At 38.1% G+C, this 72089-nt stretch overlaps 1 long non-coding RNA gene across 1 annotated transcript; it reads left to right on the top strand.

Moving 5' to 3' along the window:
• The first annotated feature begins 21228 nt into the window (after nt 1-21228).
• LOC128091083 (uncharacterized) lies at nt 21229-53694 on the top strand. The gene is made up of 3 exons (XR_008211230.1): nt 21229-21323; nt 27553-27786; nt 53580-53694. It is a non-coding gene; the product is annotated as an uncharacterized LOC128091083 (long non-coding RNA).
• The last annotated feature ends 18395 nt before the right edge of the window (nt 53695-72089 follow it).

The raw sequence follows: 72089 nt of genomic DNA, 5'->3' as shown, positions 1-72089 counted from the left end.
GGAAGAAGATCTCTTCACTGGTCACATGGTAGAGACATTTTTCTGCATGGGAGCAATAGCAGAAAATGTACTTTTGTGCAATGTAATATATTTGCTAAAGTTTCTGCTGATTTCAGAGAAAGTATTATTCAACGACAACGTTCATACCATTTTTTCACACTTATAATAAATTGAAAAAACACTTCATAGTGGTGTATTATTGCCACTCTCTCTGCAGCATATACCTAACTGGAGAAAAAATACAGCAGCATTGTGTTCTTAAAGGATACCATATAGCACTTCAAAAATTATTGTGCTCATTATTGTAAACAAGAAAAGAGAACATTTTAACTAAGGAAGAAAAACTGCTACTTTCAGGACTTTGATTTTCTTTCCTGAGCATGAGATTTCCAGTTATTTAATAAATTTCTGTATTTGAGTCAAGGAGTTTGGAATGGTGGCATGCATAGCCATTTAATTTGAATTGCTAAATACTTACTGACATCTGTGGTTTGGAGAGAAGTCTAGTTTGAAATAGATGATGTCACTGTGAGTATAAAATAAAGCAGTTGCATCACAGGCAGGAGTATATGTAAGATTATAAATTGATTACTAGCATATATTATATTCCTGTGAAACTTATGTTCTCATGACAATTTCAGTTGAAAGCAGTGATAAGTACAAGACAATGGCAATAAAGTGCAGACGATTATAGACTATTTCAGAAATAAAGTAGGGCATGGGAAGAAATTTATCCCTTGTTTGGACATAGTTCTCAAATTGAAGTTTTCCCCTTGTGTTATCTTCTTAACAAAAATAAATAGTCCAAATCAATAAAGAAGTCCATAATATCACAGAAAATATAATTACGCAAGTAATTTTCATCTGATCACCTTCCCTTTTCTGGTGTACACACAGTCATCTTTACTAAGATGGGAAAGGGTATTGCTGAAGATTTGATTGAATCTAAGTTCATAACTGTAAATCATACAAAATACCTTTAGTATTTTGACTCTAGGTTCAAAGCATGACATCAGTTTTAATATAATTGCCTAATTTAAGTATGCACATTTTAAAGAATCATGTAAAAATAAGTACATTTTATGTATCTTTTCCTTTTTTTGTTGGCAAAACCAGGGTCCTACCTTTCCTATTTTTTGCACTATCAGTCTGTTAATTTTTATGGAAAAGACATCTAATTAATTTTAATGTGAAATCTGGGGAAAAAAATCCCATGCCAGTGGATTAGTCCATTTTTGATATATCAATGTCCACATCCTTGAAAAAACAGTCAGAATTTTATTTGTTTGAAGGTAAAATATTATTATTTGAAAAAACTACAGAAGAGCCCTTATTCATTCTCATATTTGCACGTACAAATATGTCTGTGCAATAATAGCTAGTGGTTACATGGTTTTTTTAACAATGGAAAAATACAGTAACTTGTCAAGATATGCTGCACTTTGAATTTAGTTTCTTAATGCTAGATCTCTAGATATAACTTCCTTTCAGATGTTCTAATATTTAAACTGTTAGTCTAATTTCAAGTGTCTAATTGTATTTGGTTAAATGAGTTCCTTAATTGTTTTTACACTATCTGTCTCTTTGCTTAACTACTTGAAGCATATGTCACAGAAGAATGAAGTCAAATATTCTGTCTGGAATGACTCTCCTGTTTAATCTGTCATTTTCCCACTTTATAGACAGCCCATTTCCAATCATAGAATCATAGAATTACAGACTCCTTAGATTTGGAAGGGACCTTTGAAGGTCATCTAGTCCAACTCCTCTGCAATAAACAGGGACATCTACAGGTAAAACAGCTTGCCCATGGCCTGATCCACCTTCACCTGAAAAGCTTCTCTTTCTTCCTTTTTCTAGAAAGGCTTTTTCTATTCCATAGATAGTATGTAGTATCAGCTGCAGAATTACATATTTCTTATTCATTATGAAGAGTGTGTTTGTTTGTTGCAATGCCTTGGCTCATATTATAAGACTCCAAACTTTTTCAGTGTGTGCGGGTTTTTCCTAGAAATTGTATTAATGCCAGATTTTCTTTTCTTTGCTGGTCTCTGTGGGAAATTCTGAGAATCTCTATGAGGAATGGCCATGAGAGACTTAGGCTAGCGATTCAATTTAAATCTTCCTAATGACTCATCAAGCTTTGCAGTTTATAATCTTTATATTTTACATGGCCCTCACCACATTCTTTTCTCTAAATTGGAAAGATTTGGATTTGAAAGATGGATGGGTTAATGGATTAAGAACTGGTTGGATAGTCACAGCCAAAGGGTTCTGTATCTGGGTGAAGGCTGGTTACAAGTGACTTCCTCCAAGGGTCGGTCTTGGAACTAGTGCTCTTCAACATCTTTGTCAATGACATAAAACAATGGCATCAAGTGCACCCTCAGCAAGTTTGCAGACAACACCAAGCTGAGTGGTGCAGTCGATATGTTGGAGGGAAGGGAAGCCATCCAGAGGGACCTGGACAGGCTGGAGAAGTGGACATGTGTGAACCTAATGAAGTTCAATAAGGCAAAGTGCAAGGTGTTGGGCAAGGCCAAGGGCAATCCCAGGTATTTATACAAACTGGGAGAAAAACTCCTTGAGAGCAGCCCTGCAGAGAAGCACTTGGGAGTACTGGTAGATGAGAAGCTGAACATGATCCAGCAGTGTCCGTTTGCAGCCCAGAAGCCCCACTGTGTTCTGGGCTGCATTAAAAAAGGGGTGGCCAGCATGGAGAGGGAGGTGATTTGTCCCCCTCTACTCTGCTCTTGTGAGACCCCAACTGGAGTACTGCGTCCAGGTCTGGGGCTCCCAGTACGGGAAAGACACAGAGCAATTGGAGCGGGTCCAGAGGAGGGCCACGAAGATGATCAGAGGGCTGGAGCACCTCTCCTGTGAGGAAAGGTTGAGGGAACTGGGCTTGTTTAACTTGGAAAAGAGAAGACTCTGGGGAGACCTCATTGTGACCTTCCAGTACTTGAAGAGAGTGTATAAACTGGAGAGGGAGTGGCTGATAGTGATAGAACGAGGGGGAATGGTTTTGATCTGAGACAGGGAAGGTTTAGGCTAGATATTAGGAGGAAGTTTTTCACTCAGAGGGTGGTGACACACTGGAACAGGTTGCCCAAGGAGGTTGTGGATGTCCCATCTCTGGAGGCATTCAAGGCCAGGCTGGATGTGGCTCTGGGCAGCCTGGTCTGGTGATTAGCGACCCTGCACATAGCAGGGGGGTTGAAACTGGATGATCTTTGAGGTCCTGAAATGGTCCCTGGCCATTCTATGATTTATATGTTACTGGGGCACGTACTTGGTTATTGTTAGACATTTGTCACCTATAGTAGTCATACTATCAGCATGACAATCTGCAGTGGAAGTATGGGTAAAATCAGAAATCATTTTCTTCTCTGTTCTCCATCTTTCTGTAGATGTTCATAGAACAAATGAGTGGAAGCTCTAATCTCAATTAGACTAATTTTGAGAAACTGGAAGCATAAATTATGGGGATTTTTTTCTTGACAGTACTAAAGTGAGAATCCAATGCACAGATTTCAAGGGCAAATACTGTTGTCCTACTATTTTTCTTCATCTTTCCATTAATTAAGTGAAATGTATTTAATGCAAAATAAGGTAATATTCCTTTGGTTTTGAGGAAGCGGGATTGATCTTTTATCAGGAATCATTCTCTGCAGTACTTTTTACGGGAAATTTTGTATTCTGTTTCTTCCTTTGAGTGGAATATAAATCTTATTGTCTACTTTCATTTAAGACATTCCTTTCTATTTGTTTTTTTAGAATTTCATTTTCATGAAGAAGCAGAACTCAATGAAGATTGGTAGAAAATTAATTTCGGAAGAAATTATGGAATACAGAAATTATACCATATTTCAGTGGGAGCACGCTTAGTAAAAATATTTTTAAAAAAGGGAATCTTCTTAACTTACTGTAATGATCATATATTGTTGCCTTACTGACTGTTCTGAAACAATGTATTCCAAAATAATAAAAATAAAAAGATTGTGATGACCCATTGCGGCGAAACAGAGCTTCAGATTATGTTCAGTTTAGTAATAAACTGATTTTCACATAAAAGCAAGCATGGTTTTTTTCCAAGAGTACTTCATTTGGAAATAAAAACTTTTTGTGATTCTGAAAAGGAAAGAATGCAACCATATATTAAGAAATATGGAAGCAGATCATCATTCAGATGTTCCAGAATGCCGGAAGAATTAGCTGTTGCATTAATTTCTACAATGTATTGATTTCTATCTGAAACTGTAAGAAAACTAAACCTATGGGCAGCTTTTGGGAACTGATAATGTCACCATTTCGTGTTTAAGGAGACAGGAATGCTTTCTTTCACTGAAATGAAAATCTGTAGTGGTCACCATTTTGTTCAGTCCAGCTCCAAAGGTGGATTTGAGCAGTGTCATAGAGATGAGATCTATCTTTCCTTTCAAGTACTTATTGAGCACTGCAGCAAGAAATCCAGCTGAACAGGTAGTATTGCTCCATATATGCCAATAAACAGGGGAAATGCACCCAGCTGCACACTGTGACAGTGATCTCAAAGCATCAGGATGCTCCTGTGTGTTAATGAGATTGCTAAAACCCAACCCCAGCTACATGCATAATGCCCATGTCTGCCTTGCAACCAATTGACCAATGGGTCAAATATGTTCCAAAAAGTAAAGAACAGCTATTTGATATTTCCCAGGTTTTGCTCACATTTGAAAAGGAATCATTAGGAAAGATGGCATAACTTACAAACTGCAATTAGATTTCACAGTAATTAAAATATTTTTTTCCCACTTAGTGGATGCAGAATAGACCATTCATTCAATTAATGTTTGCAGTTTGCATTGCTTTACTATATTGATTTACAGCATGCACTCAATATATTTAGTTACTGAGCAATACTTGAGATGTGAATAATAGGTTTTCTCTTTACCGCCACTGAAACAAAAAATAAACGAAAAACTTACAGCAGTCCCATTGCTAGAGATAGTAAGTACTCCACAACAATCAACCCATTGCATTTGATTGCCTTATCAGCTTTTCAAAATGTCTCTGCGTACATTTATTCAGCATTTGGAAGATCTAAGGTGCACCTCAGCTTCCTTTGTGCTCATTCATTTTCATTTCTTTATTTTATTAACAGATTTCAGAGAAGAAACCATCTGATTTTCTGCATGGCCCAGTTTTAGGTAAGGATTTTTAAAATAATTTTTTTGTGCAGTTTTTATATATTTTGTTGTTTACTGCAATTAGATGTACTAGAGCCTAATAATAATGTGTCTTCAGACATCAGCAGGTGAAATTTGATGATTTTTCAGGAATTTGCTAGTTTTGCTTGATTGGATCAGTCATTGTCAGAGTTTTTATTTCCTAGACTGTATGTTTGTTCAAGTAAGCAAAATATAAATATTGCAACTTGATAATTTGCAACACTTTTCACAATTCTGCATACTATGAAATTAATTTATCTGAATCTATTCACATTAACACTTTCAGAAAGAAAAAACGATATGAACACTTCAAAATCAATTAATTGCTGATTTAAATGAAAATTGACAACAGTCTGCTTGCATTAAGAATTCACATTATTTTAAAAATGCAACTCTCCAGTTTATTTATTTATTGCGATTTGGCTGTAAAGTCAGTAAAGGATCCATATGAACAGATTCTACCAAAAACATGTTATTCTTACTTTGGTCCACAGCTTACATGACTGAAAAATAGACTGCTCAGATAATCGTCTTTGTTTTTAAGCCTATGCCCCGGTAATAGCCTGTGCTTGAAACTGCTAGTGAGTAGATACTTTAAGAGCTGGTGTGCAGCAAGCATTCAATACGCACATCTGAGTGACGGAAATGAAAACTCATAGTCTATATCAGTAAGAGATTGGATGACAATCAGAGCAAGTATTACAGGAGGGCAAAGTGTCAGGAAAGCAATCAGCAGATGAGCAGATAAAATGGTGGTAGAGCAGTATCGCATATCAGATGAGGCTGTGAAGTAATGGTCGAGAAAGGCTAGGGAAAGATGGAATGGATATGGAGAAGGATTCTGTCTTTGGCTTCCCCAGATGGCTTTCAGTACTGGATATAAATATGCTGAAGAAAATAACCTGACTGTATTGTAGTAAAAATGACATTCCCCCCCCCACACACACACACACGCACACACACACACAAAAACAACAACAACAAAAAAAAACAACTACAGAACTGAATTGTATTGTATTGCAATACACATTGCCTTATTTGGTGAAATCATCTTCATTAGATGAACATGACTTCACTAGAACTATTTCTTTGTTGCAAAAATATGTAAAGCACGACATGACACAGAATATTAGTTCAAAGGAAGCATCCTACTCTGAAAAAGCAATGTTACAAATTTTAAATGAACTGAAAAATAATCTCAAATTATCAATTTTAGATCAGGTAGACACCTGATCGTGTAAAGGAGCCCAAATAAAGACTTTTCAAAAACACATAACTTTTTCTCTTTGAAAAAGTGGAAATAAAGTAAATAAAATACTCTGATGCTTTCCAGAGGATTTCTTTTTCGCTGACTTGAGCCCAAACTTGTTTATACTTTTGCTTATCCCAGTGCTCATTTCTTTACATTAACTTGTCAGAGCCATGGATGAATGAAGTCAAACTAAATGAATGTGTGCTTCCAAGCAAGTTTGCTTAGATTGACATTATATTCTACTGAAGTGTTGTTTTCTTGATAGTTCACACTCTCACCAGGGGTATGAAATGCCCAAGTTCCAGATCTTGTTCCAGTAAATGTTTCCTGATTGAAGATATCAGCAGGAAAGTTTAATGGTAGCCTGCCAGTTAATAGATTTTTCCGGTAGTCAGCACTTTGGCTTCAAATTCTGTCAGGGGAGGACAGTCAGCAGGAGACTTAATACCAGAGCTATGGATCCTACCCAGTACTTATTGAGTGAACAAATGGAGTTTACCTGAAAATATAGCTCATACCCTCTCATTTTTAATTCCAGTGAAATTCATACCCCAAGTCAAATTCTGTTCTAGGAAGGTAAGCCTACAGAATATAACAAAAGAAAGATATATTCAATACATAGCACATAAAGTAAGACCTACTCATTGTTTTAAATTTCATATTACATTTTGATATAGTTTGACTTTGATTATCACATGCTTGGAAGTTCTGTTAGGTACTTAACAAGTGGTGGTTATGCTTTAATTGGCAGTATTTTATACATTTATTAGAAAAAATGGGAAATTTTCTACTGCTTTTTCTTCAGTTACAACATGACAGGTTTTGAAATAATGTTTGTAGCTGGAAAGGGTAGAATTGAGAAGCATCCTCAGGCTTCGCTTGTTACCTCTATACTTGGCACGTCTCTTGCAGCCCTTCTTTACAGAGGGGCCTGAGGAAGTTGACTAGAGTAACTGGAGAAAAAGAAAATAGAGTTACAAAATGAAAAGTAATAAAAATTAGTATAACTACTTATCCACTCTGTGTTTTCTTCATAAAAATTCTGCAAAACAGTAATGATTGATTTCACTCTTAAAGATGGGCTTAATGTTTGTTATAAATATCAGCAAAAACAAATCATTGTGCTGGGTCATTTGGAAAAGCATCTTTGATTTTCAGTTTGCAAGGCAGGATAAAGTTTACTGTAATAAATATACTGAAAATGTATTCACCTTCACCTGTTTTTTTAATAGACTTTAAGAAGTAATCCTTCGGATGTAGCTGGAAAAGCATTTTTAATCAGTAAAAATAGTATGGTAACTTCTTATCTATTACGTCCTCCTCATTTTCATGCATTATTTTGCTACAAATGCTTTTTCCAGTGCAAGGTACTTCTGTCATCGTGGCACAGAGATTAGTTCTAGTTTCTCAGTACAAATCTTCCTGGTCCAGCTTATGACCACGTGCATCTGTTTTCTATTAAAACTATCTACACTGAAATATTTTGTAGTTTTTAATGGTAACTTCCTTGAATACGTATTCATTCTCTGACTGCATAATTCAGAACACATTTCTTAATAGGGAATAAGTTTCATATTGCTTATGAACAGATGACATTAGACATTGTTTAGTTTACGCTGTGGTGAGTGCTGTGCTGCTCTTCAGTGTAGATTATTTGAAGCTAAGAGACATTGGTAATATTCATATTCATTAGGAGACAATGCTGTTGTTCAACATCAGATATTTATGAATCAAAAAGTTGCTAGGAGAGGTTGTGGAGTCTCCCTCCTTGGAGATCTTGAAAAGCCACTTGGACACAGCCCTGGGAAACATGTTCTGTGTGGCCCTGCTTGAGCCAAAGTTGGACCAGAGGTCCCAACCAGCCTCAAACATTTTGACATTCTGTTAAATGAAACAAAAGGTACCTTGAACAGTCTGTAGGCAGGAATGACTTTGTGTTTTCTCTACTTCTCCTGTTTTGAGTTTTCTACTAGAGGCAGCATCTGCAGTTTCCATAATTAAAAGACTTTTTTTTTCGTATGTGTCAAGACACTGAAATAATGCTGCCCTGGGGAAAGGATCAAGGATGCTCCTTGATTCCTCACTGAGATGAGTTTGTTACCAGTCTCCAGATCTACCATTGCTCTTTGCTGTTGCACTTCTTGTGACTGAGAACTGGAGAAGTCTGTTTGGTTCTGGTCCACATCTCTTTAACATTCTAGGCCAAGGAAAATGTGATTTTGAAATAGAAGGACTAAGTATTTATCTTGTGTTGTATCTTATGATATGTAGTTCTAACTAGCAGATCAACACTGTTTCAACAGGCTGTGTGTGCTGGTATCCTCAGAAGTATGTTCTCAGATTCTTCTGTCTGGGAGACAAATATCTGATATTTGAAACTTCAAATATGTACAGTTTGTTTATACCCACAGAAACATTTTAAATAAGATTCTGTTCATTTTTTTTCTGAACTTCACTGTAGAAGTTTGGTGCTTTCAGTGGAAAGTAAATGAAGCTGACAGCTCTTCCAGTATTCAGAAAAAAAAATGCTCAAGCTGTTCAAGGATGTGCAAAAATGCAGATTTATACAAATTGAGTCAATATTATTGAAATCATTCCTGCAAAGCAAGCAGTAATGCCACGATAAACAACAGAATGAATATGAGGGAATGACTATTTTACTGATAGTGAGTCATATCCTTCTTTTTTATCTTTTTGAATGTTAGTGTATATTCTACTAAGCATGTGAATTCCATATATTATTTTAAAACAAAAACACTTCCAGAAGAGCAAATAAAAAATTAAAGCCAAGCTGTGTCACTTAGATTGAATGGCTTGAAGTATGACATAGATAAATTATTCTGATCAGTAGATGTATAGAAGTTGATTTGAAGGGTCCCAGAGTCCCTGGTATGTCATTCTGCCTATCAAGTAGAAAGGAGAGAGCCATGAATTGAGGATATGGATAGAAGCTCAAATAACAAAATTTATAGCTGATCAGACATGAAGTATTTCTAAGAGCTTTCACCTTTTGCTGTATAACTATCTGCAGCTATTGCCAGTTTTATTGCCAAATGACTTCTATTCTATCCTTTGTGGTGCTGTGTTCACTCCCAGCAGACCCTACAGCTTTCTACCTATCCACATCAAGACTAATCTACACATATCACTGTTACCACCAAAATGCTGGAGTGTATGAAAAGTCTTTCTAATTTAAGGATCAAGGAACTCCTTTCACAAAATTACTGCTTTCCTCTATCTAGTATTTTTCCATGTTTCTGAAAAACGTAGTTGTCACCAAGAGCTACAGAAGCCATGGATTCCTTTGGGCTTCCCCAGCCATAGGGTTGTGTAATTAGAAATTCGTTCTTACAAATAAGAAAAAAATAATAATAATAACATTCTGTGTAGCTTATTATCTTCAGTATCTAATCAGATCAGGTCATTACTATTATCATGCAGCACATGTTACACATATAACCCAGACTCAGAATTTATAAGCCACTCATTTGGACCACGGAAGAAGCTGATGATGGTAAAGGTGTCCTTGAACACTGGGGATCCTTGGTTTTGTTTTCCATCAGTAGAGGTCTGATCCAAGTCCCACATGGGTCTTGTTGCTTGTTTTCATAGACACTGTTCCCTGTGCTGCTGCACTTCTGTGTTCCATGGCATCATCACATCCTGGCATTCAAGCACTTTGGCTCAGTGAGTGTTCCTACCTCCTTTGGTTACCCAGCACATGGGTTTTGATAAGGTTGATACCCTTATCAACCTGTTATCACCCAGGGAGCCCCATACCTTAGCACTAGAGAAGGGGAGAGAGAAAGATGCTCATAGCACCTTTCACAGTCATTCAATTTAGAATGCTGTGAATAATAGGATATATTATCAGAGTATTTTGTTACTTAGAAGCTTTCTCTGTTTTCCAAGTCACTTCTATGGGCTGATGGCATTTTAATGATATCAGTATTTAATTATATTCTTCTCCAACATCTGACCACTTTATGCTCACCATTTCTTATATTACATGACCTCTTTTGAATTAACTCCTCTTTTATCAAATCATTTTAGTGCCCTGAAATTTGTTACTCAGCTACTGATCTCATCTTCCATGACGAAGTGACTGTAATCAGTTCTCATTGAGGGGTTCTACTGATGGTTTATATCATAAACTCCTATTAAATATCCAGGTTATTATAGACATTTTGTTGATACTACAATAATAATGACTCCAAGTTTTGAAGGACTTTGTGCACTGTCAACACATGGAAATTCTGTAATTACACTTGAAAGTTGATGAGGCATCCTACCTAAATTGATCCAATTATTTACTAAACAATTTTCCTGAATAAAAAGAACTGCAAGACTTCATTTTCATTAATGAAATGTGTGTGGTAAATGTGGTTTTAAATACCTTCAGATTATTCAGATCTCAATGTGCATATAAACTCAAATGTCCTTCAAACATACTAAATGTTGTCCTTTATCAGATTTTACAACTGTTTTTGAACAATGAGGGAAATTGAGAAAGGGAGCTGAGAAGATTCTTGTTCATAATTTAAATATGAGAAAACTTATGTAAAATGATGCCCCAGTCCAGTATCAGTAACTAGATCCATTGCAAATACAGTACTGGAATCCAGAATTCTAGCTCTCAAGGTCTTAGAGATTACAGAAATATTTCTTAGGTAAATTAGTTTGAAGCTCAGATATGCCACTTTTATAAACCCACATAAAGTTTTGAAAGTGTAAGGAGAACAGAAATGTTTATATCTTCATTAAATTATTAATGCTTAAAACTGAGGTACTCAGGAAATCATAAAAAGAAAAGAGTTACCCTGGAAAATCATCTCAGCCACATTCCACATCCTGCCTCTCTTACTGGTTACATTGATGATACATAGTTCAGTGCATTAAGCTTTATATTTAAAAAACAGCAATGGTATTATTGTTTTTTATACAGAATGCTCAAAGCAGTGGCATAGGAGAAACATGAAATTAGAAAACTTCCTGAATTTCCTGAGTGCCTCCTGTTTCAATTGTATATATAATATAACAAAGCATGTCTTGTCCTTTGCAACCCCAATTAAATTCCTTCTTTCCCTGTGCTGGTGAGATGATAAAAGAAATTAAACATAATCTCAGGCTATATCAGTCATCTTATTTTCCTTGAGGTGATGTACTGTGTGTTATGAAAAAAAGCTGACTTATATTTGCATGCTCTATGTGCTATGAAAGTCACATCCAGAGAACTGATGCCCAGCAAGCTTCTAAAACAAATTAATAACCAGAGACAAAGATCTTGTATGTGATTTTTATGGATGGAATAGATTGTTAGTACATTTCAGCCTCATATTTTGTCTAGTCCTGTTGCTATCATTAGTTTGACATCTATTGTGTACTTTCACTGCTGATTGAAGTTACATTAAGTATTGTTTTATGGTATAATTCAAACTATGTTCACCAGTTAGCCAGCATGCCACTAACGCACACTGCAGAAGTCTGTATTTATATCTTCTATGAAAAATAAAGCAGAAATTCAGGCACATGTACTCCTTGAGTTTAAATTAGATATAACAAGTCACACATAATAGAGCTATATGCACATATTGAGCATGCTATGCATTCAGCGTCCAAACTTTCAGCATCCTACCATGTCTTCAGATTTGTATTGAGACTTACTGCTGTACCCATGTTTTCCTTTTATTCTGTATGCCTACCAGAAGACCACGATTGCGTTTATGTCCCACAACAAGACAACATTGCAGGAAGGCATGTATATGAAAAAACTAAGCTTCTGAACTATGAAAGACAGCTGAAGAAACTATATATTTAGGATGATTGTCTATCTCCATACTCTAACAAGCAGTATAACTGACATTCCTTACTGCCAACAGCCCATAGAAGTGACTTGGAAAACAGAGAAAGCTTCTAAGTAACAAAATACTCTGATAATATATCCTATTATTCACAGTAGTCTAAATTGAATGACTGTGAAAGGTGCTACAAGCATCTTTCTCTCTCCCCTTCTCTAGTGCTAAGTTCAGTAATGGAAAAGTTGTAGTTCCCATCACACTGGGCCAAATCCAAAGTAAATTTGTTCTATTTTCTACCAGTAATAAACTTCCCAATGGAAGATATAAGAACCTGGTGGTAAACACAGTGGTTTCTGTAATGGTACAAGTTAAAACAGAATATATTCTCTTCCAGTTTGTTGTGAATTGATGCTAGTGTATATACCATTTGTACTTAACAGAAAAAGGAAATAAGACTCAGAAAAATTTTACAAAAGCTTTTACATTTCTGGTGAGTCTGGGCCCCACATTGAAAACCACTTGAGGGATGACAGACATTGGATAATCTGTGCCATGTTTGCTTTCCTCATTATATTTCACAATGCTTTTTATAAACTTTAAACTTTTTTCTAAACTTTCTAAACTTTCTAAACTTTAAAAACTTTTTTCTAAGTTTTTAGACTGAATTTGTGCTCTAGATACATTTACTGCCAAAGTACTAATGTAATAAAAGACCAAGGCAGAAGAAAGTCAACCTTTTACATTTTTACATGCCTCACATGCACTTCTTGTTTCCATCTTGTACTTCACCCAGCATACCCTGCGCACTCTTGCACTCTTTCCAGATCATCTGCTGCTTCTGTTGCCTGTACCTTACCAGAAGCGACAATAGAGGTGGACCAACTTCTCTCATTTCCTTCCAGCATCATTTCTACACAAACTCTCATGTTCTCTACTGCAGTTCAATGGTTTGCAAAATGATATTTTAAATCAAGTTATTCTGAAATGGCTTAATGTTGTACGTAGTTACAGGATAATGGCATTTCTTGAGTGCTTGCTGGGCAATGATGTTATGGGTTATCCATACCACTTTTTCAGCCATTCGGGAGCATCAAAATATGATGCTTGATTGGAGAAATGTATTTTTTCTCCTTTTCTCCTTGCTAATGATCTTTTGAAGCAGAACATATATTTCTAAGGGCTTGTCTAGAATTTTACTTGCTGTGATCCTACTTCTATGATGTAGCAGCATTTCTGTTCAAATAGTGAAGTGCAAAAGCATAGGATAGCAACTCTGAGAAGTAAAAGAATCATGCTAATAGGTTAAATGAAAGTTCTGTCTAGACCTGTAACCTGTCTCAGACCAATAACAGTGAAAAATAAGATGCTGTAATATTCTGTTCACTCTGCATATGAAGAAAAGGTAATAACTTGGAGATTTTTGTTCATGTGAAGAAAATCAGCACAATATGCAAGAATATTTGCAATACAGTATCTTAGACTAAAAGATTTTCTAAAACAAACAGAAAAACAAATAAAACCCAACCAAAGCAAAATAAAATAAAAAAAAAAAAAAAAAAAAAAGATCTTGGGAAGATGTGGCAGGAAAATGTAAATATCAGTCTAATGTGTTTTTTCCTATCATTCTTCCAGTCATCGAAGAATACACATATCTTTTAATAAAAGCATTGGCTCCATCATAGATTTCAGCTGTGGCAAGTTTGCCAACAGATGTTTTAGTAAACCATGCCCAAGTAACTGCTTTTACATGAAAATAATATAATGTTGATCTGTTTGGAGACTTTTTTGATTTGTGGAACTCTTCCTTTTTATTCAGATTTTAAGTAATTGCTAAATGTTTATTTCCATACAATTTCTTACACACAACAGGATGAAAAAAAAAAAAAAGGTATTGTGATACAATTTTTTATGATCACATTTTTTTAAATAACTATGTATGTTACTCACAACTGTATTCAATGTCTGCAGTTGTATGAATAAAGCAAAAACATTATTTTAGAAATCACAATCCTAAGTACTCAGAACAAAGAACTCCTATTCCTTTTATTTTGTGAAAATTTTGCCACCAGGGCACTTTGATTATCTTGCAAAATTCAGGTAGATGCGAAGACCTCTGAATTAGCACCAGTTTTGGAACAGAAGACATAGCTTTTTTTCTAACACATAGGGCCTTTCCACTGTGCTTAGTGCATCAGTATCAGTTCAAATGAAAATGCAGTATTTTTCGTACTTACAGATCCACCAGTCTACACAAGTATCCCTGATACTTCACAGTGTTTATATTGGCTGATCCTGCAACAACCTTGTTCTCTTGTATTCCAGAGAACATGTGCATGTTATGTCATCTGGATCTGTAAGCCCACTTACAGTTAGTTATGCAAACCCAAGATTAAAATGATAAAGAATTATGTCCCAAATGTGAGATTATTTTTTACAGCTTTGTACTGGGAAAATGAGTGAAGGAGGAGAAAAATATTAGGCTAACAGAGTAGCATCCAGCTGCAAATGGTTCCCATAATCACATCTGAGGGAGTGGCCCTATTGCTTAGTTAGATTTGAGCTGAGCTGTATGTACGTGATCATTTTTCTCTTGTCTCAGTGTTGTCACTGTTAATTTTGCCTCTTGTTTGTGTGAGAAGGTCTTGGTTGCATGATTTATCTTTTGTTCTGGCCTGATCTAATCCAGGTGGCAATCAGGGACGTGTAGGGAGAAATGTTTCAATGATTCCAAAATACACTGGTTCTGATTTTGTATATGAAGGGGCAACAGCGTGCCAATTTCAGTGGTTTTTTTCTGTTGAGTTTGATTTACAGATAGACTAAAATACGTTTTGCAAAAAAGCAAAAATCCATGGTTTCTGATAAGCTACACAGGATATCTACTAATTAATCACACTGAATTCTAAAACCTGATACATAAAGAAGCAGAGTTTACAGGTAAAGGAGCATCAAGATTGTTGGTTTGGAATTATGGCAAGATGACTTGTTTTCGTTTCACTACAAGGACTTCACAAGGATGATGCAACTTGCTGCATTTCAATAAAGCTGAGACCCTTCAAATCTAGCTCTTTGTTTGTGCTTGTTTGTGATCTCTTTCTTCTACAGTTCCTATCTAGTGGATGGTTCCCTCCATATTCTGTTCTATAGAGAGTCTGCATTCCATAGGTGCCCTTCTGATCTTACTTCTGAAACTTCAGACTTTCAGACCGTGTAGGTGGAGAAATGTTTAATGGGCAGTCTTCAGCCAGGCAGTGTCGTGCATACGTTGAAACAAAGTGAAGTAAACAGTTGTTTCTGCTTCTTCAAATTTAAGACAAATTTACAAAAACGTTGAGACGAATTGCACATTCATATTCTTAGCTCTTTTCTTTCTCAAGTCTGTTCTGTTCAATACATTTTTAATATTAATCATTGAATCTATGCAGTTTTGTCAGTTATATAGCGAAGATGTAGCATCATCAAGTGAAATGTGCACCAAAGATGCAGATCAAAAACAAATGTGAGAAGGAAAACAATGACGTTATAGCAAGCTGAGGACATGCTATGTTGTGTAAAAATATGCATTTTGTCCAGGTCAGAAAAGAAAAGAATGGAACAAAGACTAAATGGATTGCTGAGTTGAATAGTCGATGTTAGTGTGGGCAATGAGATACTGAGTGTCAAGGGATGGAAAGCAAAAGGTGCAGTAGATAAGAACAAAAGAAAAACAAGTGCATAGTTTCTGCTTAATTGCATTAATTCATCTTTCATGAATGTGGCAAGTACAGTACTGAGTCTATGTTGATTTCAGACTGCGTAAAACTTCTCCCTTCCCTCATCATCACGTGCAGACAAATGGAGGTAGATGCTGCAGAGGGGGACAGACTTAAATTCTCTACTTGCTTGTTGTGAGCTGCATACAAAAGGAGGTAAGCAGTGCAGTGAAATTTAAAAGCTATAACCTAGATTTATAACTATCAATTACTTTCTTTTAGCTGCATCCCAACTGACTATGTTACACTGAAGTTCATCAATCAGTTCAGTTCAGGACTTCATGGTAATACGTAGTATCTGCTTTCGGAATTGAAGCTATATCTGCTTATGCAGTCATCAGTGTGTAAAAGAGAATAATACATTGTATTCCTGTAAAATAAGAAGATCTTTGCCCACTACAAGTTCAAAGCAAATACCACTTTCATAATTTCTAGTCTATACGCTCCTTTTCAGCTCATTGCCATCTAATAGCTCACAACGTGGTTGGAGAGGAGGAATGAAGAGCACCACTTCAGCATGAATAAATAATGTTGGAAGGCTACTAGCTTTATTGGAACCTGTACACCCACTTTGAGAAATCATCATTGATGTTTAATATAAACTTGAAAAATGATCATCATTTTGGTGCTGTGGTACACTGTTCTGTAATTTCTGCTCGTAAAGAGACCACAGATCTCAACAAGTAACAATCTCTTTATGGGCAAATTCTATAATATATTTTATTTTAATGTTGTGGTATGTCTAGTGTCTTCTGGAAGGGAATGAAGAATCGACCACGATTTCTTCTCCCTAAATAATTCTTCATTTTGAGGTAGGATCAGAGAAAAACATTATTATCTTGTTAAAAGTCTGTGACAGGAATTAAAAGGCAAATGGTTATCAGAGTATTACAAATCTTCAATTTACTCTATTTGTACGTGACATTTATCATAACTGACAGCGTAAAGTCTGTGATTTCAAAATAAGAACACAACTAAACTGGTTTTGTCTGTTTTCAAATTGTTTTATTTACATTATTGAAAAATGTTTACATTTTAGACAGCCAAATTGTTTTTTTAAAAAACATGATCTTAGAAGAAAAAATGGTCTTCTGTGCTTCTCCTGTCTGTAATATTTCATCTGAAAATGGCAGGGTAATTTGAAATGTATATTTTTTAATTATAGTTCTTGATCAAAGGATTGTGGAGCTTGCAAAACAGATGAATTCCTAGATTAAACTGTTCTGTAGTTAGTTGATAAATATGATTTAAATTTTTCGTTCAGTTTGAACTATTAAATAAGATTAGATTAATATTTACATTCACAAATTGAAGTGATGAAAACAGTTTTAACATGTCAATTGCTGATAAAGAATTTAAGGAAATACTGAAAAAACTGACTGGGGGTTGTTGGAGCTTTACGCTGTTATAAAAAACTATCCCTAGGAAATAACAAAGCCCTTGATTTTCATATCTTAGGACACAGAAAGAATCTGACTGACTTAGGAAATTAATTTGTCATAATAATTTGAACCTTACAAATGCAAAGAATCACAGAATCACTGAATATGCTTGAAGAGATTGAAGGGTTCAACAAGGATCATGGAGTCCAACTTTTGTAGAAGCCACACTGAAAATATTTTCCTCTTAATTCATCTCAATCAGTAGTCCTTTAAAGTTCCAGTACAATACAGTTGATGAAACTGAACATGTACAAATTCATGGGGCCTGATGACATCCATCCTAGGGACCTGAAGGAACTGATTGATATAGTCACCAAGCCATAGTCTCCATCATATTTAAAAAGTCATGGCTGTCAGGTGATATTGTCAGTAGCTGGTAAAAGGGAAACATCACTCTCATTTTTAAGAAAAGAAGAAAGGAAGACCAAGGAAATACAGGGCAGCACTCTTTAATGAAAAAGATCCTTCTGGAAGCTATCTTAAGGCACATGCAAGACAATGATGTGATCCAAAGCAATCAGCATAAATTCAAAGGCACAATCTGCCTTTGAAGACTGGTAGCATTCTATTGTGGAGTGTCATCAGTAGACAAAGGAAGAGTGACTGAATCATCAGACATCAAGTCATCTCCTCAAAGTTCAGCTAGGCTTTTGACATGGTCCCACATCACATCCTTATCTCTAAGTTGGAAAAATGTGGATTTGAAGGGTGGACGATTCAGTGGAAAAGGAGTTGGTCGCATGTCATAGCCAGACGGTTGTGGTGAATGGCTCTGTGTCCAGACAGAGGCTGGTAATGAGTGATGTATCCCAGAGTTCCATCTTGGGACCAGTGCTCTTCAACATCTTTATCAGTGACCTATGATCAAGCATGTCCAACATGGGCAGAATACCACCTGGTCCAGCTAGGTAAAGTGGTCCCGCAGGATCATAAACCTTTAACATTATTATATGATTTTTAGCAATATTTTTTCACAAGTCGATTGCAAGTAACTTGATTACAGACTGAATATGAGACAGTGTAACACTGTAGAGAGGAGGGCACAATGCAGTGATAATGCTGCCTCCTGTGCCCACCACACAGAATCAGTTTGAAACCCGCATGCATTATATGTTTACTTATCACTTAGTGAGTAAAATGGAGTGATTGGCTGATAATAATCTTCCAGCCCAACTATGTGTGTGTGTGCCTGTTAAGACATGCATTTTTTCTTACTAAACAGATGTGTAAGTATTCTTATTCAATTATCAAACTTGAACTTGTGTTATTTCCTTGAATAGTAACTTAACAGGTTCGTGTGGAAGAAATATCTAGGATGCTCATGCAGTGCTGACAGATTTTGGGAAAATTGTTTGAGGAAATTCTTTACTCAGGGGGCAACGAGGCACTGGCACAGGTTGCACAGAGAAATGGTGGAAGACCCATCCCTGGAGGTGTTCATGGCCAGGTTGGATGAGGCTCTTATGTAGCAGATGGCAACCCTGCCCACAGCAGGGTGGCAAGGTGGGACAGTCATTTGCAACCTAAGCCATTCTGTGATTCTATGGCTCTGTAATTGTTTCAGGATTTAATTCCCTTCACAGTTACTTAGTCTGGAAGCTTTACAACAATTAGCAAACACTGGGTTGTCTATGTGATGTTAAATTACATTTATTCAGACACAATTCCAACTGGTGCCAGAGTACATACTTTCTATGGAAATATGTATGTACTTTGTGCATATATCTTAAAAAACATTAAATGGGAGAAAAAAAGTAATATGGCATATATAAGTCTACTGTTGCAGTTTCTCAAGGGAGTATTTTCTTGGTCTGTAGTACTTAATTCAAATAAAATGATTATAAGCAATAAATTCTTGCAAAAAAATTAACAGGCCTGATTAATACAGAACTGAAACTGTGACAATCTCTGTGTTGGAGATACACACTGTTCCTTTAAGCACTTGTTCCAAACTCTTACTATCATCTTGGGGAGAAGGAGTGTGTAAAGTTAAATTTTCTAGTCTGTTACTTGTTTCTATATCTTCTTTTAAACAATCTATCTGTAATAAATTCCTGTGGGGCATAAGACACAGATATCATTTCATGAGAAAATTCTGATATAAATTTAACACTGATGAAAGCTCTAAATCAATATGAGTTTATGATTATGAATGCATTATAAATTTTCCTATTAATACACATAACTAAACCCTACCTATAATGGCTTACTTATATTATTAGGCAGGAAACAGAATTCCCTGTGAATACTTACACATTTTAATACTTGTTTCTCATGAGCAGTCACAGACAAAATAAGTTATTCAGAGAATTAAATTTAAACTTTCAGCAATGAAACAAAGAAAGAATCAATTTGCTTCAATATCAAATGACTAATAATGCTTTTTTTTTTCTTTGAAAGAAATAGATAAATATTTTTTCAGGAATAAATATATCTGAAGAAATATTCCACTTTCACTGCACACATAATGAAAAGGAAATATAATTTAGAGTAAATGATTTTTATAATTGAAGAGTTGTGGTGAAAGACACTATGCAAGCCTAGTTAGTGACAGTCTGAATTTCTTTTTATGTAATATATGCCTACACCTTAACCAGCTTTGAACTCATGTTTGGGTATATCACAGTTAAATTGAACATATATTTGTGAACCAGGACACATATTGAACACTGAACATATATTTGTGAAACTATGATCATCTTCTTTCTTCATTTGCAGAGTTTCAAAGTATAACTGCCACTATCATTTCCATGTAATTCCGTTCCCTTCAAATTTATGCAGGGTTAAGAATCAGTAAGTTAAGGTTAATATCTGTGAATCATCTTATGAAGAGTTAATGATTCAAAACTGACATTTTGATCAAAGTCGTCAAAGCAGTTCCGTGTGAAGTCAAAATCCTGGCTATTTATGAGACTAGAGTGTGACATGATGAGACAGATGCATATTAGATGCATTTGAGGAAAGAGGGTAATCTCTGCTCAGTCCACAGTGGCAAATACCAAAGAATATCTGAATAGGCTCTGAGGAAGTATTACTCTTCTAGGAGGAATTCATCAACTAAATCCCAGTAAAATTACTGGACAGCTTCCTCAAGATATCTGTCTGTGATGGAAGAAAAATTAGGACAGTGATAAAAAGTGAGAACACATCTAACAAAGCACAGTCAGTACAGTAATATTACAGTAATTTTATTCACAAACATCATGCATAATCAGGCAAAATTAAATATAAGCATCTGAACACACTGCTAGTTATTAAATGGCATGGAAGTTGGTTGCAGCAGAACCTACAGGACGAGCCTGATATTGAAAGGAACAGTTTTTGTGTTCTTGCCTTACTCTTATATTGATCCATTTTCTGTTTTCCTGCTTGAATATAATATTTACCAATTTCCGTAAACAACCAAGGTTTCTAAAGCCACTTCAAAATTTACTGACAATTTAATTTGTAACTTCAAGATCTCTGCTTCAGTGTCTCTCTTGCGTCAATCAGCATTGTAGAAATTATTTAATTTGCAGTTAAATATAAGCACATAACATTTACATAATTAGCATGCATTAAAAGAAAAAATAATGACAGAAATATGATTTTGACAATGATAAGGAATGAAAACATTGTCTTCTGTAAAACAAGTAAAAGAAAGTAAAACACTTACAGGCCTGGATGTGGAATGATTAGCTTCTTTATTATTGATGTGATTAGTACTTTAACTGAATAAAATTAAATAACATTGTGTTAAGGTATGACCTTGTCTTGTCTTCCAGCAGTTAATGATGTAATGGCAGGTTGGAATGTATACTCTGAATACAAAGAGCTTCATTTAAATTCTGACATTCACTGAAGTCTTCAAATTCATTTTTGATCTGCAGGTATGGGCTTCTATTTTCTATTTTATTTTCCATTCATTTCCACCCCTTTGCTTCATATATACTTCCATGTCAGATACCTTTTTTTCAGACTCTTTCAACTCTTTTTTTTTTCAACTTTTCAACTCTATGAGAGAGTAGATAATAGCAGGAAAAGGGGAAATGGTTTTAAGTTGAAGGAGAGAAGATTTAGGCTGGATATCAGGGGGAACTTCTTTACCATGAGAGTGGTGAGGTGCTGGAACAGGCTGTTCAGAGAGGTTGTGGATGTCCCATCCCTGAAGGTGTTCAAGGCCAGGTTGGATGGGGCCCTAGTCAGGCTGGTCCAATATTAAATGTGGAGGTTAGCAGCCCTTCCTGTGGCAGAGTGGTTGGAGCTTGATGATTCTTGAGGTTCCTTCCACGCCAAAGCCATTCCATGATTCTGTGATTCAGACTGCCTCTATGCTGCCATCTGTTGCACAGCAACAAAATGTAATGGAATACTAGCCAACATCTGCCTCTGTCACTGTGAGCCAGCAAAATAAAATAGGAGGCATTACTTTGGAGGAGCTTTCAGGTGTTTAATGAGTAGAAACTTCAGATGCAAAACATTGGATGAAACTGCTTCAAGGCTAGTGTCTCAGTTGTCCTAACTGGTAGCTCAACAACAGTCTATGTAGAATATTAGGAAACGATTTATCTTCAATTGTTAGAGGTTTATCACACACAGACTGGAATTCAGCTGGAAAAGATTCACCTGCTTCAGCATAGCCTATTCACCTGCATAGCCCTTTATTGTAAAGGGCTATGTAGCTCATGTAGAAGCATCCTAGAATTAGACAGTAGCTCTGCCTTTAGTTTCTCTGTCCCTGTTTTAAACTGCAGCCTCTTTTCTCCCTTTCTCATAGTACCCACAAGGACAGAAAATGGTGTCATGCAGGAGTCAGTGGGGCCAGAATATAAGAATGTATATAATCCCACTTTCATTTGAATTAGAAAAATGCGATAGACCATAATTTGTTGCTTTTAATAGACTGAAAGCTACAAAACACTTCTGTTAAATGAAAATTTTGATCACAAGATCAAAACAACAGTGAACATCCTCAGTCTGTTTCTTGAAATTTGAAGGAAAAAAATCCATTCTTAATGGCTATCCACTCTTAAAGCTCATAGGTTTTATTGTACCAAGGTCATGCTGATCAATTACTATTTTAAGATTTACTATTTGTGTGAAGTAAAATTTCGAATCATGAGTGACTTTGTTATTTTTTTTATAACATTGCCCATATTTTGATGACACAGTCTCCTACAGTTTGTGGTTGATATTCCTTTTCAGTATTACAGAACTTTAAGTAGAAATTTTAAGCTTTTAGATAAAAGTGATGTTTAATAGAGCTTTAGGTAGGGACGGTGTCAACTTATTTAATCATACGGACAAAATAAGAAATTTCAGGAATATGCTATTTAAATGGAATGATATTAAATAAATACTGCAACTCAAATTGAAAAAAAAAAAAGACAGGAAAATGTTATTTTGTAGATATTTTTAATCTTATAGTGTATCTTCTCTCTCTTTTTTTTTTTTTTTTTTAAAGAGATCACAAACTGGCAACATTTGAAATTGCTTTGTGCCAAGGATATACCTTATACAGTATTTTGTACTTTTTAGAAAACGCCGTATTCTTGAGACTGCCTCTCTGTCAAATTGATATTGTTTCAGCAGCATGAAATATTCTGAGTAATCAATTATTTTTTCCTCACTGATGTCAGTGGGATGAAATACGGTTTCTTTCTTTTAAACAAGATAAAGAATAACTCACATTTATTCACCTACCTACTCTATTAGGCTAGCCTTTTCAGAGGTCAATGGGAACAACCAAACCATTAGTGTTTTCCTGTTAACAAATGTCACTGTCTCTTGTATGGCATTCCCAGCAATCTTTAATTAGCAAAAATGGAACCAAGCTCCAACAATTATTGCCACATTAATTTGAATTAATTTCTAAGCTGAAATAGCTGTATGAAGTCTCATATCAGATTGTATGCTGTAATGGTTATCTGCAGGACATTTTTCTCATGAAGCAGCAGCCACACAGGCTGACTAAAAAATAAAAAAAAATAACTAAACACCCCATAGCTAATTTTTATGTCCCCATAGCATTTTGATTATGAATTAAATATACTTTCTTTCATTTCCAAAATCTGAATTACTTTATCATTCTATAATTAGTAAAAACATTTAAGGAAGGTCCCGTAAAGTTTAAGAAAATTAAAATAGAGGCAATAGTTACTTTTAGACAGCCAATAGAAGGAGATTAAACTAAACTTTATGGCCTCTGAAATTCATATTTAAGTGATTATAAAGCATTTTGTTTAAAGAGTCCTGAGTCAAAATATTCTATAGAAGATCAATGAAGAGCAGTGAAATAATATTGGAAAAGAAATTTGTATTCTCTGTAACGTTTAAGTGCACTAGAAGAAAGAAAATTCACATGAAATGAGAGCGTAGTTTTTAGGTAAAAAAAGAATTAAAGTGAAGAAAGGAATAAGGCAGAAAGGAAAACATGAAGCGTTACTAATGAACTGAACTGTATTCATACAGGTAAAATAGCTACCTTTTTTTTGTATGGTGTTGTATTTGTATATGTGCTAATACTACACAACACAATGAAAGAGCCTGGAGTGCTATGTAATGAGAAAGCCAATACAGAGATGAAAAGTAAACTAAAATAAGAACTGTGACAAAAACAGAAGTATTGTTATATATTCATGGCCCAGAAAGAATGATGAGAGAAATTAACACGATTGGATAGTATGCATGTGACTAAACAGACATAATAGAAGGAAGATAATTTTGATAACACGGTGTCAGTTTTAGCAAAATTATTTTGAGAATACAAAGTTCTATTTATACAGTGGTTTGAATCTCATGCAGGTTTCAAAGGTCATGCTAGCATAGCATCAGAAGTCATAATGGGAAAGTGAAGTCACCAAACACTAGAATTGCATAGGGAAAGAAAAATAATCATAGAGATTCTTCTTCTTATAAAAACAAACAATAAATATCAGAAGTCAAGGGATTTGAGAAGAAATCGTTAGAAACCTATCACGTAAGGGAAGAAGCAAGGCAGAATAAATATGCAAGGGTGGCTCTAGCATAGAATTAACACTTAACAGAAATGGAAATTGGGAGCAGAATAGAATAGTGTTATGAATCATGCCAGACTAATGCCACTGTTCTCCAAGATGAGTAGGTGTTTTTGAAACAAAGGATGACTAGCTGAGGACCAGAATGAAACGTATAATGTGATGCTATATTTTAAATAATATATTTAAAAATGAAGATGTGAGGAATAGTACAAGAATTGCAAAAAAGATAATATGGCATGAAATGAGAGCAATGTATATTAAAAAAAAAAAAGAAAAGAAAAAGAAAATGCTTGAAAGAAAAATAATTATTTGTGGAATCCTTTAGAATTTTATCTTGATACTGAACTTCAATATTCCTTAATGGCTGCAGAGAGTCCTTCTAAACCCAGACTTCCTCCATTTCCTATTTTACCACTAAAGATTTACTGTAAAGCAGATTCTGGCTGCTTCTGTTCGCAAAGTTGACTTGTCTTTCCAGCTTCCTACTGCAGTCTTTTCACAAAACATTTGTCTTAACAACAAAAAAAATTGTTGTGGTCCATGTAGGTTATTAATACTGTCACATTTATTTCTGTGTTTACAAATTAAAAATATGTGCCTTCTTTGGTCATATATGAAAGCAAATCTGGAAAAACTTTTTCACATTTGAAACATACTGGAGCTCTTAGTAAACTCTGCTGTATTATATATGAATTTACACATCAGAAACTCTTTTACACAGAATAAAGAGTATAAGCAGTATCTCCTGCTATCTAAGACAATGTGTGCATACAATAAGTTGAATAACAATCTTCCCTTTATTCATGGCAGAAGATTTCTATAACACAATTCAGAACAGGTTCTTTTCCTTCCAAAAGCAGGACTTATTTTCTGCCATCACCTTACTTTATGAGGCAAAGGAAATGAATAATTCTGTTTTCTCTAGAAGTTTCTAAGCATATTGTGCTTCTACCATGTCTCCCAGTAGATTGAGATCTGCCCATATAAGTCATATATCTTCTCCAAACATATCCCAGCTTGGAAAGATGTTCACAAGTTGAGTAACTTAAGAAATTGAGCTCAATGCCATGCTGACAACAACTCATGTCATATTGTGATGTTGGCCCTGCTTGATGCAAGTTTATCCAGTCTTGTTCTTTTTAAACGCCCTTTAAGAGCTGCAGAATTGACTTAAAACCTTTGTGGCAGGCAAGTGCAGTGAGCAAATTAGTAACTGCCAGCAACATACCTATTTTTCCTCTGTGATTCTTACAGCATTTCAGTGAAGGATTACCTTTGCTTATTCTCAGAATTCAGATGTGCTATATGGATCAAGTTGACAACTTTCTGCAAGTAGTGAGCATTGTTGGCTAAATCATCTTCCTTCAGCACTTCTGTCCTGCCTGTATATTTCAGGCTTAGCATGCACAAATAGGCTGTTGTCAGGTCTCTGAAAGTATTTCATTGCTTGACAAACTATTTTTCATCTGTGCTAATGATCTGTGTGCGTTTGCACTGATCTCCTGGAAGGAGAAATGTATCATGCCCAGTGAGAAAAAGAGAAATTAGACAAGGAAAGACAGCTGAATACCAGCCAGGTTGCAAATCTCTTTTTTCATTTAACCAGTTAGACTCCCTTTGTCATCAGTGACTTACCCAGGAACTTTTCTGTGCTTCAGATGACTACACTGCCAGTTGTTTTTTTTTTTTTGTTTTTGTTTTTTTTTCCACAAGTAGTTGTCTAATTATGCTCCAGAATCAAACAGTTTAAAATATCTGATTATGCAAACACCTATCTGACTTGATGATACAGCAAACAGTAGCACTTCGTGAGCTTAAATGATTGCATTATTGTTCCACTAAATCTCCACCTAGAGAACATCTAGGCTTGCATGGGAAGACTGACAGGCAGAGAGATGCAATGGACAAAAACGTTCTCTCGTGAATCCAAACACAAGTAGAAGTCTGTTGAAACTAGTGTCTGAAGTTAAAACTGCACTTACTAATTACCTAAAAGGAAGCGGACTGCTAGAATAGTGGAAGTCCCAGAATCTTCTGTCGTATCAATATGCAGTTCGCAGCCACATGATTGCCAAGTCCTCACCTGTAAAACCGAAGCATTGTCTCTCTCATTGCTATACTCGTTTAGATGATTACAGGTAAAATTGAAAACAGTTAGCAGATTTTAGGTTTTTTTTTTTGTTAAGACCAATCAATCTCCAGAATCTACTGTAGCAGTTACGGACTCAGATGTGTGACGATCCAAATTGCTCTAATATCCCTTAAGTACATTTCCAGCTTCCCTCCTGTAACTTGCCATCCCCCTACACGTCAACAGAACACTTAAGTCTCCTTCATATCTAGGCACTAACTGCCACCGCTAGTGCTCATCCAATCAGAGCCACAATTGCTTCTATTCACGGGCTTCTTCTCCACTCATGGCCGTCATTATGTGGAGATTACTCGCCCCACTTGACTTCTGGAGACACCTTTTGTTCTCAGCGTCCTCTTCCAACCTGTCAGACTTGTTCTGTAGCCTGTGTTTTGATCGTTGTGTTGAACCCCCTCACCAACCTCTGAGGAACTAATTTCTTCCAAACATCTAAACTTATTCTCCCCGCTTGTAGTTTAAAGCCCTTCCTATTTTTTTCCTGTTGCTATCAAACTCTGTAAAAAGTCAGTCTTTCTGTTTATAAACACCCTTCAAGTACTGGAAGGCCACAGTGATGTCTCCCAGAATTTTCTCGTCTCCCAGCTGAACAAGCCCAACTCCCTCAGTCTGCCTAGAGGTGCTCTAGCCCTCTGGACATCCTAGTGGCCCTCCTCTGGACCCATTGCAGAACCTCCACATCTTTCCTGTACTAGGAGCCCCAGGTGTGGACACAGTACTCCAAATGGTGCCTCGTGAAGGCAGAGTAGAGAGGAATAATTCCCTCCCTCTCCCTGCTGGCTATGGGTCTTGATGCAGCTCAGGATACAAGTGTTCTGGGTTACAAGCAGACACTGCTGACTTTTGTACAGCTTTTTGACCACCAGAACCCACAAGTCCTTCTCCACAGACCTGCTCTGTGTTACAGAGAACAAAGTAGTATAAAACATGCCTTATTTATTTTCTTTACAGGTCTCCACAGTCTTGTAATGGAAATGTTAAGTCACGTCCTCACCCGGTGATTGAGCACCTGGTAGGAAAGCAGGGCCAAGCCAGGGGAGCTCAGCTGCATGCAATGTGTCTGACTAGAATGGGTAGAGCCAGGATCCACCCCTCCCCAGACCTCATTTAAGGGTTGGCAGCGGAGCTGAGAGCGTCTTATCTAGTGACTGCTGTGTACACAAGGACCTTATAGATCTTCTGAAGGTAAGTTGTTTATTTTTATGGCCACTGCTTTTGTATCTGAGTAGCTCTTTGCTTGCTGTGCTCTGGGAGCTGGCTGTTCTGTTGTCTTACCATGTTCTCCATTGTATTACACGGTCTTCAAATTAAGTAGTTCTCTTACAAGCGAAGTTATGCTAAAGGAAATGAAGTAACTTGTCAGATCTAAGTGTTCTGTTTAAGGTACAGCTCATGTTTTTCATGTTTTGTAATCTCTGGTGTAGTGTTTTTTTTTCTTCTCCTGAGTGTTCTGCTCTGCCAACTTTTTAAATAATTATGTTATAGTTATTGGAGTTAAAGGACTGGTGATTACTAAGAGATGTATGGAGATAAGGACTGATTTATTTCTCTCAGGCATATGTTATTAATTTGCTAATATCTTTTAGGCCAATGTGCTCCACTGAACAGTGAGTAACAGTGCACAGTCTGAATTCACTGGAAGTTGCTCACATGCATTGATTATCCACTGATTAATACAGCTATTATGATGCATAGCCCAAAGGAATCAGTGAGAAAGTGATCATGTCCAAATGTTCTTGGTAATTAGATATGTATCAGTCATATCAGTAAATTGTTTATTTACATAAGAAAACATGTGCCGATTTTTCTTCTAATGGTGAAACAAATCTAATATTTTATTTATATTGCAGTATAAAGTGACCTAAAATATTAGGTTGCTCTGTATTGCCTTGTAAATATTTCAGAACAAAAGAAATGTTGTCTTGATAATGTGATTTTTGTTGTTGTTTTTTTTCCTGCTTTTTAAAAGAAAGTAGCAGTTGTGTTGAGGTTTTGAAGAATACTTTTTCCTGAATTATACCAGTAAGAAGTTAAATGTAGACTTGTCTCTTGAATGGTCTTGTGTTGTGTGCTGCGTATATTTGTGAAGTCCTTGGGTTTCAGATATTGTATTATATATCGTGTTCATGTTTTTCTCTCACAAAATACTGGAGGTGTAAGGAAGAGATACATTTGCATTATTTCTTCATAAAAATTTTCTCTTGTGCGTTTATAATTAATACACAACTTATAGCGTCTTGACTCTTCAAGAAACTATTACAAAGAGAATACATTCAGACTGATCTCTGTGATTTTTTTTTGGCTTAGTTGGCTTACTGGCATGTTTTGGGTTTTTTTGAGTAAATCAGTAGAGCAACAAGTCTACTAAGAGTTCTGAATATGTGCTCAGACCACTTCAAACAGGCTGCCAGCAGTATACTAGCAAGGTATAATGCAAAGACGAATGGCTTTTCAGAAGTCAAATTCATTGAATCATCAAATTATCGACTGATTATTTTTCTAGGCTAGATGAGCAGCTGACTATCAGTACAGTCTTGAGCTCAAAAATTTCTTTTCAGATAGAAGTTGAATCTAAGAAGTATTTCTCATGTTTGCTTGGGCATGTTTTTATGTTTGGTTTTAGTTATGGTAGGGGTTGTGTGTATCAACATTGTATATGATCATTTCTTTGCATCCATCTATTTTCAAATTTGTTTTCTCACTGCTGTGGGGTCAAGAGCTTTCCTGTTTTGCAGAAGCTTTTGAGTGGAACAGCTTTAGCTGAGGTCAGAAATATAACACTTAACTCATTTCTAATATACAATTAAGTTATCTTGCTTTTGTGATCCCTCTGAATTCAATTCCTTATGACCCAGATTCAATATTGGAAAATGCACTTTAGATTTAGAGTACCTTAAAGGTATACTGACTTCCTTTGCTATTTATTAGTTTGAGAGGTGGATGAATTATAATTTTTCAAGGGATTGGTTTGTAACTGATTACTACTTTATCCTGAGATATAACACTAAGCTTTTTCTTGATCAGAGCTTTGCTGAAAAGAACCTCTACAAAGTTGATTTTGCATTTCTGGTCTTAAGAATTCAACACCAACTGGACTCAGCTGAGAATCTTACTCCTTTTATAAGAGCTTCACTATAGAAATAACGAAAATGTAAACCTGAGATTTCAATCCAGCTGCTTATGTATTCTTCTAAATAGCTAATAACAGTGGCTCACATTAAGGGTGGAATTAAGAACCACCTGTGTACTAGTGGGTCTGTAGAGAAGGTTCACAGTCAAATTATCTACCTCTCACAGTATTGCTTGTAGCAGTGCCCCTGGCAACGGTTTGGGGCGTGCAGGTGTGACCTATTTGTGAACTGATAGAATAGCATGAATTTAACTTTGGAGGTGCTTAAAAATTTATGCAGCCTGCAGCTTTGCCCTCTGCCCTTACCATGATAATATTGTGCAGGCTAAAGCACTTAATACAAGTGCTGTTTTCTTTACCCTGGTTGCTGCAGAGGGGTAAGAAGTCTGTGAGGAAGTGGTACAAAAGATTAATTCAAATTGGCAGCAGAGATGTTACGGATGTTCTTTTGCACAATATTTAGGACAGGCTGGAGAGTTTCCCTTGTACTGTTTCTGTCTAGCACTTTAGAGACAGTTAAGGAAGTCGGATGAACCTCTGTAGCGTCAGGTATCTTTAAACACTTTCCCTCTGTGATGCAGTAAGGAAGTTAAGATCTTAATTATGTTCACTTCTACTTTCGCGTCTTGCTTCATCAAAATCTCTTAGGTGACCACTTATTTTTCTTTTACCATAAACACTGCTGCAAAGACTTATTAAGCAGTAGTACAGTAACTCAGTAGTGGGGTGTTATAAGGTATGTAATATGTATCATGTATGTATACTTAAAACTTTGCCTTGGGTGGCAAGGTCTTGGTAGTGGGAGGGCTGCAGCAGTGCCCCTGTCAGACCAGAGCAGCTGCAGCTGCTTCGAAGGAACCCACTGGCTGCCACAGCTGACCTGTGAGCAACACTGGGGGTGTGTTTCAGTGAGAGCCGGCCTAAAAAGGAAAAATCTGCTGAATAACAGCAGCTGGGAGAGAGGAGTGAGAGAAGTGAGAGAAACAGCCCTGCAGGCACCCAGGTGAGGTTAGGAGAAGCCCCAGGCACAGGGCAGCATCTTCCCTCAGAAAACCTCTGAGTATGTGAAATGGAGATACTATGAACTGAGAGAGGATTGCCTTCCATTTGCTTATTGTAGAAGTGCTATTTATTATTTAACTCAGAATTACTGCCTTCTACCTGCTTAGCATTGTTCAGGCAATAAGAACAAAAAAATCAAGTTTTCCCCTCAGATGGATGTTCTCAAGTATACTTCAAGAGACTAAAGGTTATCCCTATTTTGATGAGATGGTCAGATCAGATTACCTCCAACCTAAACATTCATAATGGATATCATAGTAGCTTGGATAAAGTGTAAATGTACACATTACTAGCTATGGTAATATTAACTTTAATGGTTTGAGTGAGGCCACTGTTGAGGCTGGAACTGAAGTATGAACTATTTGGCTACTGTTACAGTTCTTCATAGCACACCAGACAAATGATTGGTGCCTGCCTTACTGCTCTACCCAAGCACAGTCCTGGATTGGGTTGTGCCTGTTCAAGCTGCTTGTGAAGAGTGTAGTCTTCTTCTGTCACTGTTTTCTGAATGTTCATCACTTAACTGGCAGCTGTTCTGTGGGGAAGTCTTAGCGAAATAAGAACACAAGCAGAAAAATATCGATGTCTTGTAATGTCTGGTATCTCTTAATAAATCTACAAGAGGAAGAAGGCATGAAACATTTTACTTAAAGGTGACGTGAACTCTTTTTCCTGATAGCTGGTAAAAAGATGATGACTCTTAGGACAGTCAGCTTAATAAGCAGTTCAGAAAACCATCACTGGCAAAGGGGAAATTTATTTTGCTTGGCAGGAATAAAGTGCAGCAGTTTTTTGTGTGTCTAGCTTGTAAAAATAAGGCAATTACTTTTCCTAAAAATCTAGCTATTATTTTTACAAAGACAGCTTTCCTACCCAAATATAGGAAGGAGGAGATTTTTGATCAAAGTATAATTTTTTAATTTTCATAGTATCACTGTGTACACAAAATGTATTTCTTAAGGCATTATCATGCACAACCATTGAGGAATGAGGATGCTGTATTTTCAGTAACATCTTATATGCTGTTTTAAATCTGTGTGCTTTTGTCCTGCCTGGCTGCCTAGTGTTAAATGAAAGGAGTATGTCTAATGAATAACAACAAAAAGTAATGCAGTAATAGTAAGCTTAAAGATACAGTATAGAACATGATTAATTGGTAAATGCGCACTCTGCTTTCACATGGACAGATGGCCTAAGTTTATTTGTTACAGGATTGAATTTGAACTAGTCTAATACCATGGACAGCCCAGAGCTGCACAGGAAAGAGACTGAGAAGACTATCAGCCTTCACCTGGTTAACAGTTTAGCGCACAGCTGCCAAGGTGGGAGGCTTTGCTGCTCAAAGGCCAGGAGTAGAGTGCCTAGAGAAGAGAGAATGCTCATGGTGCCGGGAGGTGGAATGTATGTAAGAACAAAGCATTGTTAGATTGTGTCGCAAAAAGTTCATCACCCATGTATGAAGGAGCACAGAGGCATATCACTGGTTGGTGAAACCTCAGTAACCTCACCAGATGAGTTCATATCCCGGCTCTTCTGAGGGCTGTCATGTCTCATCAGTGAGCCCCTCACCACGTGGTCCAGGGGTGACTCAATAGCACTACAGAGTTTTTCAGATTGAGATTAGGGAATACAGAAGAATAACAGCTTGTAATTGTACAGTGTCTTGGGATCTTCAGGCAAGGACCAAAGGCAGAGTAAGGGGTCATGGTTGTTTGGGAAGGAATGAGTGTGTTTTTGTGTGGAGGGGGGAGGAGAGGGAAATAAGAGGCCAGTCATGTAAAGAAGTTTCTGGCAGTATTCTTATCTGGCCATGGCTTGTGCATGATCAGTACATTCTCTCTTGTCTTGCTAAGCATTTTCTTCTGCAGTAAAGGTAGGGAGTGAGCTTGGGATACCACCAATTGGAGAGAATGGTGTGTGTTTATGTGAATGTGCAGTCACTAGCTAAATCTAAATTGCACTAGCTGATGACAAAGGTAGGAGGTGACTATTGGAGAGAGAGTCTGTAGGTGTGGACCAGATACTGGAGAGACCGGGGGAGTCTGAGGCAGCACTGGAGAGAGTGCTACTGCAGTTCAGTATGGAGAAGGCTATGGCTTTAGACCAGATTCATGTGTGTATGTACAACAGTCTGTGAGGCAACTAGAATACTGGGGGACATGGGACAGAGACTGAATAGACCTAGCATCAGAGGTGACTTACTGGAAGAATTCATACTGCAATCTGGTGTGTGTGCCAGAACCTCTTACTAGTAGCTGGATTCAGGCTGTAGGCTCAGGGTTCTGTATGCCCAGCAGCTCCTGGAGATCAGGAGATCCTACGTCAGATACTGGATAAACTGGCTGCTGGAGGGTTCCCTATAGTCTACACAGATGTTTGTGTGTATGCTGTGGCCCCTGCCTGTATTGAAATGTCTGTGTACATGTGTATATGGTGCACAGACCTGATGGGACTGGGAACAGGGAGCTGTGGCAGCCTCTATTTTTAGCATCACACAAGGCGTAAAATCTCTTTTAGTTTTAGCTTCTGGTTGAGTATTCCTGAATTAAAAAAAAATAATTCTTAATGTTGCTTAAAGGTTTAAACTTGATCTGAGAAGAGGTGGTGCTGTAGGGCCAGTGTCCTTTCTGTGCTTTTACTGAGCGAATTAGATGTTTAAATTACTTTGGCTTAGGGGCTGTAGATATTCCTTTTGTGTCATGCTGTAATCAAAGAGACATGCTGTCTTAAAACTTAGAGGCTACAGTCCTAATGTTGCCACTAGCTTATCAAAACAGGAGAAGTTCATGCGAAGCATGTCTAAATCGGAGCATGCTGCGGACTCTCTGTGCCTATCTCCTCTGACATTCTTATAAAGGCATTTTAATGAACTTTCTTTGTAGAATGCTGGAGGGCAACCTCTTACTGATACTAAACAGAATATGAATATGGTTGGTGAACCAATAACTTCAGTGAAAAGAGATGATCTTTGGTGTGATGAAGTTCAAACTTGTAACTTGGAGGGTACTATTGTGAAGTGTCAAAAATAATAATAAAAAAAAGCCTGGATCTGAAAACACCAGAACAGTGAGCTTTTGTGATTACATAATTGAGATCTTTTGATATTTTCTCTTTAGATGTTACTTATTTGTTGCTGAAATAACAAATACCAATAGTAATGCATACCAGAGAATTTCGAATCCCATTAAGTTCATAACAGTACAGGTTATTACAGTGCTTCACTTCTAGCTTTTAGTCTTTCAGATCAAGCAGATTTCTGCTGCAAACTAATGGTTTTATTCAGTATTTATATGCCTAAAAGATCGGTTAGAGTAGCATGTTGTCTTTGCATTTTGGATGCAAGTTCACCACATTTGAGTTTTCTGCTTGACTGGTAACACAGAGATAGTAATCAGAATAGGTGATTAATTCATGTACCATTTATAATTGTCAAATAACTTGGTAAACTGGACAAATCTGAAGCTACCAGTCAAATACAGCAGTTACGCGTATCCTCCAGGGCAGCTGTAGAAGTACTCAATTTTCTAATTAACTCTTTATACTTCTGCTTGAATAGTCAAGTAACTGACCCTAAGCCTTTCTTGCAAGAAGCATCATGTGAGGGTTTAGTGAATTGTCTGCATTTGTGGTAATTAATAACACATGACGTTGGTTTTGATGTTTAGAGCTTTCCCTTGTGGTTGAAATTATTGCAGTAGGCATTATGTGGGTGGAGAGTGGGTTGAAGAGATGATACTCTTGCTGCAGTGAAACACAGAAGTCTGTTCTACGTGTGTCATTGCGATGTAGTGTTATTTAATTTCACTAAATGAAAGAAATGTCAGAAAGGAAGGCCTATGGCTTTATCCTAAAGGTCTAAACAGCTTTCCTTTTCAGTTTTGATTAGTTATGTATGCAGTGTGTGCAACAGCATGAAAGAAAGCCCCTTCCAAAAATAACTATTTCCTCTGAACTATTGATTCTACAGTGTGACCACAGGTCTTTACTCTCTGCATTCAAGAGGCTTTACTAAAAGCTTCAGATTACAACATCCTCACAACTCCACATCTTAATTCACCATCATAATATAATACTTCTGTTTTGTTTAAGGTTACATTCAGAATGTGTGGACTGTAGCTCTGAACTTTGGTGTAGGAGCTATGTTTAAGGCTGTTTCTCAAGAATCAGCTGAAGGACGTGAACACTGAATATTGATCAAGGCAAGAGGTATTTATGAAGAGATAATCTTAGGTAAAATTAAGAGTATATATGAGAGATGTATGGAGAGACAGGGAGAAAAGTATGTTTTCATTGCTTTTCTTCCTGGAATAAAAAAAGGAGCATTAAACTCAGGTAGTAAGTTCACAACAAGGGAAGAGGGGTGGTTTTCTGTGCAACTTTTTATTAAGCCAAATAACTGCCTGACATAGTACAGTATCAGCTCTGAAAATCTGTGAAGTTTAAAAGGAAGTCATTTGTAGACAAGAAATCCACCAGAAGGCATTCAGTACTTAAACTACCTCTGCTTTTAGAAGTGTTTGGGGATCAAAAAGTTGAAAAAAATATTAATATACATGTGAATGTATAGTAATTCTTACACTCACAGACTTTTGCTTTCAGCCACAGTCCTTACCTGAACAACTGCTCGTGCTTGTATGTTTCTTTTATTTACATGTTTCCACAGTCTTGTTGCCTTATGAGTTAATATACTTTGTTAGGATGTCCTCTACTTATTCTTTCCTCTTTAAATTCTTTTTCTTGAACCTGGATTAACAAGTCTGAACCTCAGAGTTCAGTTCATGGTCACATAAATAACTCATTCTTCACAGTAATACCACTGTGTATGTCTTTAAATTCCTCATACGCTACAGAATAAGAATCACATTGTTATTTTCAGGACTGAATTATGTTGATGGCTTGAATTTTGGTTACTTAACACTCCTGGTCTTTCTCTTTGCTGGTTTCCATTTGAATATTGTAGTTTATAAAAGATATCAAGCTCAAAGTGCATGGACTGGCATCTTTCTGATATTTCAATTTGCTACACCTTCTTTCTTTTTTTCTTTGCAATTCTACCCACTTAGCTGACAGTTCCTTCAAGAGACTTATTGCCTGTTCCATCTCCAAAATCATAAGCATCACAGAACATACAGGTAAAGGAAACTTTAATGCTCTGTGTAGATCTTCTTTCAGTTCCTTCCCTACATAGTGTTCCTTATGGTATATTACAGAGCTCATCATCAAATAGGCTTGTATCACCAGTCACTTTGCAATAGCATGAAAACTGTGTGAATAAATGCTCCAAATGTTACAAATATTGAGGACAGTCCTAGTGATCCCATAAGATGAATACAATGGTGGTACCTGTTCATCTCACCTTGACTGCTGCTGGAGTCACTTTTCTCTTTTAAGTCTAAATAAGTCTCTGTAAAAGCAAATTACAAAGACTGCATTTATAGTAAAATGTTATTTGATGTTTATGAGTTAGCAAGATCTTTTTGCATATAAACAAGCTTTCTAGATTAGAATTACAAACATCTTGTTTTTTGCAAAAGTAGGCTGTAGTCATGCATGGAATTGGGAAAACTCCCATTATTAATTAATAGCATTTAAATAGTTCCGAAAGATCTGTTTAATTTATTAGAGTTTCTGTACTGCTGTTCTCAATTGCCACACAATATTCTCTTTTTTTTTTTTTAACAAAACTGATTTTCTGATTGTATTGGAAAGGATCTGGATTTGAAATGAACACACATAATGGAACTAAACAGGAAAATGTACATACCTTTCTCTTTCGGGAATACAAGTTGGAGTTCTACATAGTTGCTTCTGATTGCTATTCTTTATTTACTGGTATTTCTTCCCAGTTGAGAAAAAGACAGCTTTTCAAACTGTACTAATAGAATATCATACTGTTTCATGTCATGTGAACTTTTTGTTGCAAGGTAATAAAACAAAGAGGAGTGTTAGATTGAGAGTAGCCATGTACAATACAATGCCAATGTAAATTCCAAAAACAAATGTAAGATTCAGCTGCATTTCCATATTAAGAAATACTGAACAATATTTTAAAATGCTGAGCTCTGGTTTGGTTCCTATACTGAGATAAATTGCGTTAATTTCCAAGTTATTTTTGCTTTCTCATGCATAACTATGTTCTCTGTTCTTAACACTAGCAGTTTCTGTGATGTATACCATTTGTTTGGTCTTTTGATCAGCAAGACCAGACTGTTCTCAGATATTGGTTGACTAATGCTTTGAAGATAATGGTGCATCTTTTTGGGGCCTTTTTTCCTAATCAGATGTATGATACCACTTACCTCAATCCTGCAGAAATTTGGGAGATCAAACTACTGCCCTTGCCTTCCATTTGTCAAATGTCATCTATCTTCTGTCATGAGTTCCTCTATCTGAACAGCCGTGGTTACATAGCTATTCCCTTAGCAGTTTTAGAAACTATTAACTATGTCATCAAGTGCATTTTTGTTCATATTACAGAAAACAGTCCATATTACTGTGGACTGTTGCAAACCACCTACTTTAAACTCAAGTGCTTTCAATATTTGTCAAATCAAAGTTCATAATGGAGAATCTATAATTCAGTGTATAACTTGCCTTTTTATGGCATAATTACCTAATTGCATAGTAAAAAAGAAAGCTATACAATCCTCAAAACCAGCAAATTAGACCTCTTTATGAACCTCTTTCATTTTGTGTAGATGGCTGTTCATTATAATTTATGTGAACCAAAAGATAGAAGTTATCTGAAGTGTAACTTTGTAATAATAGAGAAGTTCTTCTATATATCTTGTCTCTCTCTAAAACAATCTGCTTTAAAACAAACAAACATAAACAAACACAACAAAAAAGTAAATGCAGTCTAGGAAGACTTCATTTACTACGCTGTCCAAATGTTGGCTTGTGGGTATTTCGTATGCATTATAAGATGTCTACCTGGAAAACTGGGGGGGAAAAAAGACACTCTGAAAAAAGTCAATACAAATATTTTCTGGGCAGTTAATGTATTTAGAAGCTAAAGACTTGTCAGTCACAATATACATAAACACACTTTTATATGTATTGTCATACACATATGCACATGACAGTGACAGCAAAGGCCACCTAAAGTAATGCCTTTTGTGTACTTAAGGTCACAAAACAGACTTCAATCTTGACAGTCTACATTCAGCTAATGTGGCAAGGCTTCAGTAATGGGAGGACTGCAGGGCTTACTCTGTGAACTCCAGAAGCTGCTCCATTTCAGTGAAGAGCCAATTTTAGCCAAGTCAGAAAGGGATCTGTTGCTTGCCAAACATGTGATGTTGCTCACACAGCTACTGTAGTTGTAGCTGTGGTTAGATAGTAGCTGTGGTTGGATAAGAAAATAAGAGATAAACAGTTGTACAGGTACCAGAGTCTGTGCAGGAGGTGCTCTGGGTGTGTAGCGGAAGTTCCCTGCAGCCCTGGAAAATGCACATGGAAGAGCAGGCCATCCCCCAGCAGCCCATGGACACTGTGTGGAACAGATCTTCTGGTGCAGTCGTGGAGGAGCCTGTAGGGCAGCACTGGATGGTGACTGAAGAAGAGCCTGAGCCTCTGAGAAGCCCTTGTGGGATCAGTTTAGGAAAGACTGCATTTCATGTTAAGGACCTTATGAGGAGAAGAGATTGAAAGTGGTGAAAGAGGCAGAGATGAAGCATTACAGAGTGACTGCAGTCCCCATTCCTTGTTTGGGGGGAGGAGAAAGATGTGGATGGTGGCAAGGTGCTTTTAATTTGCTCTTAACTTCTTACAGATCTAGTCTGTTTTCTGGCAATATACTATATTAATATCACTTACACTGAGTCTGTCTTGCCTGTACTTGTATCTGTTGAGTGGTCACCCTTTCTTTGTCTCATCACATCAGCCCTTTTTCATCATATTTTCTCTGTATGTACTTTTGTGGAGGGATGGAGTATGGTATGGTGAGGATGAGGTATGACCCTGCTATCCCCAGCTGTCTTATGGGATTTCTTTATCACTGAATGATGTTGTGGGGCAGTTTCAAAACTTATGTTTAATGGAGTATAAAACCTCTTAAAATTAAATTTCTATTTCTACTTGCCTGTGTATCATAGCAAAAACAACTGGTGAAAGCACAGTTACAGTGAAATAGTGTCAGCTAATTTGAAACAGCTGTGCCATTAGATTCGATTTCCTGAAAACCTGTATTTTTCTCTTATAGTTGACCTACATTTTCCTGTTTGTGACAGAACTTGGCTAATTAGTTACCTTTTTAAATTTAGTTCTGACAATCCAAGCAATGGCAATCTACTAACTCAAAGCTGGTTTCCGTGCTAGAAACACACAAGCAATATTAGCAGGTATCCTCCTTCTTTCTATGGAAATCTAAAATAATAATCAATAGTACTTTCTTCCACATTTTAATGCTGCTCTTTTAACTATGGTTGTTTTGTAAGATCAACTATGAATTAAACAAAACACATATACTTGCTGGTTGAATTTTTTGGGGGGGTTTAATTTGTGTTTTTAGCCTGTATTTTATGTATTCTTTAACAGTATGAAATTAGCTCTTCAATTATGTCCTCTTTTGATTTATGGCTAGCACACTTAGTAGATCAGCAAGTGGATAATTAGACAAATAATATCTGCATGTACCATCCTCTTGTACTACTTCTAATTATTGTGGTTGTGGTGACAGCAGGGTGTGTTACCAGTTGTGTTGAATGAGTACTCTCAATCATCTGCTGTGAGCTGAAGTTTTTTAGCCATTGGCTTGAAAATTGATGTTTCGCTCCATCTGTTGCTTTCTACTCTACCTGCAGAGATTGGCTTCTGCTAATTTCCTTGCTCTTATACTTCTGAGATGTTGATGTCCATCTTATGTTTCTGTTACTGTTACCCTTTACTTTCATTTTGTCCTAAACTTTATAAGTACACAACTATTAAATGTTAATTGTCACCTTTTAATTCTGGCTTGCATGCTCTCACCAGGATCTGCATTGTATCAATTGCTATAAACAAAAAATATTACATATATTTTTGCTGAAAAAACATCTCTGGAGGAAAATATAGTTCAGAAGAGGAAGGCATAGTGGACTAAGCTTGGCAAACAGCCATGGTCCCGAATTTGGGGAACAAGACAGTCAGTCACTCACTCCACCTTTAGCAGGAGATGATGAAAGTTGAGTACGACAGAGCTCATGAGTTGAGATAAAGACAGAGAGGAAACAGTAATCAGATGAACAGCATTGCTGCTTCTTGCTCAAATTTTTGTTGGGATCGGAAGAACAGAGAAATCTTAATGTGATTTTTGTAAGCTTTTCGCTTGCTGATGAGCTGTGATTAGTTCACAGAAATAAATCAGGTGGAGGACTATCTATGTGAGAAGTATTCCAATTTTTTTTTACTGGATAGCTAATAAAAATGAATATGTTGTGTGCCAGTACTGTGTTATAGGAAAATAGCTCTTTGTACTTCAAACTGTAAAGATGATCAAAAAACTGGTGTAAAGTTATTTTAGGAGGAAAAACTTTTCAAAATTGAGAAATCTTTCTAGTTAAGAATCAAAATTATTTGAGGAATGTAGGACCAAAAAGAGGATATTTTATCTGAGAAAGAAAATAAACATACACTTCTTAAAGAGAAGTTCAAATATCTCTTCAGTGAGAATTTGGCTTCAGGATATATAAGCACAGAAGAATTTCTTGCTCTTGATGTACTGTAAATGTTATAAGAGGAGTAGTGAATAAATTGTATGTAAGGTTCACACGGTGTGTGAGTCACACGGTGTGTGAGTCACACGGTGTGTGAGTCACACGGTGTGTGAGTCACACGGTGTGTGAGTCACACGGTGTGTGAGTCACACGGTGTGTGAGTCACACGGTGTGTGAGTCACACGGTGTGTGAGTCACACGGTGTGTGAGTCACACGGTGTGTGAGTCACACGGTGTGTGAGTCACACGGTGTGTGAGTCACACGGTGTGTGAGTCACACGGTGTGTGAGTCACACGGTGTGTGAGTCACACGGTGTGTGAGTCACACGGTGTGTGAGTCACACGGTGTGTGAGTCACACGGTGTGTGAGTCACACGGTGTGTGAGTCACACGGTGTGTGAGTCACACGGTGTGTGAGTCACACGGTGTGTGAGTCACACGGTGTGTGAGTCACACGGTGTGTGAGTCACACGGTGTGTGAGTCACACGGTGTGTGAGTCACACGGTGTGTGAGTCACACGGTGTGTGAGTCACACGGTGTGTGAGTCACACGGTGTGTGAGTCACACGGTGTGTGAGTCACACGGTGTGTGAGTCACACGGTGTGTGAGTCACACGGTGTGTGAGTCACACGGTGTGTGAGTCACACGGTGTGTGAGTCACACGGTGTGTGAGTCACACGGTGTGTGAGTCACACGGTGTGTGAGTCACACGGTGTGTGAGTCACACGGTGTGTGAGTCACACGGTGTGTGAGTCACACGGTGTGTGAGTCACACGGTGTGTGAGTCACACGGTGTGTGAGTCACACGGTGTGTGAGTCACACGGTGTGTGAGTCACACGGTGTGTGAGTCACACGGTGTGTGAGTCACACGGTGTGTGAGTCACACGGTGTGTGAGTCACACGGTGTGTGAGTCACACGGTGTGTGAGTCACACGGTGTGTGAGTCACACGGTGTGTGAGTCACACGGTGTGTGAGTCACACGGTGTGTGAGTCACACGGTGTGTGAGTCACACGGTGTGTGAGTCACACGGTGTGTGAGTCACACGGTGTGTGAGTCACACGGTGTGTGAGTCACACGGTGTGTGAGTCACACGGTGTGTGAGTCACACGGTGTGTGAGTCACACGGTGTGTGAGTCACACGGTGTGTGAGTCACACGGTGTGTGAGTCACACGGTGTGTGAGTCACACGGTGTGTGAGTCACACGGTGTGTGAGTCACACGGTGTGTGAGTCACACGGTGTGTGAGTCACACGGTGTGTGAGTCACACGGTGTGTGAGTCACACGGTGTGTGAGTCACACGGTGTGTGAGTCACACGGTGTGTGAGTCACACGGTGTGTGAGTCACACGGTGTGTGAGTCACACGGTGTGTGAGTCACACGGTGTGTGAGTCACACGGTGTGTGAGTCACACGGTGTGTGAGTCACACGGTGTGTGAGTCACACGGTGTGTGAGTCACACGGTGTGTGAGTCACACGGTGTGTGAGTCACACGGTGTGTGAGTCACACGGTGTGTGAGTCACACGGTGTGTGAGTCACACGGTGTGTGAGTCACACGGTGTGTGAGTCACACGGTGTGTGAGTCACACGGTGTGTGAGTCACACGGTGTGTGAGTCACACGGTGTGTGAGTCACACGGTGTGTGAGTCACACGGTGTGTGAGTCACACGGTGTGTGAGTCACACGGTGTGTGAGTCACACGGTGTGTGAGTCACACGGTGTGTGAGTCACACGGTGTGTGAGTCACACGGTGTGTGAGTCACACGGTGTGTGAGTCACACGGTGTGTGAGTCACACGGTGTGTGAGTCACACGGTGTGTGAGTCACACGGTGTGTGAGTCACACGGTGTGTGAGTCACACGGTGTGTGAGTCACACGGTGTGTGAGTCACACGGTGTGTGAGTCACACGGTGTGTGAGTCACACGGTGTGTGAGTCACACGGTGTGTGAGTCACACGGTGTGTGAGTCACACGGTGTGTGAGTCACACGGTGTGTGAGTCACACGGTGTGTGAGTCACACGGTGTGTGAGTCACACGGTGTGTGAGTCACACGGTGTGTGAGTCACACGGTGTGTGAGTCACACGGTGTGTGAGTCACACGGTGTGTGAGTCACACGGTGTGTGAGTCACACGGTGTGTGAGTCACACGGTGTGTGAGTCACACGGTGTGTGAGTCACACGGTGTGTGAGTCACACGGTGTGTGAGTCACACGGTGTGTGAGTCACACGGTGTGTGAGTCACACGGTGTGTGAGTCACACGGTGTGTGAGTCACACGGTGTGTGAGTCACACGGTGTGTGAGTCACACGGTGTGTGAGTCACACGGTGTGTGAGTCACACGGTGTGTGAGTCACACGGTGTGTGAGTCACACGGTGTGTGAGTCACACGGTGTGTGAGTCACACGGTGTGTGAGTCACACGGTGTGTGAGTCACACGGTGTGTGAGTCACACGGTGTGTGAGTCACACGGTGTGTGAGTCACACGGTGTGTGAGTCACACGGTGTGTGAGTCACACGGTGTGTGAGTCACACGGTGTGTGAGTCACACGGTGTGTGAGTCACACGGTGTGTGAGTCACACGGTGTGTGAGTCACACGGTGTGTGAGTCACACGGTGTGTGAGTCACACGGTGTGTGAGTCACACGGTGTGTGAGTCACACGGTGTGTGAGTCACACGGTGTGTGAGTCACACGGTGTGTGAGTCACACGGTGTGTGAGTCACACGGTGTGTGAGTCACACGGTGTGTGAGTCACACGGTGTGTGAGTCACACGGTGTGTGAGTCACACGGTGTGTGAGTCACACGGTGTGTGAGTCACACGGTGTGTGAGTCACACGGTGTGTGAGTCACACGGTGTGTGAGTCACACGGTGTGTGAGTCACACGGTGTGTGAGTCACACGGTGTGTGAGTCACACGGTGTGTGAGTCACACGGTGTGTGAGTCACACGGTGTGTGAGTCACACGGTGTGTGAGTCACACGGTGTGTGAGTCACACGGTGTGTGAGTCACACGGTGTGTGAGTCACACGGTGTGTGAGTCACACGGTGTGTGAGTCACACGGTGTGTGAGTCACACGGTGTGTGAGTCACACGGTGTGTGAGTCACACGGTGTGTGAGTCACACGGTGTGTGAGTCACACGGTGTGTGAGTCACACGGTGTGTGAGTCACACGGTGTGTGAGTCACACGGTGTGTGAGTCACACGGTGTGTGAGTCACACGGTGTGTGAGTCACACGGTGTGTGAGTCACACGGTGTGTGAGTCACACGGTGTGTGAGTCACACGGTGTGTGAGTCACACGGTGTGTGAGTCACACGGTGTGTGAGTCACACGGTGTGTGAGTCACACGGTGTGTGAGTCACACGGTGTGTGAGTCACACGGTGTGTGAGTCACACGGTGTGTGAGTCACACGGTGTGTGAGTCACACGGTGTGTGAGTCACACGGTGTGTGAGTCACACGGTGTGTGAGTCACACGGTGTGTGAGTCACACGGTGTGTGAGTCACACGGTGTGTGAGTCACACGGTGTGTGAGTCACACGGTGTGTGAGTCACACGGTGTGTGAGTCACACGGTGTGTGAGTCACACGGTGTGTGAGTCACACGGTGTGTGAGTCACACGGTGTGTGAGTCACACGGTGTGTGAGTCACACGGTGTGTGAGTCACACGGTGTGTGAGTCACACGGTGTGTGAGTCACACGGTGTGTGAGTCACACGGTGTGTGAGTCACACGGTGTGTGAGTCACACGGTGTGTGAGTCACACGGTGTGTGAGTCACACGGTGTGTGAGTCACACGGTGTGTGAGTCACACGGTGTGTGAGTCACACGGTGTGTGAGTCACACGGTGTGTGAGTCACACGGTGTGTGAGTCACACGGTGTGTGAGTCACACGGTGTGTGAGTCACACGGTGTGTGAGTCACACGGTGTGTGAGTCACACGGTGTGTGAGTCACACGGTGTGTGAGTCACACGGTGTGTGAGTCACACGGTGTGTGAGTCACACGGTGTGTGAGTCACACGGTGTGTGAGTCACACGGTGTGTGAGTCACACGGTGTGTGAGTCACACGGTGTGTGAGTCACACGGTGTGTGAGTCACACGGTGTGTGAGTCACACGGTGTGTGAGTCACACGGTGTGTGAGTCACACGGTGTGTGAGTCACACGGTGTGTGAGTCACACGGTGTGTGAGTCACACGGTGTGTGAGTCACACGGTGTGTGAGTCACACGGTGTGTGAGTCACACGGTGTGTGAGTCACACGGTGTGTGAGTCACACGGTGTGTGAGTCACACGGTGTGTGAGTCACACGGTGTGTGAGTCACACGGTGTGTGAGTCACACGGTGTGTGAGTCACACGGTGTGTGAGTCACACGGTGTGTGAGTCACACGGTGTGTGAGTCACACGGTGTGTGAGTCACACGGTGTGTGAGTCACACGGTGTGTGAGTCACACGGTGTGTGAGTCACACGGTGTGTGAGTCACACGGTGTGTGAGTCACACGGTGTGTGAGTCACACGGTGTGTGAGTCACACGGTGTGTGAGTCACACGGTGTGTGAGTCACACGGTGTGTGAGTCACACGGTGTGTGAGTCACACGGTGTGTGAGTCACACGGTGTGTGAGTCACACGGTGTGTGAGTCACACGGTGTGTGAGTCACACGGTGTGTGAGTCACACGGTGTGTGAGTCACACGGTGTGTGAGTCACACGGTGTGTGAGTCACACGGTGTGTGAGTCACACGGTGTGTGAGTCACACGGTGTGTGAGTCACACGGTGTGTGAGTCACACGGTGTGTGAGTCACACGGTGTGTGAGTCACACGGTGTGTGAGTCACACGGTGTGTGAGTCACACGGTGTGTGAGTCACACGGTGTGTGAGTCACACGGTGTGTGAGTCACACGGTGTGTGAGTCACACGGTGTGTGAGTCACACGGTGTGTGAGTCACACGGTGTGTGAGTCACACGGTGTGTGAGTCACACGGTGTGTGAGTCACACGGTGTGTGAGTCACACGGTGTGTGAGTCACACGGTGTGTGAGTCACACGGTGTGTGAGTCACACGGTGTGTGAGTCACACGGTGTGTGAGTCACACGGTGTGTGAGTCACACGGTGTGTGAGTCACACGGTGTGTGAGTCACACGGTGTGTGAGTCACACGGTGTGTGAGTCACACGGTGTGTGAGTCACACGGTGTGTGAGTCACACGGTGTGTGAGTCACACGGTGTGTGAGTCACACGGTGTGTGAGTCACACGGTGTGTGAGTCACACGGTGTGTGAGTCACACGGTGTGTGAGTCACACGGTGTGTGAGTCACACGGTGTGTGAGTCACACGGTGTGTGAGTCACACGGTGTGTGAGTCACACGGTGTGTGAGTCACACGGTGTGTGAGTCACACGGTGTGTGAGTCACACGGTGTGTGAGTCACACGGTGTGTGAGTCACACGGTGTGTGAGTCACACGGTGTGTGAGTCACACGGTGTGTGAGTCACACGGTGTGTGAGTCACACGGTGTGTGAGTCACACGGTGTGTGAGTCACACGGTGTGTGAGTCACACGGTGTGTGAGTCACACGGTGTGTGAGTCACACGGTGTGTGAGTCACACGGTGTGTGAGTCACACGGTGTGTGAGTCACACGGTGTGTGAGTCACACGGTGTGTGAGTCACACGGTGTGTGAGTCACACGGTGTGTGAGTCACACGGTGTGTGAGTCACACGGTGTGTGAGTCACACGGTGTGTGAGTCACACGGTGTGTGAGTCACACGGTGTGTGAGTCACACGGTGTGTGAGTCACACGGTGTGTGAGTCACACGGTGTGTGAGTCACACGGTGTGTGAGTCACACGGTGTGTGAGTCACACGGTGTGTGAGTCACACGGTGTGTGAGTCACACGGTGTGTGAGTCACACGGTGTGTGAGTCACACGGTGTGTGAGTCACACGGTGTGTGAGTCACACGGTGTGTGAGTCACACGGTGTGTGAGTCACACGGTGTGTGAGTCACACGGTGTGTGAGTCACACGGTGTGTGAGTCACACGGTGTGTGAGTCACACGGTGTGTGAGTCACACGGTGTGTGAGTCACACGGTGTGTGAGTCACACGGTGTGTGAGTCACACGGTGTGTGAGTCACACGGTGTGTGAGTCACACGGTGTGTGAGTCACACGGTGTGTGGTGGAGCCCACTGCCCTTAAGTTGGTTTAATTCCAAGCTGAACTTTGGGTGGCTGTCATCATGAAATACTTAATTACAAGTATATTTATTGCTGTGCGGTGTAGTGCCCTGTTTCTATAATATATATGCTGAGAACATATCATCAGGAAAACAATTTTCTCAAGGGAGATGAAAAATTGTATGCGATTTAATGATGTTTTTGTGATTGTTCACACAATCAAGTTAATCTAGGTAAATAACAAAGACAGTTGGGAATCAAAAACACTTGAACAAAAAGAGGTTAACAGCACTGAAATCATTTTGAACTCTTCATTTGCTGCTTGCTCTGTTTATCAGTGTATTCAAGGCACTGTGGATTGTAGGTAGTGTTGATGGAGAAAGTGTTCTCAAGCTTTTACAGGAAGTTACTGTTATGGTTCATAAATGGATGCAGCAGAGTTGCCAAAAGACAAACCTATCATTTTGTTATTTCCTTTTTTTTTATGTAATACAATATGTAGTGGATAGAATTTTTGTGCAAACAGAAATTTTGCTTCTCAACTTAGAGAAAGAAGATAAGGTGGAAGTCTTTAGGTAGTTTAGTAACTTAGAATTTGTCTGAACTGCCTTTCCTTGGTCAGTGTGAACAAAAGGCTGGCTTTTCTTCCCCTTTTTTGAAATGTGATTGTTTTACGCTGCGCTCTTCAGATATGGGGGCATAAATCAGGTAAATCAGATTTTGAGCAAAAAATAAAGTCTTAAAACTATTCTCTGTAATATGAATGGTAGGCCTTTAGATTAAAAAAAAAAGAAACATTCTATAAACTATATCTACTATATATTTTAAATGCATTTACTTGAGAAAAACTAATTATAAGGCTATTTTACTGTAAGCTTCCTTGTGAGATGTCCCAGTCTCCACTGGAAGTAAAATTAACAAAGCTAGGTTAACGCACTTTTATAAGTAGGTTTGCACACTTTTATAAGTAGGTTTGCTTGTATAGAGTTTTATATTAGTAGATTCTAAAGTGGTGTTTTCAAATAATCATTTCTACCTCCATATGGTTTGTCCGAATGAAGTCCCTGCAGTGTGATAAACACAGGCAGTAAAAAAAAAAGCAATTTTGACAGCATTTTGCACTTATTTTCCACTTGTACTTAATAATAATATGCTTTGTGCATGATGATTTCACTCCAAAAACTGCTACGTAGCATAAGTAAATGCCTGACTCCACTTTTAATAGCCCACCAAATTTCTCAGTCTCATCTTCATCTTTCCTTTTTACAGTTATTGATGTCTACTTCAAAGTAAGATATTTTCTCTTGTGATAATGGCTTTGTCCCCCAGAAAACATATTGTGGTTAGTGTTATATTTAGATAAAAAGTAAAGAGGAGCTCAAATAAAACAAAATGTAGCAACATACCTAGCTATCTGTTTTTTACTTTTGTTTGATTTTTAAATTCTATTAGTCATTAATAGCATTTGTTTCTCAGTTCTGATTTATACATCTCATTAGAGACAGTATTCCAGTGGGCCATAGACAGAAATGTCCAGGATTTCTGATCTTGACATAGGTATCATTTTCTTAGTGTGTTTAACACTGGGTAATGGAACTAGTAAATGTGGATGGACAAGACTTGATAACAGGTAAATCTACTCAGAAAGACTCCTCCATCCTGATGTCCCATTGTAAATTCTTTGCATTAACTGAATCTGACGTTACTTCATAAAAATCCAGCTACCAAAAATACATCTGTGTCAAGTGTAAGGATTCACAACATACACATAAACACAGATACAAAGCATGAGATTTTAAACAGGTATTTTTATTGTGTATCTATTTTTCTACTCGCATCAATTCATCAGTTTTGTCTTGGTTGCTTTCTTACTGTGTATCTCATGCCCTTTACCCTCCAAAGCAGGGATGAGAAATGGGACTGTCTCAATCAAATCCATCCCTGGGGGCTCTTGCTGTCAAAACTGCTTAAAAGTGATTGCTGTAATGGTGAAGAGAAGGGTTTAAAGAAGGCAGAGTTGTGAAATAGTCTTTCCTATTATTCTCACCACAGATTTACACAGAGAAGCTGACTTTAAAATCCATTTCAGAGAACAATAATATTGAAGCAGATGTTTTAAAATATATACATCCTACTGCATCTTGTGAAAGTAAAATAATAATTGAAATATGACATCCCATACCCTTAAAGTGTATTTTGTGCTGAATAAGCTTAAAATATCTTCAGATTCTTTTTCACTTACATGATCTGTCTCAGATTCTTTTCCCTATCCAGTCCCCTGTGTGTTCCTACTGGCTTTTCTATGTATCTGGTTTTATGTGACTTGTTTTTGGTGTACTGGTTTTATATGACAGGATTTTGATAGTGTGAGGGCTGCAGGGGTGTCTCAGCGAGCAGAGCCCAGCAGTGCCCCACGGTAGCCCAGAGCAGGTCCAGCTTCTCCAAGGGGACCTACTGCTGCCACAGCTGTGCTGTGAGTGATACTCCTATGTGCAGGAAGCAGTGCCTGAAAAGTGGGACCCACAAGACAGAGCTGTGCTGGGGCAGTGCTGGAAGAGCTGCAGCCCAGGCAAGCACATGCAGATCAGTTTGGGAAGGGCTGCAATGTAGGAAGGACCCATGTCTTGTGGAGTTGAAGCCTTATGGACTGGCCACAGCCCCATTCCTTGTTCTCCTGGGCCATGGGAGGGGAGGAGGTAGAGGAGGGTGGATGTAGGAAGATGTTTTTACTTTCCTTTAAATTCTCATTGCTTTGGCAAAAGGCAGTAAGCTATATGAATCTCCTTATATTGAGTCTATTCAGCTTGTGACAGTAAGTGATATCCCTGTCCTTATCTCAAGCCACAAGCCCTTTTTCATCATGTTTTCTCCCCTTCTTCCTTTGAGGAGGGGGAGTGATAGCAGTTGTGGTGAGTTTAGCTGCCCACCAAAGTGAAACCTCCCTATATGTAATGATGAAAATTTAAGAGAATTAATCCTTACATCTCTGCTAATATTGTACTCTATGGAGAGAAGACCAACCAGGCAGCTTGGTCATTTCTCAGAATCAGCAGAGGCTCAGGGAAGTGGCTAAAATACTGTGATTTTCATTTGAATAGCTGTTTTTTTTCTGAAAGGCAAAGAAAATAGGGTGATGAGTCTTATGTTTTAGACAACAGTCCATTTCTTAAGATAGAGTGCCAAAAGTAAGATGTAATATCCATAAGAGTTCCTGTTGCCTAGAGAAAGTCACAATCCTGTTATTTTCACCTGTGACATACTCAAAAAGCACAGCTCTGAGAATCGAACTTTCTAAATGCAGTCAAAGCAAGCAGATAGAATTGGAGTAAAAATAGTTCTGGCTGTCACTGCTCTGATTAGTGTAGATCAGTTTATTAATGATACATTAATTTTTTTGTCACTGAGGTGCTGAGTTTCATTGTAGTGGTATATGAATCAGTAGAAACCCCTTACTCCAGAATCTTCACCTCTGAGTGAGATTTTTGTGTTTTAGTGTCTTTCAGTATTTAGTAATATGTAAGATTTTTTTTTTCGCATGATTGAATGTGTTATCATTTCTCTCCCTTCGACAGCACTTAAATAATTGTTTTTTCTGATCTCGTATGATTAATTATATAGTATCCTTATTGAGGGTGGATGTTATCCATCCTTCTCCCACATTCAGGTGGAGCTTATCAGATACCAAGGTACCTGAACAGATATAATTCAGAATGATACTCAACTATTTTTCTTCTAGGTAGGTGTTGCCACTACCTTAAATATGGCTGTAGTATGTCCACAACACAAACTTTTCAGTGTTGGGATCATAAAGGCTTTGTTCTTGCTACAGGGAATAATGGAGGTAAAGTAAATCACTTTAAAAGTGGTTAAAACTACATACACCTAGTTATTTCTTTTGGTAGCTCTCAGTACCATATGTATAATTATGAACTTCTAACATGAGCCTGTTTTTGTTTCCAAGGCAATCTTCTGACTTCTCATACTGAACTCTGCATTGCACATGTTCAGTTTATGAAGCTTACAAGTGAGGTCTTGAAAGAAAATATTCTCTGCCCCTTTCAGTTTTCTGTGCTCACTTATTCCTTTGATCTCTGAGATGCTTTGTCTCTATTTTTGATGTCACATGAAGGAGGAAGATGAAAGAAATGTCAAAACAAAAGAACAGGAAAATTGAGAAAGCAGTAGAACAGCTGTGACAAGGAAATAATGTGAGCTTTAATCAATTAGCAAGAGATACCAGATTCTGCTACAGATAGAATGATTTAAATGAAGAGGGTGTGAATGGCTGGGCGTATTGCTAAAAAGAGTGGTGTAGGTGTTAGTCACTGCTTTTTATCAGCACCCACAAAGTTTTACTGGAAGTATCAGTCCCTTCATATACCTGATTCATGCAGTGCATGGAACAAAGTTTAAGGATAAATTTGAAATGCACTGTAAAAAGTTAAGTGAATTTGTTGCATGTTTACGTATTCCTTCTCTCAACATTAAAACGACGCAAATTAGTAAGAAGGATGTATTCAGTGGGTGCATGTGTGTATAGGTTTAGTCATGATTTAGGGATAGTTTAGGATGGCTGGTGAGTTGTTTACGTATTTCCATGTGACGCTATTAATTTTATAGCAGTAAAGCAGAAATAAATGTATTGCAAATGTTCTCTTTACTGATGTATTCTGGATTGCAGGTGTCTTTAATCTGAGCTTTGAAAGTTGTGGTTTAACAAAAAACACCAAATAGAAGTTGTTAGGAAAGGCAATAGAAAAACTGCTTCTTTGAGTTTAAAGTAACAGGTGATACTAAATATAGTTCCCTCGTGAACTTCTGAATATCTTTAATGTTTAATTGACATCAGTTAAATACTAAAATGATTTTGTTTTATTTTACACTGCTTTCATGCAGGAATTTAACCTTTATAAATGCTCCCATTTCAAGAGGAAAAAAGGTACTTAAACCATCAAAAGAAATTTTGGATGTCACAAAAAGACAGTCATCCTGCAGCACTGTTTCATAACCCTTAATATTTGCCTGACAGTCAGACTTGGAATTCATAATAGGCTTTTGTTGATAAGACTGCTATGCAGAGAAAAACAAGACATGGGTAATTAAGCAGGTGAGAGAACCTGTTTTATTCAGTTGTCTGGAGTTTAAAGAAGTGAAATATGCTGAAAGGAGAAAAAACACTTTCCAAACTTTCCTCTTTGAAATAAAAACTAAATAAAGAAGCACACTGTAAACCAAAACACACAAAATATGATTTCAGGTAAAATATGAGAATATCTTTTTAAGACTGAATGCAGCTCATGAATTTACATGAAGATTATACTAAATATTTAAGCGTGTGAAAGAATCAGTAATCAAAGTTAATGTTAATTGTAGGCTTGAAAGATGAGAAGAACAAAACACAGATGGTTGTCTTTGGAGGAGGTGATGAAATTCAAAACTGTTGCCTGTAGATGAGCTACAGTTTGCAGATTTGGGACTTTGCTCAAATAATTATCAGTAACTCTACATCAGACAAAATCTTGAAAGAAATAGTGCTAGTGCAGTGTAGATCTATTTTACATGGACTGGGTCTCCATTTTCAGAACAGGGCAGGTAATTCTTTTGCAAATTCCCTGGATGTGTTTTAAAAACCATTTGGATGTGGTGCTCAAGGACATGATTTAGCAGAGGGTTCTTAGAGTTCAGGTAGTATGGTTATGTTGCGGTTGGACTTCATGATCTTTAAGGTCTTTTCCAACCTGAGCCATTCTATGAAATTCAGAATAAAAATTTCAACACATGGAGAATACTGATCAAAAGTTGCTAGTCAAGTTTGGTTCTTTGTTTGCTTTGGCTTGCTTTTTTTCCCAGTTTTTTTAATATCTATAAGTATTCTTACCTTAGAGAATCTACTTAATCATTTTCCTTTCCATCCCTTCTGACTTCCTGCATGTTGTGTACTCTAAAAAACAGTCTTCCAGTTGGTTCACTTACAGTTGAAGACTGTTTCTCTTTGATGTTACTATTCATTCAACCACATGGGAAAACATACATACAATAGCTTCTTTACCCGAAGCTTTTCAGGTGAACTGCACTGAAACTGCTAGAAATTGTACACATCCCCAGATTAATTATATCTGATATTGAACAATTAACAGAAACAAATCATTTGCATTTTAATAACATGGTAACTACCTGGTAAATGAATCCATTAATCTTGATTAGCTGTGTAGCAGACACTGGATTTTATAGCTCACTGAGGTGTGTATGGTTAAAAAAGATTCTTAAGTCGTTTGAAATAATTTTATCTATCAAAGGACTACTTTGCCTTGATTAAGATGATGTAAGATACTGATCTATAGTCCCAGTAGGAAAGAGATGATAAATATAAATAATATGATAGCTGAGGCAGAAAAGTGGCTAAACCATCAAAACAAAACTGATACTTTTCTTCTATCTTATGATATTAAGGTTTTTCAAGTATATACACTGTAGATTAAAGATGATAATCAGAGGTGAAGTTGAAAATCTTACTGATATCAGCACTTAATGTAGTTAAAAATAATTACTGAATGAGAAGCTTGGGAAGGTCATGTACTTTGTATATTGCTGTGCTCAGGCAGAAGGTCAGACTGGTATCAATCACTTATGCAGATTAAATCAAGCTTCTACATTTGAACACTAGGAAATGAATTTTCCTAGTGAGGTAATATTTTTTCCCTCAAGCAATGTTGCTGGATTTCCATTCTCTTTTATGAATAGTAGGCACAATTATGAAACAATAGTTTAGTCATTATGTAACTTAATTTTAGCTCAATTCTTAATTGCTGCAGAGAGTAGATCTTGATGGTACAAACTATAATGCTTTAATCTGAGTGCATTTGTGGTTCTGTGGTGTTCCATTCATGGTCTTTGTTCTTTTGTTTCTTCTCAATTAGTTCTCAGAGACGTTACAGGAGATTCAGACTTTTTTCCAGCACTTCTGAGCTTTCCTAGGTGTATTCCTAAGTGAAGAGAGCAACTTTATTCCCTGTTCCTTTATTGATACACAGGTGAGAACTGAATCAATAATAAGCACCATCTCTGTAGTTTTTCTTCTTGGAAAAATTGTCAAGTCTTTTTTTGCCTGTGATGGTAAATAGTGAGTAGCATATCTGTCTCTCTCCTGACCCTGCAAGATTTTCCATTTCATTTGCCCCCCCTTTTCTGTTGAGAAAGTTTTTCTGTTGAGAGAGTGCCTCGTCAGGCATCTGGAATCCAGCTGAAGCTAGCCAACCACAAAATCTGTTATCTATTTCACTGGAAGCATCATGGGACCAATTATTATAGCCTCTAAGTATCATGAAATGCAATGCTTTAGCTCTCAGTGCATTAATTTATAAGTCATTTTTAAGGCTTGAAAATGTTTTGTTTGTATGTTTTGTTTTGCTGTGCTGCCAGTCATGCATTTGTAAGATCTTCCTGAAGTTTTTCAAACTTATTTATTGCTTTTAATGCTCTGAATAACTCATTACCAGCAGTATGTTTTCACAGAATTGCAGGGGTTGGAAGGGACCTCAAGAGATAGAGTCTGACCCTCTGCTAAAGCAGGTACCATACAGTAGGTCACACAGGCATCTGGAAAGGTCTTGAATATCTCTGGAGAAGGAGACTCCCCTCTGGGCAGCCTGTTCCCAGTGCTCTGTCACCCTTACTGTAAGAAGTTCTTCTGTACGTTTGAATGGAACTCCATATATATTCAACTTGTTCAAGCTGCTGCTCCTTGTCCAATTGCTACGCACCACCAAGATGGCCTCTTCTTTTGACTCTCACCTCCATTTAGGTGGTGATAATTAGTTATAAATGTTAATCAGATCTCTCCTCAGCCTTCTTTTCCTCAGGCCAGGTAGACACAAGTTACTCAGTCCTTCATGGGGGAGATGCTCCAGGCCCTCTGTCATCTGTGTAGTCCTCTGCTGGACTCATTCCAGGAGATCTGTCTGTCTTGATCTACTATTTACTTCTCTTTCCAGACCATCAAAAAGCAATTTAACATAGTACAGCAAATGACATTGATCACATCTGAAGGAATGTACACAGTAATTGCTTTCTGATGAGTACAGACTTCTTATTCTCAGTCGTTTTTTTTTACTGATTTATTTTTTGTTATTCAGGGATTTCTGCTGTTTTGCTATGATTGCTTATTATACATAAAAGTTATACATTCTTGAGTCTCTTAAATTACTTTAATTTTAAAAAATGGATCAAATAATGAATTTTAAAACTGAAGTACAGCTTTATAAGGATTCTGACACTACCAGTCTGCATATAAAGAATTTGAGAAATACAGTATGTTCTTGCTTCAACACTTGTTGATTTTAGCACAGTTGCTTCATCAGTTTCTTTTCAGAAAAAGAAAAATAATGAGGGGTGATACTTCATATTTTTTTTCAATTTTCTTTATCATTTGCATCCAGAAGTCATGGCACATGACTGTCATTGTGATGGACATGCAAAACTATATAAGTTGGTCTGAAAGACTGAAAGCAGGGATGTTACACTCATTGTAACTTTATAAATGATGATAGTGGAAAATGCAGTTTCTCTGAAGTTTTGTGACTAACTCTCGCCCAATCACTGTCTTGTCATTCACACTTTCTTATAGAACTTGAGGTATCATGAAGTTGGGTGATTTAATATTGTCTGTCATTTCAGTATTGTTCTTTAGTAGATAATCATAAATAGCACAAAGAAAAAGCAAGAAATGAGAGATGCCATTTCTCTGCTATCAAATTGTAGTATGTAACATTTGTCTGTGATACACTTTGAATCCATTATTTTCAGAGAAAATGTGATTACTTGCAGCATGAAATCTGGAGTAGAACTGAAAATGCCTGTATGTAGCTCATTTTAGTTTTACAACTTCTACACACTGCAGTATTGTGAGGAGTTTTCTGTGCTGGTGTAAAATTAATTTTATTTTCTGCATGACACTCTCCAATGTCTATTCTTCCAGAATGTTCCAAAAGTTGTATTGTGTTCATATGATATTTTCTTGGCTGACCTTATACCACCATTAGTAGAAGGTCATCAGGAATGATTCTGGCATTCTCTTCTTAGACCACTGGGATGGTTGCTGTGACAACTGGACACAGATGCTTGTCTATGCCACTAACCTGTGACTGAATTACCATTAGGTTGTTTTCACTGTTCACTATTCCTGTTATGTTTCCTTCCCATTTTGCATCTTCCTCCTAACTCGTTTTATAGAGAACTTGTATTCTTCATGATGCTTAGTTTCTTCCCATGCTCCTCAGCAGCTTACCAATTTCTCTGTCCATCAGTCCTGAATGTTTCCAAAAGCCGAGATGTTAAATGATTGTGATGAAAGCAAGATTTCTGGAAAGGCTCCCCTTTCCAAATATAGTTATGGTTATTCAAAAAACATTTCAGCACATATGGTTGTACTGTGAAATGTTTCTTTCCTTTACAATTTTGTACTTGTATTTTGTACTTGTAATTGCTTCAAAGGCACTTAAAATTCAAGAAATCAGTGGGATGAGATGGGATTCTGCCTTCCTGCTCTGCATGTAAAGGAATATTCCCTCAGTGGAAGACAGTTTAATGCATTATACATAAGAAAATGTAGCCAAACAGAAATTAGTGCATGCAGTAGGATTACTTGAAAAGCAAAGTACCTGAGCACTCTAATGAATGAGATTTTATATAGTTTGCATGGAAAAGGACCTATTAAATACAGCATTTTTTTCTACTTCCGATATAGAAGGAATATAGGATGACATACCTGTATCTGTTTTTTTGGTGGGAGACAGTATGCTCTTATGGCACTGTCAATAATCCTGTGCCTATCCAAGGAATGGGAACTACTTCCTGAAAAGAAAATTTTCATGCTTAACAGGGAAAGAAGGATTTCATTGGTAAAGACTTTTTAAAGAGCAAATGATACTTTTGAAGAACTGTTTTTTATGGGAACGTCAGTATTTCATTGTGCCGTAGAGACAATTGAAAGATTTTAGCAAGTCAGGAGGACAAAATATATACTTATAGCTTTATAGTTTATGACATGAATTGTCTAGCAAGCCTCTACCATTTTACATCCAAAGTTAAGTGTACAAGGATAGAATTGTTTTCTGCAGTTTTTTTTTTTTTTTTTGCAGGTCTTTTAATGTCCTTTGCCAAAAAGCATGTTCCAAAAGGTAAATTTTCAGGAAAAATATGAATGTTTACATTAATAACAGCCTCAAATTAAAACCAGCTCCAAAGCCAGGCACCTTATGCCTATCAAGTCTCCATAGCTACACTAAACTTGGATCCTTCACTGTAGAATTTCTATAGCTATGCTGCAAATGGCATGTGTAGGGCTTATGTCTTATCAAATTATATACTACTGTTTATAAACGTTGTAATCATGGCTCTAAAACATCTTGGAGGTCAGTTCTGCATAATTTTGGATTTAGATTTAATATGCAATTTATTACTTTAATGTTCAGATTTGGTGTAAAACACCACACTTTTTTTTTTTTTTTCCCCTGAATACTTCTTATTTCTGCTCTGAATTTTTATTTGGAGACTGTAGCATAAACAATATAGTGAGGTGCATAAAAAATAAAGTCATTCCTGAATTTGTTTAGCTTTGGTCACCAGTGAAGGAATGCTTAGGGGATTTACCTCCTTTCAGTAAAGGTATTAGGAAATAGCTGTAGCACGTAACAAAAGGAAAATACAATTAAAAGGAAAAAAATCATTCCCTTTCAGTATTCATCAACATATGAAGAAGAGATGGAATTGCTTTTGTTACAGTAGGTTATGCAAAGCCTATTGAAATAAAGGTTGCTGACTTAAGTGTGCAGCTTTGCTCTACAAAAAGTCTTTGAAGCCTAATTTTTCTCAATTACTTACTTCCACAGTTACTCCTGTATGATGTACTGCTTGACACAGTTCTGAAAAATTCTTTAGGCAAGTAATCCAAGTGTTGCCTATTAATAAAGTGAAAATTAGACTTAACTAAATGGTCAAATAAGAGGACTAAGGACACATACATGCACTGCAGAGTTATCTGTCAGAAGCTGACCTTACTCCTGGGTAGAGTGTTCTTTTGGGAAGGTCTGGGGCTAGAAATACATCCACATATCTATCTGTTCTGCACTGGGCTTATTAGTATCAAATTGTAACAATTTGATAGTATTGATAAACTGATAAAAACGTTTACTAGGGAAAAATAATTTTTCTATTTTTAACATGTACCCAAAATGATTAGAAACAGTTGTACTGACTTTAGAATGCACTTTTAAATCTTTATTTTATTTTGGTCAATTAAAGAAGATATCATCTGAAAGGATTTTGCATAGTAATACAGCAGTAACTGGAAGAGTATGATTAGAATTAAAGTTCAAAATCATCTGTAATACATTTTTATTATACCAGGCACTACTGAGATCTACGATAGAATATTTTTTAGAGCTTAAATGCACCTGCTAAATGTTACATCTATTACTAATGTGATTTGAAACGTAACTGATTCCAGTTCGGGTGTTTACAACAAGTGTGTAAGTACAGACATGGCTACCTCCATTACCATTACAATTCAGAGTAAGATGGGTATGATAACAGTTCACACATTCCTTACATTTTTTTCCTATAAGAATCTGATTATGTTATGCTTGATGAAAATATCTGTATAGCTAATGGCTTGAAACTATTTATAATTTTCCTATTGTAAGCTACTCACTGATATATTAGAAAATCACTTATTTTCTTCTTCTCATTGCTGGATGTATATATTGTTCTTCTGGGCTGCTTCTGCCAAATTTCATATGACTTCCACTCTCTGTCAAATTGGCTGTGTTGGTGTTTTTGATCTGTTTAGATCTAGGGAAAGGATTTACTTCAACTGCATCTGTTGTTTGTTAACAGACTGGTCAAGATAGAGTATGTGAAAAGAAGGTGCCAGTATCTGTGTGCTAGAGGAGCCTCTCTATTTCTTCTTGAAGAGAGACCTGTATTCCTTTCACACAAGGCAAATACAGTTATGGCCAGTTTCAACCACACCAGCTGCAGTGTTACAATTTTAGCCATTTCAGTAACAGTGCTCTCTTCTCTTCCCCCATTCATCCACTGTGTTTAACTGGATAAACTGCTGTGGCTCAGATCGCTACTTTGTCTATAATGTTAAATGGACTATGGCTAGGATTGTTCTCCACTGCTAATGCCAGCTGGCATTAAATAGCCAGTGTCCATCCTCCTAAGCTCTCTCACCCCTCAAAAAGTCTGTTTGGAATAGTCTTTGGCCTATGGCAACTCTTGGGGAACAACCAGAAATGGTTTGAGAGAGGACTGTCTTGTCTATGCCAAAATCATGTCGGGGACTGTTGCAATATGTTGACTACATGTGTGCGCACAAAAGGAAAATTACAAAAGAGGAAAATTTCATGGCACTGTTTAATTTAGTGACACAGACACTCCCAGATAGACCTAATTTTTATGATACTAAATTTTATTATCTCTGGATCCTAATACCAGATTGGCCATTGCAGCCAAGAGTTTGGCTCTCCATAAGTAAGGAAATCTAATAAGAAAACTCACATCAGTCAAGATGCTGAGAGATGGATACATTGGAAAAGAAATGCTGAATGGAGAAGCAGCTAGTCCTGGGGGAGATGTAATGCTGTTGGTGTATTTGCCTCATTGTTTCCTCGTAGAGCAAGATACCATGTTTGTCTTCTGAATGTTATTCTTTTCTTCCTACTTAAAAACCATGGTAACAGTAAGACCCAGAATGATCTACTCTTAATCCCTTATCCTATAGCAAGAAATGTGACTTCACAGTGCCATCCTAAACTAGGATAAATTAAAACCACATGCCCACATTTTAATGAAGCATGGTAGTAGCTGGGATATACAGTAGCTAAACACATGTATGTTCTACACCATTGTTGTTCAAGATTCGCAGAATACAATCCAAGGATTGCTGTGTCAGAGAGAAATTCCTCTTGGCTAAGACATTCACTTATATGAAGGACAGAGTCTTGTCTTCTGAAGTATTTTATGTTTGTTTACCACAAATGACATGGGAGCAAGCATTTCTAAACTTTGAACATATGGAAGCAGATCAAAAAATTTTTTTTTATTCTTGTTTAAAGTCATTATTTAGTATGATTACTAATCCTTTACTCTTACTATCGCCATGCATGCATATATGAATGGTGTGCTGTAACTATAGTAATGTTATATTGCTTTCAGATGTTCTGTTGATGAGTGCTTACATGTATTTAGTGTGGGATGTAATTATGTTAACTACTATTAAATTTGTATTGATTTTTCTACTCCAGGAATATAAAGAGCTGTTCTTCTGAGCTTAATCTACTTACTCAGGAGCAGCTCTTTTTTGTGACCTCTTTCATCATAAATGAAAGAAATTTGTCTGGGACAGTACAGTTCCAGTTTGCTTCTCACCTGAGGATCAAAGTTTTCACCTGACTGCAAGATGGAGAGTTCTCATTTAAGCTACGTTTCAGTACTGACTTTTTTAATACCATATTAGAATAGAGATTATCCTCAACATAGTGATGTGCAAGTCAGAATTACTGTTACATTACAGTAACCCCATCCCTGGAGGCAGTCAAGGCCAGGCTGGATATGGCTCTGGGCAGCCTGATCTGGTAGTTAGTGACCCTGCACATAGTAGGGGGTTGAAACAAGATATCACTGTGGCCTTTTTCAATCCAGGCCATTCTGTGATACAATCCCACTCAATTTCTCCATTTTAGATATGATAGTAAGAGGGCACAATTTCAGAGTAGTTTAATAGACCCACTCAGGCCTCGAGTTAGTTTTTTGTATGTATGACAACAGTGAAGCCCATTTTCCTGAACCTTTCCAGGCTGGTTCTTAGTGCTACAGTTTATGTTAAAATTGAAGTACAGCTGAGTTAAAAGCAAACTAAGCGAGTAAAATCAGTCTATACAGTGAGTGTGTGAATGGGTGGCTAGGATTAAGCATGCTACAAATTGCGTAATGAAGAAATGACCAGCTTCCACCCTTAATAGCTTATAGTGTTTCACATCAACTGCATAAAGAATTACCAGATACTAGGGGGGAAAACAAAAAACAAACAAAAAAAACCCGAAAACCTACTAGTTCTTTATGATGTGGTCCTTTTATCCCTCAAGTCAGTTTCTTTGCTCCTTTTTATTCCTTTTTTATGTATTTGGTATGTATGCAGTCCAGTATATTTCCTCATTGTTGTTTGTATTACTTACATGCAGTAAATCTATTTTTTCCAGAACACTTCTAGTATTGATGTAAGCCTGTCTGAGTTGTACATTCCTTGTGTACATGGTGTCTGTCACAGTTCAACAGCCTTTGGAGGTTCTGTGTTTCCAAGGCTTTTCATGTTTCACAGTTGCTAAAATTACTTCTACAAAGGTTTTTCAGAGCTACTTGGGAATAGACAACTCAGTCACTCTTACAGTGTGTATAGATGAGTGCTTAGAAAACACTTCGGAAAAAATACTTTGCTTGTTCAAAAGTAGTGCTTAAATTTCTGACTTTATCTTGAGGTTTGGTAATTGAAATATAAAAGGTAATCCTCAGAAAACTGTCTATGGAAAGCTGCTGAAATTGAACTTAAATTCTCTGAAGAACATTAAGTCCTGGAACCTAGAGTCAAATGTTTAGAACTGTAACAAGAAATGAAGAACTTTTGAAGTTGTATGTATCTTTTATGAGAAGCAAAGATTTTAGAATTATGTCATTAGATTAGCCAGAAAAATGTTGTTTTAGAGATGGAGTCCAGAAGGATACAGCTATTTTCATTGTTTGAGCTTCTTTAGCCATAGAACGGTTGCAATTCCTGCTGTGTACAAGGAAGGTAACTCTTCCTCATGAATTTCAGAACAATATTCAATTGAACTTACAGTTAAGGAACTTAGTGTCTTTTAATTCTGGGAATGGTTCTGATGGTTTGTTTAATGCACAATATTTGACAAAAGGAAGATTTTTTTTTTTGTCTTCTGAATGGAGCTGTTAGAGGCGCAAAAGACATTTTAAAGAAATACAGTACTTTATTAACTAATTCATTTAAAACTTTGATAGGTTGGATGGCTTTGAAATTTGTGGATGTAGGAGGACAGTTTGCATACACTTGACAACTTTTTCATTTAATTTTAATGTCTGAGGACCAAGAAATGCGGTTTTGTACAACTTAACATAATTGATGCTTTCAATAGAAATTAATCTGCTGTCTCTGTTACACAGAAATTCATACTTGAATGATGAGGTTTTATTCTGCTGCCTATTTCTGCCAATATGTAACAAGCTGTTATTAGGTGATTCCCTAGAAGATGAATTAAAATGCTGTTTTCACCAAGAGATTATTCTTTATCTCATTCTGTAGAGTTTTTTAATATATTACTCTCAGTTTGATAAAACTCTTCTAGTTTTTGATCTTTGCAAATGAGCTTGAGTAACTACCTTAATTTTTGTAACTATGTGAGTAGTACAAACAAAGCCACGTACAAATCAGACAAAGAAATTACATAATGAATTATTAAAATATCAGTTTTACTAATTTTGAAAACTATTTTTATTAAGTGTGGTGCAGTCAAATCTTACTTGAGGCTCTGATATGTATTTAATGGCCTATATGGCAATATTGCCCCTTTTAACAATCAGATGAATATGGAAAATCTTAAGGATTTGACCCCAAAAACTTGGGTCAAGTACATAGCCCATGTCATTAAAAAATTAATTAAAAAAAAAAAAAAAAAGGGATGGACAGGATAAAATACAATTAACTTGTTTTTAGCCATAGCTGCTGTATGTGACTAAATCAGCAGGAAAAATATAACTATGCATAGTGACCAGAATAAACTCCATGGGCAAAGCTTTTGTTCTTGTTAAGAAGTTGTCTAGAGTGAGAAGTCAAGGTAGACTCAGTGTCATACATCAAAAGCATAAAATATGCTGTGTTTTAACTACTACACATTAGTTGCTTCTGTACTCTTAGCCAGGTATTTCTGACTGGCACAAAATGTACACTAACAATCTGTAGACAACGGGATCCTCTTACAGCTAGGCAATGGAGTAATGTACAGATACATGATCTAGCTTGAAGTGAGCTAGGGTAATTACAGGAAGCATTGGTGCCAGGCTGACACAGGCAGTCAGAGGTGTGTTTTAACAAACATTAAGCAGGTGTGATCTGTGCACAGTGAGACCTTAGGAGCAATAGCGAGCTTACTGTAAACTCAGTCTGTTTCAGTTTCCTGACTTCCTGCATGAGTGAGTCCTATTAAGTTTCTAGCTAAATTTAGGTGCAGCTCCTGGTCTGAATAGATTGTCTCAGTCTAAACAGACAAAATTTAAAGGTGTAGTTTGTCAGCAGCCAAACTGCAAAACATAGAAAAGATTTGCCTTGGCTGTATTTTCAGCTGGAATGCCATGATTTTATATTTGTTAGGAATATTTTTACTAATCTACTAGAGAATCCAATCTTTAAAACAAACAAACAAAAAAAAAAAAAACCCACCATTTTTTAATGTGACTTTCACATTATGTGGGAAATCCTGCTTTTGAGGAACGGTAAAGGTGGGCTACCCTGCAAAGGAAGGTGTCACTGGAGGGGAGCAACAAGTCACAAAAAGGAAGCCAGCAGATCAGAGACAGTGATGGTAACTGGAGTAAGTCAAAAGCCAAGTGAGCACCCAGCAAGTCCATAGTGATGAGGGAGGGCTGAGTCAAACCAGAAAGCCAAGTCAAAAGTTTGCATGTCTGGATCAGAAAGGTGTAAGATGTTGTCATGTGAAAAGGACAAAGAAGTTTGGCATGAAATAAATCCCCTTGCTACTCCAGCTTGTCCTCAGATATCAGAGGGGCTGGTGGCATCTAAGCTTAGTTTCTGAGTGATGCCCAATTTAACACTATCTGATTCTGTTCAGTATATGAACTGTCACGGTTACAAATGCACAAATTGTGCACCTCCCTATTTGTCTAGTCACATTCAAATGGACTCTCATGACTACTTTTAAGGAATTTGGTTGTGCCCAATATGAGCTGTGACAGCTAGACTGACAGTGTAGTTTATTGAAGTTTATTAAAATCTATCGTGGAGCAGAAGGGCAAAAACTCGCTTGATCTTGATTTTCAGTACAAATACAGACCGTGAAAGCGGGGCCTCATGATCCTTCTGACTTTGACGATTTTGGGTTCTTTTGGATTGCCGATGATGAACGTACTACCTGCAAAGCATATAGTGATGTTAACCCGGAATATGAAAAATATGGCCAACTACAATCACATTAAATCAAGGGATAACTGTAAAGATTTCTGAGTTTCTTGGAGAAGCACTCAGTATAGCAGAATGTGTGAATCTTAGCCAATAGTTGTCTATGTGAGGGGAGAAAGGCTCAGCTTATTGACTGATCCCAGTTTGTCTGCAGTGGTATTCTTCCCTCATGAGATTCCTTCTCTCTTAGGCCATTTTTTATACTGTTTTCTTATTTCGAAGTAGAGTTTGAGTGACTCTAGTTGAACATACCTTCATTTTGCAAAACTTACTTGAAAGTGTTTTTGACAGATGGGTGCGAAATTGCTGGCTCAGGAAAACAAGATAGTTGATCAGTCCCAATAGTGTCAAGTCCCCATTACTGCAAAATGATCACACAGTTGGGCCACCCAACTTCACCCTTCTTCATGATCCATGTTGTTTTTTCTTAGAGGCAGCATACCAGGCTCCCCTGGTGTTTGTTTACAGATAAGACTGCAGGTCATATTATTTAGGGAAATATTACAGAGCAGATTATCCAGTGCATTTCACTCCAGAGGTTTACCTTCTCTCAAGAGGTGGAAGTTTCAGTAAATTTCAGTAAATATTCCACAGGCTACAGATGTGATGGTAATGCAGCTGCAGCCTAGCTAAGCTGAGCACAGTGGCCTCAGCTTAGTCAGTGGCCAACTGAAGGCAAGGAGAGCCACTGCTGAGCTGCCTTCCATCTTTTTTTCCAAAGAGCTCTGAAATTGGTTGAGGTTCCTTAAAGAGATCACTCTTAACAGTGAGCTGGTCTTGAAAGCAGCCTGTTAAAATTTTAGGAGGAATGCACATGTTTTTTTTTTGTTTTTTTTTTTAACCTCCCCATGAATCTGGCTCACACTCCCCTAAAGACAGTTGCCATGCTTCTGAATGTTATTATTTAAGTGTAACAGGGTTTTTTTTTTTTCCCATCTTCTGCAAGAGCAAGTTCATCAGAATAGCCCTCCCTACTGCTAGCTTTGGATCTTTAAGTCCAATTCAGAAGATCCTCAGTCTAAGTCATTTGTATTTTTGAAGAGATGTCCAAACTTGCAAACAGGTCTAAATATTTTTTTACCCTGGAATATGTAAAAAAAAAAAAGTCCTATTTCTTAATATTTAGTATTCAGTTATTCTAGTCGTGGGCGTTAAAAGTCTCAGTAAGCTTCATCTGTCCTCAGGCTTATTTGGGTCTTCTCTTTTTTGTCTTCTGCAGTTAATTTATATGTGTAAATCAAATTTTTGGTTTTGTTATTGATGTTTGATTGTTGAAGGACAGTTTCTAGCTTTTTTTTTTTTTTTTTTTTTTTTTTAACACTTTCCTGGTTATTTATAGTCTCAGAGAAAACTACTGATGGTTATACAAAACTCTCTTACTAAATGACATCAGATTTGCTGGAAATACTCACATGTTTGCATAAAATAACTTTGATATGGTGTTTTAAAGTTTGTGCAGTTGTAAAATAGAGGTTAGATGGATGTTGAAGTGAAATATTAATTTTGTTTGGAAAAAGTAAAGAGATGTTGCTTGGAAACATTAGTTTCAATAATGCATTCCTGTAAGATTGATGTAAGAATTACATGGCATTAATTGCAAATATTTTCTAGAACAGTTTATCTGAATCTGTACATTTCTACAGACACGTGCTTTTTAACGAATCATTGCTTTTGTGGGATGAATATATACTGACTTTAGAAAAACTGTGCATAGCCAAGTAAATTTTGCCAGTAAACATTTTGTCAGTACTTGGTTCTGGAGGTTGAGGTGGTCGGTCTTAATATCTTACTGCTGTGGGAAGATGAAATTGAATTGGATGTTTTTCCTCATCTACTGTGAGACATCTGTTTTACTTCCTCTGCAGGCTTACTTTGGTTTTATGAAGCCTATCTCTAGTTTATCTTTTTCAGATTTTACTACTTGCACACTTTCTTCTGCTCCTTTTTTCCTACAGCTGTACTATCGGTTCATTTCTTTGTAGTTTCACATTAATTTCATGCTTAGCTAAGATTAAAAAAAGCTTTTTGCTTCTTGTGTTATTGATTGTATTACAGTGTTAAAACTTGCTCATACAGTTATTAGCATATATTTTTCTGTTGAAAGATTTTTCCCCCTTCTGCCTTTATCTTTTTTTTTTATCCAACCTCTATTAGGGATAGAAATTAAGCAGTGGTCGACAGGTGAAAATAGAAGAGGCTTAAGAAGCTCAAATCAGACCACAGAATTTCCTGAATGATTAGTTCCTGAAAAATAAGTGCTTATTTGGAATGCAGTTATAGTAAACAAGGCTCTCCATGTTGGTTGAAAATGGCTTCTATCATGTTAAAATACTTCTGTTTTCATTCTCTGCATGATACAAAATTCATTATGGGAACAAATTTTATAGTTCCTACAAAGAAGCTGTCTAATGTGGGATATCAAAATATATTTTTTCTTTAATATATAGCATAAAGCTGTGTCTAGATTTCAAAAGATATATGTAGGTGGAACTGAGAAAGATGGGATGAATTGCTGGTGACAACTGCCAGCATGAGAGCATGGATGTGGTAATCAAAAACAATGTATGCACTCATAAATCCATCATCCTTACTGCTAGAGAATGTCTAAAAACAATGGAGGTTAAAGTCATCTCTGAAATGTTGTTTTTAAGAAAATGCATTTGCTGAGACACAAGGAAATCATTACTCTGTATCAATGGCAGACTTGCATCTTGTCAGTTCAGACATTCCTTCATGAACGTACTGTGGTAGCATCATGCCCATATGGAAATAAGATAAAGTACAAAAGGCTTTTGTAATCGGGATAAGTAGTGAATTTTCAAAAAGGAGGTAAGTTTGTAAGGATGTGCATTTTGTATTTCTCTCCAATTATGCAAAAAGAAATTCTAGTATGGCTGTTAATTGGGTAACTTATTATGAGTAATGTATTGTGAACTGTTTTTTTTTTTTTTTTGTGTGTGTGTGTTAATAATACAGCTAATTTAGTCACAGCCTTCATTAAGGTAGTGGATACATCAGAACATGTAGGATGGGAGTTGAGCAGGGCTTCATGGCCTGGTGCCTTTTTTGATTATGCTTCTATGAGGAAAAACTGGATGCATGTAATCCCTTCCCAATCTGCTCTTCCCTCTAATTTGCTCCTGATTACTGAAGTAAATCTACTTGCACAAACAGTGAAGGCATCAAACTGCTTCAGCAAGTGTGGCTGAAGTTTTCAGACCCTAAAAAATTAGACATGAAATCACAGTCATAACAAGGAAAAGGACTCCAGAACAACACTGAATTCTCCAGTTCAAGAAAGCAGTAAGTGTGTATTCAAAAAGGCTTGTGTATTCTATGTCCAGGTGGAGGCCAGTAATGAGCGGCGTTCCCCAGGGGTCTGTCTTGGGACCGGTGCTCTTTAACGTCTTTATCAATGACGGAATCGAGTGCACCCTCAGCAAGTTTGCTGATGGCACCAAGCTGAGTGATGCAGATGACTTGATTGAAGGAAGGGATGGCATTTAAAGGGACCTTGAAAGGCTAGAAAGATGGGCCCAGGTGAATGAACCTGATGAGGTCCAACACGGCAAAGTGCAGGGTTGTGCACTTCGCCGGAGGAATCCCAGGCATCCACACAGACTGGAAGGAGCAGTCCTTGCGAGCAGCCCTGTGGAGAAAGACTGGGAGTCTTAATAGATGAAAAACTTAATATGAGCCAGCAGTGTGCCCTTGCAGCTCGGGAGGCAAATGGTATTCTGGGCTCCATCAGAAGAGGGTGGCCAGTAGGGGCAGGGAGGTGATTGTCCCCCTCTACTCTGCTCTTGTGAGGCCCCATCTGGAATACTGAATCCAAGTGTGGAGCCCTCAGTACAAAAAAGACAGGGAGCTGTTGGAGAGGGTCCAGAGGAGAGCCACAAAGATGATCAGGGGGCTGGAGCACCTCCCCTATGAAGACAGGCTGAGGGAGCTGGGCTTGTTCAGCCTGGAGAGAAGAAGGCTGCAAGGTGATCTCATTGCAGACTTTCAGTAAAAAAGGGGATCTATAAATAAGAGGAGAGTCAACTCTTTGAAAGATTTGATAACAGCAGGACAAGAGGAAATGATTTTAAGTTGAAGGAAGATTTAGGTTGGATGTCAGAGGGAAGTTCTTCACTGTGAGAGTGGTGAAGTGCTGGATCAGGCTGCCCAGAGGTTGTGGATGCCCCATCCTTGGAGATGTTCAAGTCCAGATTGGATGGGGCCCTGGGCAGCCTGGTCTAGTATTAAATGGGGAGGTTGGTGGCCCTGCTTGTGGCGGAAGGTTGGAGATTCATGATCCTTGAGGTTCCTTCCAACCCTGGCCATTATGTGATTCAGAAACTCATTTGTGTTTGTTCTTCCACTTAATCAGTAATTTTTTTCTAACAGACGTTAGGCCATCTCAGGCATCTCACCAACATCAGGAATTCCAGAATATGCCAGGCCAAATTACTCTGCAGCTTCCCAATTTGCTTCCTAATTTCATAGTTATCACTTTTTTCTCCTCTAGATTTTAGGAGGTTAAAAAACTAGACTATTGTTACTGCTACTACTACTACTTTTCCTATATTTTATGTAACTGGCTATTTTTCTTGTTAAAGTATGTTTCCCTAAACTGGAGACTGTATTTCAGCTGGAGTATGATTAGTGCTGAGAAGAATAATTTCCAACATACAACATCCGTACTCGATGTATATATGCATGCTACTATTTTTTTTTCGCAAGATTAGTTGATATTTAGTTGGTGACTTCTTAGAATGTCTCTGTTCTTTTTATTTTTCTCATTTTTTATTTGCATACTTGACTTTTCTTTTGAAGTGTGATATCTTATCCTCCAGTTCCATTTGTATTACCTCCACTTTTGACCTTGCTATCCTTATATTGTTTACTCAGTAATGAATGTGACTTTATAACATTCAGGAAGATGTATGTTTCATGTTTATGACTTAATGCATGAATTAATTATAATTAGGAGACATCATTCCATCAGTTCACTTGCCTGAAAGAACTATGTTTTTTGCCTCTGTGACTGATAGTACCTTTAGCACATGAAGAAAAATCTCATATTAAAACAAATCAATTCAATTCATTTTTATATATTGTGCTTTCACTTTCAGGTCATTTTGAATTTCAGTAGTCCTTTTGATGCAGTTCTATAGGGCTTCCACTGCTTGCGATCACAGAATACACTGAATTATTGAATGCATTATTTCACTGATGCTATGTGGAGAAATAATTCACTTTATCTGGGCTATATTAACAGAAGCAGAGCTGGTAGTTTGGGGGGATGTTTTGGTGCCTTTTTTGACATTTGTTAATGTCAGTTCTGGAATACTGTGACTAGATTCAGACAGTTTCAGAGGAAGAATGTTAATGAATGAAATAAGCTCAACAAGGGACTTGCAAACTGGTAGGAGGTTAGGGGGGCAGAGGAAGGGTTGGAGCATTTGTAAGGGATGAATGGTTCTAGCAACTCCTGCAAGTTCCTCTCCCCACTGAATTCAAGTCTGAATTCAGAGAGTTTGGCTTTGCTTTTCTTAATCTTCTCATGACTTCTATATAAAATTTCCTTGTTCTTGCTTTTTGTTCATCTAGTTTCCGTGATTGATCAATATAGAAAGAAACCTGTTGCTATGAAATCTTTTTGTTTGGACTCATTTTGCAAGTTTACTAGAGATGTTTTTGCAGAATGATACAGAAACTTTAATGAGTTATCTCTTATTGAGAGACTGTATAGCTACATTAGCAGGGTTTTGTGCTTGCTTTTTTTTTTTTTTTTAGTAAAACTTAAAATTTCTACATTTGTAGAACTATTTAAAACAGTAGAAAGTGTGTCATTCTTATTGGTAATCTCTGTATTTATGTTGGATAGGATAAACAGGATTCCATCAGTGTGTGTTTGTATGCATGTGTTCCACAAACTGATGAGAGTAACAACTTCTATGATCCTCTTCTATAGAAAAACTGAATTATTCAATTTCTTACTTGTGGCTTCTCAAAACACTGTTGTTCCTTTCTTGCACTCTGTCTTTTATTTTATTATCATTTTTGTCAGACAGTGTGACAAACAAAATAACTTCGTGAAATTGAACTAGTTCAGTGCTTCTCAGTAATGTAGGCAAACTAAGGAGAAAATTAAATTTCGTCCTGCAATGCTTGTTCATACCCAACACAACAGATCTCTCTAAAGTGCTGAAGGTAACTCTTGCAAGTTGGGGTACTTGTAAGAGGTTATTTTTTAATATTAGAGACAAAATAACACTCAAGATAACTTTTGCTATCTGATGGCAGACTTCTGTCAGAAAGTGTCACTGAATGCCCCACTGACAGGTTCTTTTATGATGCCAAAATATCTGAACAGCTCACATTGCTGATGATAGTTAATCCTTCAAAACCCTTGAAATAAATCAGAACTATTATTCTCATTTTACAAGAGTGGTTGTGAGTGACAGGGAACTATTGGTACTTGCCACCATTTGGATTAACAGGCCATGGATGAACAAGCAGCTGTAACCCAGTTTTCTAAGAAATACTGGTACTTAACAGAGAAAAAGAACAACAAGTCTTTGAACCATGAAAGAGTCCTTTGCAACAAGATAGCATGCTACAGTAATTCATCATGTTGGAGTTGTGCTGATGAGCAGTCTTTTACTGATACAAAGAGTCAGGCAGTTGCACTCATCAGTGTGCTGAACTGCCTGCAGAGGCTCAAAGGTCAGACTGTGATCTTCATTTCTCATTCCTCGTCTGAGCAGGGGTAGAGATGTTTGAAAGGAAAACTCGATTTCTGGAGGAAGTGAACCTTTCAGGCCACTGTCCAAAAATTCCTTTATCTGAACAAAGAATGATGTGGATTCCTGTAAGAATAGCCCCCACAATACTTTAAAAGGGTAATTCAACAAAATAGAGGAAATTCGTTAAAAAAAAAATTGTTTTCTATCTTAAAGAATTTCTGCTTTTCTTATTACTTTGAAATACTGTGATGCAAAATATTAGTGGAACTTTCCTGATCACATTTGTTTTTCATGTATTTGCAGAAAATATCTTCCTGATGTACAGATTCTGTATTGTGATGCTTTTGTTATGTCAGCCCCTTTACTATCACAGTGTAGTAGTTCTTAGTTATCGGTATCTAGGGCAGAATTAGGAGCTGTAATTCCTCAAGACCTACTGCATTTCCTTTCCCACTTTCTCATTGTAAAAGTGCCATTAACTTTGATCTAACTCACAGGCCATTTTCTATGTATGTGGTCCTAGATTTCCTATGTTTTGACAATAGAACTACTCATTGCTGTACATAATGCTATGGCACATTTCTATCCAATGGTACAGCTGGAAAAAAAACACTAGTATAGGTATGCACTTAGCTATTGAGAAAGGTTTCAGTGTTTTTTAGTCCTAATGTATCCCCCAACCAATTCTTGTGGCATGAAAAATTACTATTTATTTTGTGACAGTGCTCTTGACCATCCTCCAATCTGCCCTGAGTGCATGTCTGTAGAATGCATTGTGGACCAGTGTAACTATAAACTATATCATTCTCTCACAATACTGCGTATTAAAATATTCTTTGCAAATTGACTTATTCTACAGTGACTAATTTGTGAACAGATGTTAAGTTACTCATTTGTGGGTTACGTTTTTCCCTGCAGGGTATTTTCTGATGATTTAGGCATATTTGCCAGGACAATACCACCTGCTTTTCCTAGTATCAGGAGGGTATGAGTAGGTACACAGACAGCTTACTCTACTGTCTGCTGCAGGCAGAATAGTTGTACTATACTATAATACACTATAAATATGCAGTATTTCTTGTGTAAGTTGCCAGAGGTGATCCAGATAAAGGATTTTGATCTTAAAAAAAGGATTAGTGGAACAAAATGTGAAATATTACACTAAAACATACATCTGTGTTTTGCCTTTATCCAGAGATAATAAATAAAAGCAAGTTTTAACTGTTCCTACATCATGCAGTCAATGGAAGTAGAGTAAGCAGCTGCTCTATAGTAGCAGTTCCCAGTTCATTTATTCTGTTTTTCATAGCAGTAAAGGATGTAGAGGAGGCAGTGGAAGTGGGTTTTTGTTTTGTTTTGAAGAGGGGAGGAGAAAAAAATTGTTCCTGAAAAACAGTAGGAGTTCCAGTTAAGACTCATATGCTGGTAGT

This window comes from Tympanuchus pallidicinctus, unplaced genomic scaffold (assembly GCF_026119805.1).
Source record: "Tympanuchus pallidicinctus isolate F22 unplaced genomic scaffold, pur_lepc_1.0 scaffold5, whole genome shotgun sequence".
NCBI lineage: Eukaryota > Metazoa > Chordata > Aves > Galliformes > Phasianidae > Tympanuchus > Tympanuchus pallidicinctus.
This window is presented reverse-complemented; position numbering and strand designations above follow the sequence as displayed.